This window comes from Ascidia mentula, chromosome 3, assembly GCF_947561715.1.
Source record: "Ascidia mentula chromosome 3, kaAscMent1.1, whole genome shotgun sequence".
In the NCBI taxonomy this organism is placed as follows: Eukaryota; Metazoa; Chordata; class Ascidiacea; order Phlebobranchia; family Ascidiidae; genus Ascidia; species Ascidia mentula.
In genome coordinates, this window is record NC_138568.1 from 13,667,807 (window position 1) to 13,730,497 (window position 62,691).

At 37.5% G+C, this 62,691-nt stretch overlaps 5 protein-coding genes across 9 annotated transcripts; 3 read left to right on the top strand and 2 right to left on the bottom strand.

Moving 5' to 3' along the window:
- Positions 1–1,384: 1,384 nt before the first annotated feature.
- On the bottom strand, positions 1,385–3,161 carry LOC145895674 (tyrosine protein-kinase src-1-like). The gene is made up of 5 exons (XM_082984469.1): positions 3,105–3,161; positions 2,773–2,963; positions 2,218–2,322; positions 1,710–1,851; positions 1,385–1,501 (listed from the first exon to the last, which is right to left on the bottom strand). The coding sequence occupies exons 1-5, from the start codon at positions 3,159–3,161 to the stop codon at positions 1,385–1,387; spliced, it is 612 nt and encodes a 203-aa protein (XP_082840595.1).
- A 7,391-nt stretch (positions 3,162–10,552) lies between these two features.
- On the bottom strand, positions 10,553–12,521 carry LOC145895170 (glutathione S-transferase 1-like). Its single transcript, XM_082983941.1, has 4 exons — positions 12,294–12,521; positions 12,035–12,179; positions 11,726–11,861; positions 10,553–10,874 (listed from the first exon to the last, which is right to left on the bottom strand). Exons 1-4 carry the CDS (start codon positions 12,491–12,493, stop codon positions 10,690–10,692), a joined length of 666 nt encoding a protein of 221 aa, XP_082840067.1. The 5' UTR covers positions 12,494–12,521; the 3' UTR covers positions 10,553–10,689.
- A 2,348-nt stretch (positions 12,522–14,869) lies between these two features.
- LOC145896075 (mitogen-activated protein kinase 14-like) lies at positions 14,870–16,767 on the top strand. Its single transcript, XM_082984901.1, has one exon. It carries the CDS (start codon positions 15,020–15,022, stop codon positions 16,115–16,117), a length of 1,098 nt encoding a protein of 365 aa, XP_082841027.1. The 5' UTR covers positions 14,870–15,019; the 3' UTR covers positions 16,118–16,767.
- Positions 16,767–18,437, top strand: LOC145896076 (histone deacetylase complex subunit SAP18-like). Its single transcript, XM_082984902.1, has 3 exons — positions 16,767–16,989; positions 17,523–17,642; positions 18,090–18,437. The coding sequence occupies exons 1-3, from the start codon at positions 16,778–16,780 to the stop codon at positions 18,238–18,240; spliced, it is 483 nt and encodes a 160-aa protein (XP_082841028.1). The 5' UTR covers positions 16,767–16,777; the 3' UTR covers positions 18,241–18,437.
- A 1,608-nt stretch (positions 18,438–20,045) lies between these two features.
- Positions 20,046–31,841, top strand: LOC145893960 (uncharacterized). 5 transcript variants are annotated; one of them, XM_082982372.1, is made up of 23 exons: positions 20,046–20,249; positions 20,423–20,599; positions 20,809–20,829; positions 21,599–21,762; positions 21,929–22,040; positions 23,501–23,551; positions 24,108–24,257; positions 24,877–25,035; positions 25,806–25,925; positions 25,987–26,050; positions 26,361–26,561; positions 27,251–27,402; positions 27,633–27,821; positions 27,942–28,013; positions 28,222–28,457; positions 28,560–29,102; positions 29,349–29,486; positions 29,561–29,667; positions 29,748–29,921; positions 30,030–30,141; positions 30,213–30,424; positions 30,493–30,830; positions 31,119–31,841. In XM_082982372.1, the coding sequence occupies exons 1-23, from the start codon at positions 20,105–20,107 to the stop codon at positions 31,136–31,138; spliced, it is 3,657 nt and encodes a 1,218-aa protein (XP_082838498.1). In that variant the 5' UTR covers positions 20,046–20,104; the 3' UTR covers positions 31,139–31,841. The 5 variants fall into 5 exon arrangements, with proteins under 5 accessions (XP_082838498.1, XP_082838502.1, XP_082838501.1 ...); XM_082982376.1 differs by lacking the exon at positions 24,877–25,035; XM_082982375.1 differs by lacking the exon at positions 23,501–23,551.
- The last annotated feature ends 30,850 nt before the right edge of the window (positions 31,842–62,691 follow it).

Sequence of the window (62,691 nt, forward strand, 5' to 3'; positions counted from 1 at the left end):
ATATTTCGTGGCATACGCCATAGAGCGTCTGAAAATTAAGCTGGATCGGTTCGTTACGGCAAAACAATTCTAGCCGGTATGCCAATGGCTGCTGTGTCCCAAAAATTTATGAGAAACTTCAATGTAGTGAATTCATTTACATATTTTAAAAATATCACCTAGTATACGAAATAGAATTTTTTCCGTTTGAATTCAATCGGTCAAACAAGAATTTTTTTTACTTTTAACGCTGATAACAAAAATCTTTTATATATCTTTGCAATTGCAAACTATAAAATCGACTTCTTTTTTAATTTGATATCAAAATTTGTGATTAGTAAATAAAAACTCGATCAAAAAACCAAAGGCCCCTGGCAGGCTGTCGATCGCACAACGTATCAATAATAATGTATTAAAATCCCAACACAGCGATCTTTAGACAGCTCAGATGGATTTATTTAGAGAAAAATATATTTCGCCTAAAACGGCAATTGGCAGTTTTGGTTAATGGAGAAACTGATGATGCCGTTTCAGGCGAAATATATTTTTACAAATTTAAATATGGATTCATGTACAGGTGAAGGCAGTGGTGGGAATGAAATATTTTAGCATGTTCTGTCACTGGCAGCATTTCATAGTAATCGCGGGAATACAATGTACAAAGCAATACTTAGGCCTACAGATAGGGTTGTTAACAAGCAGTCCGCGTAGGTCATTGTTTCTCAAACTTTTTTTGCTGAACGCACGTTCCACCAAGTAAGAGCTAATTACGGAAAGGTCCTCGCGTACCACCTGGAATGCAGTCGCATACCACGAGTGGTAAACGAACCACCGGTTGGGAAACACTGACTTAAGCTATAAGAGAAAATTTGTCACCAGGGGCGCCCCAATCGCCCATTCAGTCTCCAGCGCCTCCATACGATTGCAAACGTATATAGGGGGGCGCTGACGCCCACTTTGAGAACCACTGGCAAAGGTCGTTAAACACCAAAAGTTACTAGCTAAAACCCAACACTGAGTGAAGGCCTGGTTTAGCGCTGCATCGCAGAAAGAACTCGGAAGTAAACAATATTTCTGTTTTTCAGAAGCACAAATTTTTTATTGCGTGTTGTAATTATCAAATGCGAATTTTTTTGCACATTGCTTACATCAAGTTTACATGTCTATGTTTTCCAAACCGCAAATAGATATTTTCCAATTGTTTTTAAGAAGTGCTGAAATGACGCCTATGGACACAGTAGTAGACCTAGGTTTTTAAAGATTTTGTATTGTGTAGGTAGATGCCGTAGATACCTATTGCACCCTTTCCAAAAAATTTATTTCACCAAATTTTATTGAATGTGTATTCTATATATTAGGCACGGGATTTTTCGGCACTGATCAAGTCTCTATTAAATTGACATAATTATGCAGTATCGATTCTTTGTTTCGAAATAATTCTTGTTCCAATTCTTGGACAATCTCCGAGAAGGTGGGTCTTGAACATCGCTTCCAACTCCAACACTTCATCATCAGAGAATACCTAAACAAAAATCACGTAAAATTTTTGGTCCTTTACTGCATTTTTTAGCCAAAGATTTTTTTGTTGCAATTTACATGGAAAATGTGTTTTTGTGTTATTAAATTTGTGGTGTTCCGTAAATAATGTGTTGGCAATGAAAAATTTCCATGAAACACTTTAAAGATCTCAGTTGGTGTGAGGTGATGGCTGTAGTAGGCCAACTAAGAACGTACATGTGGCAGCTGCAAGTTGGTGGCTGTGACATTCGATGACCAGCTTCAAGATGTTCAAGAAGTACGTCGAAGTGGAGGTTTGGATAAGGTGGACATCCGAACGTTACAATCTCATACATTAGGTTGCCATACGACCAGCTAAACGGGGAAAAAACGGTTGTATTGTTGAAATCGCAAGAGATTTGAAAAACTAAGAGCAAATACAGCAATTGTTTTCACAAAAAATGACAGTAAGGGAATGTCAACGAAACATAGACATGATTTTGTAGTTGGAGGCTGGAAAATATGTAAATATGTAATATGTAATTTTATTGATAATGGTTGTAGAAACAATCGAAACGTTTACATAAAGTTTTCCAGCACTGTATTGGCTATTCTGTTCATATTAAAGATTTACAAAACCGTTAGTTATGTTCCTATGTAATTCTTGTGTCTTACAATTTCAACACAGTCCTAACTGTATTATTACTATACTGGACAACAACCATTTATTATAAAACTTACACGTCACTTTTAGTTGTTATGGAAACTTTTCCGCCCATTAAACGTTCCGGACTCGCCCATCTAAACGGAATACACTTCTCCGTCTGCGATCGAATAACGCCATATCTAAAAAAATGTTCCCTTATTGTAGCTGCACAAACAAAGATGATAGTGTTGGTATTTCTTCCACATGGTTATTAACATGGACTTGATTATGGTCACTCAACTTATATGGTGGTGAGGTTTTAACACTGTTCCATATCCCTAAAGAACGTAATATTGTTCCGAAGAACCTTTCGAAACTTCAACTCCAAAACTTAAATATCTGGTGCTGCACTTTCCATGTAATTGGGAAGTGTTAAAAACTTGTAATGTCAGAAAGCATCCAAATTGTATCAAAGTTGAAGTGACTGTGGCACATTTTTTACACAAGTAACAATTCTACGTACATTTAAAATGCGTCTCAAATACAAATAACCATTTTCCAATGGTGCCGTTTAAAACGGCTTGGTTCCCACTGAACTGAACGACGTTTCTCAAATAATTTACCTCTGTGGCACAAATATATTAACAAACCTGTAAACATCGTTTGCGAGACCGAAGTCGGATATTTTGCAAACTTGATGATCTCCAACCAGTATATTGCGAGCTGCAACATCTCCGTGAATTATCTTTATTTTGGAAAGATACCTGAGACCCTTTGCAACATCGAGCAACATTTTGTAGAAAACCTCGTACTTGAAATTGTCAGGAAACAAATCGTAGTCCTGAACAAACAGAATGGATTAACAAACGCAAATTTCGTATTAAGGAATTTTATTAACAAAAATAAATTTTCTGTCCCAGTCAAAACAGCAGGCCACACACAATCACTTTTTTGCCTAATAGGACGCTTCAATGATAAATACTTCTGAACTACCAAAAAGGGGCGCCCCAATCGCCCATTCAGTCTCCAGCGCCTCCATACGATTGCAAACGTATATAGGGGGGCGCTGACGCCCACTTTGAGAACCACTGGCAAAGGTCGTTAAACACCAAAAGTTACTAGCTAAAACCCAACACTGAGTGAAGGCCTGGTGTAGCGCTGCATCGCAGAAAGAACTCGGAAGTAAACAATATTTCTGTTTTTCAGAAGCACAAATTTTTTATTGCGTGTTGTAATTATCAAATGCGAATTTTTTTGCACATTGCTTACATCAAGTTTACATGTCTATGTTTTCCAAACCGCAAATAGATATTTTCCAATTGTTTTTAAGAAGTGCTGAAATGACGCCTATGGACACAGTAGTAGACCTAGGTTTTTAAAGATTTTGTATTGTGTAGGTAGATGCCGTAGATACCTATTGCACCCTTTCCAAAAAATTTATTTCACCAAATTTTATTGAATGTGTATTCTATATATTAGGCACGGGATTTTTCGGCACTGATCAAGTCTCTATTAAATTGACATAATTATGCAGTATCGATTCTTTGTTTCGAAATAATTCTTGTTCCAATTCTTGGACAATCTCCGAGAAGGTGGGTCTTGAACATCGCTTCCAACTCCAACACTTCATCATCAGAGAATACCTAAACAAAAATCACGTAAAATTTTTGGTCCTTTACTGCATTTTTTAGCCAAAGATTTTTTTGTTGCAATTTACATGGAAAATGTGTTTTTGTGTTATTAAATTTGTGGTGTTCCGTAAATAATGTGTTGGCAATGAAAAATTTCCATGAAACACTTTAAAGATCTCAGTTGGTGTGAGGTGATGGCTGTAGTAGGCCAACTAAGAACGTACATGTGGCAGCTGCAAGTTGGTGGCTGTGACATTCGATGACCAGCTTCAAGATGTTCAAGAAGTACGTCGAAGTGGAGGTTTGGATAAGGTGGACATCCGAACGTTACAATCTCATACATTAGGTTGCCATACGACCAGCTAAACGGGGAAAAAACGGTTGTATTGTTGAAATCGCAAGAGATTTGAAAAACTAAGAGCAAATACAGCAATTGTTTTCACAAAAAATGACAGTAAGGGAATGTCAACGAAACATAGACATGATTTTGTAGTTGGAGGCTGGAAAATATGTAAATATGTAATATGTAATTTTATTGATAATGGTTGTAGAAACAATCGAAACGTTTACATAAAGTTTTCCAGCACTGTATTGGCTATTCTGTTCATATTAAAGATTTACAAAACCGTTAGTTATGTTCCTATGTAATTCTTGTGTCTTACAATTTCAACACAGTCCTAACTGTATTATTACTATACTGGACAACAACCATTTATTATAAAACTTACACGTCACTTTTAGTTGTTATGGAAACTTTTCCGCCCATTAAACGTTCCGGACTCGCCCATCTAAACGGAATACACTTCTCCGTCTGCGATCGAATAACGCCATATCTAAAAAAATGTTCCCTTATTGTAGCTGCACAAACAAAGATGATAGTGTTGGTATTTCTTCCACATGGTTATTAACATGGACTTGATTATGGTCACTCAACTTATATGGTGGTGAGGTTTTAACACTGTTCCATATCCCTAAAGAACGTAATATTGTTCCGAAGAACCTTTCGAAACTTCAACTCCAAAACTTAAATATCTGGTGCTGCACTTTCCATGTAATTGGGAAGTGTTAAAAACTTGTAATGTCAGAAAGCATCCAAATTGTATCAAAGTTGAAGTGACTGTGGCACATTTTTTACACAAGTAACAATTCTACGTACATTTAAAATGCGTCTCAAATACAAATAACCATTTTCCAATGGTGCCGTTTAAAACGGCTTGGTTCCCACTGAACTGAACGACGTTTCTCAAATAATTTACCTCTGTGGCACAAATATATTAACAAACCTGTAAACATCGTTTGCGAGACCGAAGTCGGATATTTTGCAAACTTGATGATCTCCAACCAGTATATTGCGAGCTGCAACATCTCCGTGAATTATCTTTATTTTGGAAAGATACCTGAGACCCTTTGCAACATCGAGCAACATTTTGTAGAAAACCTCGTACTTGAAATTGTCAGGAAACAAATCGTAGTCCTGAACAAACAGAATGGATTAACAAACGCAAATTTCGTATTAAGGAATTTTATTAACAAAAATAAATTTTCTGTCCCAGTCAAAACAGCAGGCCACACACAATCACTTTTTTGCCTAATAGGACGCTTCAATGATAAATACTTCTGAACTACCAAAAACATATTGTGCGCGCGGTAAAATTTTAAACCGCTGGTGGTTCTCAAACTGGGTTTCAGGGGGTAAGCACGCAAATTGTCACGTCTGTAACTAGGAGAAATTTGGTACAATGTGCAAGATATGTGTTGCCTGGTTTGGATAAAATATCAAAGTGACTATTCAAGAATTCTCAAAAACTCAAAAAAATATTTTCGCAATAGGAAGGTCTTATTATATACGCAAAAGAGCCAAGAAGGTTTTGTTCATTACATGTTTTATATGCAACTCATAATTATTTACCTGCACACACTCTGAAAGATAGGTCAACAAATCACCGTGCTTTAAATATTCCGTGATCAACATCAAAGGTCTTGTGGTTGTGCAGCACCCAATAACCTTCACTATATTATCGTGGTGTCCTACGTTGATCATAAACGAAATCTCAGAAAGAAATGCACGACGTCCTTCATCGTTTCGAAACATTTCTGTTTTTTAAAAGAACTCTTTTAATGTAATTTTAAAAAGTGCAATATATATATACAATTAAACTTTGTTATCATGGTTACGTATTTGTAAAAAAGGCATTTCCTACTGATTTGCAATTGGCTTAATTTTATCCGCTTCATGCCCTATATATATAACGTCTCTCTTTCCATGTGACTACAAAAGTTAGTTTAAGTACAACTAAACACAATAATATGTCGTTCATGCACTTCGTACCGTTCAACATTTTCACAGCAACTTTCGTCTCGGTATTTTCTGACATGTATCCTTCGTACACAGTTCCATGGTTCCCATGTCCAAGTTGTCTAACAAGAGAAATTGTTCCCTTGGCAATTTCCCAACGATCGCCGAAAGTAGGAATACAGTGATCCTGTAAGGTTTGTTTCAACTAAATTACTACAGAACTACAAAGTAAAGATTTGCAAGACACGAAAAATAAAATACTTTTGTATGTAATTTGCTTAACGTTGTTGTTAAGCGAAGTGCTTTTTTGCGCGCGGCTGTGGCGGTTTTATGCTTGTACAGTTTGTGGCCAATCAACGCGGCAAACAGGATAAACGCAAAAGAACCAACAGAAACAGAAAACGGACCAATAAAAAACGTACATCCATTCCCATCTTTCAATCTGCACAAAAGTTTCTGATTAGTGGAAGTTTGGATTAATTTTTACAAAAAAATATGGCCTGCAGAAAATGACATATTAAATTTCCTTTTTAATTGTATTGAGATTATTTTTATTACCCTTCACCGGTGAAGAGGAAACGACAGGTACAGTTGGCTCCGACATGTGGGGCTTTACGATCCGTGCAGTAAGCACTTTCATCACATGGATTCCTTTCCATGCTACATGAATTTATGTCCATGCAGCCAATGGGTATCTCGGTACCTATGTATAAATGTTTTGTTGTACAACATTTGACCTGATTATAACCGGATTGTCTTTTTCTAATGCATTTTAACGCAGACTAAAAAAATGTCAATGACTCTTGAATAAGAAACTGATATTGCCGATGCTGCCGAACTTGATTTTACACTGATTTCATTGTAAAGAAACTAGTTGACATCAATCTAAAGCATTTTGTTTTAAACTACTAAACTTGGCATTTCGTAATTTTGTCATATGATTCATCACTATCGATGGACTTTGATCTGTAACGATTTATCGAGTTCATATTCTAGTTTTGTTGTTATCTTACCCATGGTCTTGTTTGTGTTTATGCCGCTGCCTTCATATCCACTTTGACACACGCAGCCAGTGCTGATCTCAGATGTAAATTTTTCGCAGTTGGCATTTTTGCTGCAGTATTTAAATTGTGGTTCGCAGTGAACATCTGCATCAGAATAACGTGACTATGTAACTCCAGAATAAAATTTTTACGTTTCGCATGGTTTACCTGGTTTCCAAACGACAACCGTTACAATACATTCCCCTTCAGCGCATTGGTAATTGTTGTAAACCGCCCGAATGACTAATAAGTATTGTTCTTCCCTCATTAGCATTCCAGACGTTGAAATAGTTTGCTTGTATGCGACATGTTTTCCCAAGATGTATGGGTGATTTTTGTCAAACATGACGTCAAAAATAGGCTTAAAAACAAATATTTATTGACAAATTTGGAAAATTATACATTTACGTATGTCATAATTTGAGTATAGTGGTAAAGTAAATTAACATTTAATCAGCAGTTTAACAGATTAATAAGGTCGTAAATCTACATATGATCACTAAACTTACAGTTTCATTTGTCGGATCTGCCGGTTCCCCGTATAGAGCATATGAAACTGCCTTTGATTTGGACAAAAAAGAAAGTAGACTTTCCACAACTATGAACTTGACAAGCCCATGCGTATGGATCGGGCTTATCCATGAAAGTTCAACCAATGAAGTTCTTCTTTGCATGTCGATCTCTGTGGTTTTCAATGTGACATTGTGCACGAGTCTGTCCGTGATACCCAAGTCTATAATGGAGAATGAAACACGATGTTTTTAGTGTTTGTCACGAATGTTGCATATCAGCAGCAACTTTTCATGAATGTTTCTGAGATTTATTCATACTTGCAGATACAAAAGCCAAAAAAACATTAGTTGTGCCTATTTCTGAGAAACGTGTTTAGGTTATTATTAATTTGTGTAACTTGTTTTTTATCGATTTGATTTGGTTTCGATAGAACTCTTGCAGAAATATTACGCAAAATCTTGGATTGAATGTTTTTGAACGAGTGGAGACCTAATGCAGATTAATGTGTATTTTGGACTCCGTAGTTTTACTTCATGAACCGATAACGCACTCACCCCCTTCGAATTGTTATGAAGACGAATAAAAAATATGACAAATTTTGAAAGATAAATCTGCCAATACGTATAACGATAGGCGTTATACATTATGGTATGTGCAAAATGAAACTCCGATAAAGAAGTTTTGCTATATGTAAACGAATTCGTCTTTTAAAAAATAAACATTTATATATTTTAGGAGTAAGCTTACAACGGCCCAACAGCGTAGACATGACGCACCAATGAGTCGCGACGCTTCATTAGGGAAGTTTTGTTATGACCTATAGGTGGATAACATCCCTGTATGTAAGAGTATTGACATTCTCCATTAGTCTTCTAAAAATAGGAAACAGTCCAGTGTCGAAAAAGGAGTGACAATATATCAAGCCCTTAACAAGAAAAATGCATCAAGGATTCATCAGCAAAATTTTTAAACGTGTCACCTTATAAACGCCCTATCTCGTTTTTTTCTGTGAAATTGCGCTGTAACCAACTAGCGTCGAACACACGCAAATTACCCCACAGTAAATGTACGAAATATAAAGTTATGAAAACTACCTCACAAGCTATTTACTTACTGAGGCATAATGTAGCTGCTTCAAAGTATGGGAGGAAGCTATCCATTAACATACCAATGCAGTTGTATTGCGCCCTGACAATTCTGGTTTGTGTGTTGCCAGTGCAGTTCCTAAACAATGTTTTTGCATTTATCAAACGACAACTAAGTGTGAAACTTACCTTCGGTATGTGGCAGTGAAAAAAGTAAATTCCTGTTCAAACTGTATTTCAAACACAACGCTTTCCATTGTCTGAAAATTAATACAACAATATGCATCATCGGGCGGGGTTACTATTTCTTTGGTTTTATTTTTCTGAATGATGAAAATGGTTGCCATACAAAATGGACTTTAAAGTTGCAGTTTAATATATAAATAATTTTTTTATTTGAAAAAGCGAGTTACTATTCCACAACCAACCAATACGCTTGACATATAACCACTACTGTGAGTCACTTGCGCATCATTGAACATTCCACTCAACATAAAGTAATGTTTTTGACCATTGGTGCCAGTCTACATCAGTAACTACCCTACCTAACTTTGAACTTGTTTACAACTTACAGCTTGAATTGCAGTAAAACCTTGTTCAATGTAGAAGTGGCACAAATTCCCATTTAATGCATCATCGCAATTATTCAATGAAACATCAGGGTCTGTCACAGTTTCGTTTTTTCTGAGAAATAATAAGGAAGAATTTTTTTTTATTTTGGCAAACTCTAAGCAGCAAATATTCAACAGCAATATTCTTATTTCGTTGATCGTATGACGACAAAGTGAACAAATACACATACCTGTGAGAATACGTTTTGTTGTTACGTCCCTGAAGTTTAATCCAAAACCCATCAGGCTTTTCTGAATGAATAAAGCAAGCAGTCGGTCTTTACATTGCGTATACTACCTCGAAAGCGGTTGTGAATTATACTTACCAAAATCTAAGTGGCTCAAAAAAACATGTAAAAGCAATTCTACGGACTTGGTTCCATTTTCATTGGCTTGAAACTCCACTAAATGTTCGGTCGAAATGTTGAGTTTATCGTTGTATTCTATGACAAAATAGGGTACCGATGGTAGCTTCTATAATATTGCTGATAGTAGCTACTTTTAAAAAAAAGATTTGAATACATTCATTTACTCTTTTGGATACACAAAAATAGTATCTTTGTTTTTGTCCCCAGTTAAAAAGGTCATTGTATAGATGCAATAAAACCAACCTTTGCATGCTGTTCCTTCCGCTAATTCATACAAACAAGTAATTATCGTTAATGCAAGGAAACAATTCATAATCATATTTTGTAATTTCCTCCAAACAATGCTAAACGCAGACGAACACCTCGCTGCCTTTTGCGATCATCGCTTCAGTCAAACATCCCCAGGGCAAACTGGCCAGTGGCCTGATTACAGTCTTCCGACAGGATACAAAGCCACGAAAATGGGTGTCGCAAGATTATCTATAATGCTTACAGTAGTATTTTTTACGAAGTATCTAGGGATATTCATTTTAGGTCGAAACAGTGGCCATCTATATGTTCAGCTTACACAATTGATATTTATTTTGTTTAGAAAATGCACAAAATTATTGGCCATACATAGTACGCAGACATAACATCTTTTTTAAAATAGGGTTGTTGATTTTTTCTTCGGTAACATTTACTTCAGAAATGAGACGGAAACACCTGAACGGAAATAAAAATTTTAAAATCAAAGTTTGACGAGACGCTTTCTAGTACAACTTGTTAAAAAAACATTATGTACCTTTCATGTTTCCGTTTTTGGTCGCTGTTCTCGTAGGTTGAATGGATTTTTCAAACTTATTTATGTTTTTTATGCATATTGTATTATTGTTTTGGCAGAAGCGATAATGCATGATAGGGCATGAAATCGGTTAACAAATCACAAAGGGAGAACACAAGCAAGCGATGACCAACATGTTAATTAATAATACAATGTCTATTTGCGCCAGCAAGTATTTTTCAATTGGCTTTTGCTTTTTATTCATATTGCTTTATATTTTTAAGGAAAACATCTTGTCCGGCTTTCATTCCATCCTTATTGCATTCTTCGAAGTACGGAAGTTTTTTCATTCGTACAATCCAATCGTGTAGTTTTGGAAATTGGTCGTACCCAGTGTAAGCACAGAAATCCATACATAAAACAGTTGTTATTCCGAAGAAATCTGTTTCATAGCGGTATTGATTACACTATATTTGTTTAAACATTAGGTACGTGTAAATTTCTTCATTATGTATGTTGTCGTCGAGTTATGTCAGAAAAAAACTAAGTGATTTGTCGTGATGATATCGTGTTTTTGTCATATGTATATGTGTAAATATATATAATTCGCCGTAAAAACGTTAAAAATACAAGCAACTCTGGCAAAACCATTTTCGTTGTGCATAAAAGAGAGTTGGTTTTATACAAAAGCTATATGATAGCAAAACAACCATAAAAAGAAAACATCGAGCTGTAAGTTCTCATGAGTGCAGCTAGTGACTGTGCGCTATGTGCTACATTTTACTCAACGTCGAACAATTAGGGCATACAGTGGCCGAACAAAATTGTTTGAAATCTGTTAACTATACTTCAAGAAAGGCTTAAAGTTTTTCACAAAAATATAAAAAATAACTTCCTTCATAGCTGAAACCCCTTTGGTGACGAAAACTAATGATTTACAATCCAAACACCCCCTTGGAACAAAAGTTGCACCCATGCTGGTTGATATTACGTGGCTTACGCCTTAGGGCGTGTCTGACACGTGCTTTCGAGTTACCAATGCCAAAAGTACGCTGGATGGGTTCGTTACGGCAAAACAATTCTAGCCGGTACGTTGATCCGGTAGGAATTCAATGGCTGCTGTGTCCCAAAAAATCATGGGAAACTTCAATGTAGTAAATTCATTCGTATATTTTAGTAATATCACCTAGTATACGAAATAGAATTTTTTCCCGTATAAATTCAATCGGTCAAACAAGATTTTTTTTTTACTTTTAACCTTGATCAACAAAAATGTATTTCGGCATAACTCACCGGCGATTGTGAGGTGATTTCCTGCCAAATAATCCCCCTTTTCTAGAAAACTATTCATAATTTGAAGTGCTTCCTCGACTTTCGGGAGTTTCTCCTTACGCATGTTGTGTGCGTAGAAAAAAGTGTCATGCAAGTTCTGCAAAAGATTATCTTTAACCATAACGTACTCTTTAAAATATCTCTGCAATTGCAAACTGTCTTTTTTAGTTTAATATCAAAATTTGTTTATCAATGCAATTGCAAATGTCACAAGAATTTGTTTATTTTTTACCATAAATACTTGTACATCTCCTTCCTTATTATTTTTACCAAGTAGTTGTAGATTATATTGTAAACCCAGTCAACTCTGGACAGCATCATGTCTACGACCGCCCTTTCATGTACTTCTGATGGATACAACCTTTTTTTGTCGTCTGTTGCGTATTTGTTGCAAAGGTATGCAGAAATTGCACGACTGAAAGTTCAAGCAAGTAAAAATATTTTTTCTTTTGCAACAATGTCAATCAAACAATAAAAAAAATTAACAACATAATCATCGACAGTTCAAGTATCACTTTTACACAATTACCTTTCAGCAAGATTAAAATCTCCATCAAGAATAACCGGAACCAAACCGAATGGATTCATCTTCATAAAGTCAGGTTTCTTTTGATCCAGAGCAAGCAAGTTTATTTCTTCAACGTCATGTCCAAGGTCAAGTGCTTTAAAGGTCATGTAAACAGCGCGGGAAGGTGGGCTGGCGCTACTGTGATAAAACTTTATTGGCATTGTACCTTATGTTCGGTGACGTTAGGTTAAAACTGAGAATATTGAAGTAGCGTCACAAAATGCTCGCCTACACAACTTTAGGCATACGTTTAAAGCACAGACACGAAAATACACTGGCTGCACATTCGTGGGCTTGTGTGGCCAACTAGCTGTCAGAGAGCCCTGCCAGGTTTAACACCACCACAGGTTCTATTTAGTTGCGGTCTTTTCACAATTGTAAACTTACACAATTTAACTGCAAGAAATGCTGGTTACAAAGTTTGAGTTCAATGAATGATCTGTATTCTAGGCGGAAGTTGCCTAAGTTGTACGCAGTGATAGCTTTATTGCCACGTGTTTTACTCAGTTCAATACTTGAAATAAACCCACAAAACAGTCATTGATCCTTGCCCGAGACCTTCAAACTGTACAGCACAATAAACGATCTTTACCGTCTAATTCGAAAATACAGCAGCAGATAAGAGTTCGTAATTGAAATGTCCCCATACAAGCATAAACCTGCATATAATGTCGTTTATTACAAGATTACAGTCAACTACGCCAAACTGCACAAGAGCTACTGCATCGTGTATCACAACATTCCAGCCAAGTGCGCGAAACCGCAATCTGGCTCGCACAAGCGCCATAGACATGACGGATTAATCTTGCAAAACACACGTGACCGCAAGCGATAAAATATTTGCCCATTCTTGGGGCTGTGTTTAAGTAAGTAATTAATAATTAACCTTTCGCTCCGAAGACGTTTTTAAATTTTGTTTTTAATGTAAAGCACAAAAGAACTTTTACCACGAGCATCTACTTGCCATTTACTTCAAAATATGTGTCATGCTTGATACCCAATACTTGCTTACATTTGGTCATCATTGTTTGACCTGTAATCTCGTGTTATATATATACAACTAGATGAGGTAGCCCAGAATACACTTTTGCTTTACAAAGGTTTCCATTGTTTGAACCCTCTTTCCACACAGACACGACTAGATTTCTACAACTCTTTATTTGCCCCAGTAAAGCGATTATGCACAATTAGGAACATAACTGACTGGTTTTGTAAATCTTCAGTACAAACAAAATACCCAATGCAATAGTCGAGAATTTCACGACACTTCTGCGCCACTATTTCTGTTTCATGCTTAATGTGTTTTTAGCGTTTTTTTGCTGTTTATTGTGTACTATTGCGCTTTGCGTCGCTTATTTTTCCGCCTCTGGTAGTGTGTGGAACATGACGTCACCACCCGCGCGAGCTTTATCTGTGACGTCAGTCAGGTCAGGTCCATATAATGATGGAGTTACACCAACCGCGTCATTCAAACTGATGATGGCATTTTAGTTCTTGTCGAAACCTTTTTTGTACATAAAAACATGTTAACAACGGTATGAGCCAGTCTTTTTATTCTTAGAATTATGAGCAAATCCGTTGATAGTGTTCCTATACCTATATATTTTTTTCAAATTGTATAGCCTAAAGCGCCGTCTATAAGAGGGCGCTATTGCATAAATGTATGGCAGTTACAACAGTAGCCTACGTACAATTGGCTAATGATATTAAATTACATATTGTTAGGGCCAATCATTTTTCACCTATAAACGCTTCTTTTAACCCAAAATATGACCCAACAACAACGTAATGATCCACCATTAGACTTTGGTCATCGGCCTCGTGGAACACTGGGCAGCATAAAAAGTTTGTGCGGCACAAAGAACAACATTGGTATGGTGACGTTAGTAGCTCCAAAAGTGATTTTGGGTGTGGTGAGTGGTAGTCTACTAGTTATTCCAAATGTTTAACATCGCTTGCGTTTTAAGAATGTAACTTCGCGATACTGCATTTTTTTCTATTTTTGCGCAATAGTTTAAATTACGTTCATTGATGCGTAACATATTTTCTTTGATTTTTTTGCGCTTTCGCAGAAGTGATATTGGTCGCTTCTCAGTCATCATCTCACGCGAATTCGTTTTTGTTTTTCGCACAGTGGCAGTAAGTCTACGCAACAAGGAACAAATCTTGCAAGTTGAAGCCACAAATGTGAGAGGGTTTGTAATTGCGACGAGGCGGTCGTTTTTTAAGTAAATACTTTCGAATGCGTGGAAGCAAGTTCCCAAATATATTTAACTCATAGTTTAGTTTCTAATGGTGGTTCTCATCAAATAGTCATGCTAAATTTATAAGGTTGCGCAGCTTTTAATGCAAACACCAAGTCTAAAAAGAACTTGAGGGTAGTAGCATAAGATTAAGATATCATCATCGTATCACATATTAAATCCGATAGTCTAACTGTTCTAAACCTCTGTTATTTTGAAATATTTTGGCTTTTTGTGTTCGTCAAACGTTACCGACCGGCCTCTAAACTAGTCAATTACTTTTTTAATAGGTGAAAAACTTGACTTTTACTGTATTTTTGTAAAGATATAGTGAAACAAAACGTTGTCATTGTCTACATCATTTCAAAATTTTTGTATTGAAATTGATTGTCAGAAGATCTGAAGTGAATCTGTGGTGGATTCAGATTGAAAGACATCAAGGCAATGGCAACTGCAGTAGAACCGACTGGGGGCAAACCCACCTTTAACCATTATGAACTGAATAAAACTGATTGGGATGTACCATCTAAATATGTTGATCTAATTCCAATTGGATGTGGTGCCTATGGTTCTGTGTGCTCTGCATACAATGATGAATTAAAAATTCGAATGGCTGTAAAAAAGCTTGCCAGACCATTTCAATCAGTCACCCATGCAAAGCGCACATACAGAGAACTTCGTCTTCTTAAACATATGCATCATGAAAATGTGATAGGCTTGCTGGATGTTTTTACCCCAGCAAGCTCACTTGGCAACTTTAGTGACATGTATTTGGTGACACACTTGATGGGTGCTGATTTAAATCAAATCATTAAGTCACAAAAACTTACTGATGACCATGTGCAGTTTCTCATTTATCAGGTTCTTCGTGGATTAAAATACATTCACTCAGCCGGCATTATTCACAGAGATTTGAAGCCAAGCAATATTGCTGTAAATGAAGATTGTGAGTTAAAAATTCTTGACTTTGGTTTGGCTCGATTGACAGATGACCAGATGACAGGGTATGTGGCTACTAGATGGTATCGCGCCCCTGAAATTATGTTAAACTGGATGCACTACAATCAAACAGTGGATATATGGTCTGTGGGTTGTATTATGGCTGAACTGTTGACTGGCCAGACCTTGTTTCCAGGGTCCGACCACATTGATCAACTCAAATCCATCATGAATCTTTGTGGTACACCACGTGATGATTTATTGGATAAAATTATTTCCCAGTCTGCACGCCACTTTATCAAAACCCTCCCAATCATCCCAAAGAAGGATTTTATTAATGTTTTTGTTGGAGCCAATCCCAAGGCAGTTGATCTTCTGGAAAAAATGTTAGTCCTTGATACTGATGTGAGACTTACTGCAGAGCAGGCTCTTGCACACCCTTACCTGGAAAAGTTTCATGACCCAGAAGATGAACCGAATGCACCACTGTATGACAAATCATATGAAGATGCTGAGTTGACCATTGAGGAATGGAAACAGCTGGCCTATGAAGAGATTATGAACTTTACATTTTCACCAGATTTGATTGCAGACTACCAATAGCTTGTTAACTTTGAAGATGTGTATTTTTGTGTAATTGCTTTGCACGTTGTAATCAAATTTAAAACATTTGCTACATTGCGCCAAATTGTGTAACATATTTTTCATAAGTTCTAATGATGTTTGTTTGGTTTTGTGTTGACATATCAATTGTGTTTTACTCTTTCTGTAAGCTTATTTGAAAGCTTCAGGTGTGCTCTTCTCACCCATTGCCGGACTTTTTAGCAAATCTATGAGAAAATGTGTTTGCTCAAAGACAATTTGGGTTGCGAACTTGTAAAAATGTTGATTTGATTTTTTTTTTGCTTAAGATGTTTTATGTGGTTGATGTGAAAAAGAGATGTGTGCCTTTTATTGTTTGCATTGTTTTGTTTTTTTATTCTGTTTTAAATGCATCAACTTCCAGAACCCATGTTTAAAACACACATCTGGAAATTTAATTGCACTTAGTTATATATTTTTATTAAATTACTCCAACTATCAGATTTCAGGAATGAATACATGTGGTTATCTCCACATAGTAATGTCCTAAATTTGTGATTGTATTAGTTTAAAAATATAGAAGACTACTTTATGAATGATGTAACATTGTTTAAAGTTGTGTGCCTTTCATTGCTGCAGCTCCATTTGTTTTGTTTTTTACATGTGTAAGAGTTAGGAATAATGCCTCAAGCTACCACAGAAGAACGTCTACGCAGTGTTGCACAAGATGCCCCTGTTGTGGCAGAGAAAGTGCCTGCCACTAAACCGGTGGACCGTGAAAAAACATGCCCCTTACTACTGCGAGTATTTGTTTCGGACAATGGAAGACATCATCGACTAGAAGAATTTACACGAGGAAGTGTGCCCAGCAATGAACTTCAAATTTATACATGGTATGTACAGCACTAAATAAGTGATTACATAGATATATCAGGCACGATATAATTATTGTAATGTTGGAAATTACTGACATGTCTAAGTATGCATTTTCCGGTTTTCAAACAAAGGCATAATGTTATGAACTGACCGACAGGGTGTGGAAAATAAACTATTAAAGCATGGTATATATATTTTTACAATAAAGATTTATGTGTACCAATAAAATTATTATCAGTCAGAGTAAGTGTGTTACCACTTTTCAATACTGCGTAATGTAGTATCACCAAATTAGTCTGTGATACAGATATTGCTAAATTATAGAAAAAGCATGGTAACTATTGAACCAGCCCCACAATCCAAATATTTAATTCCTTGTTTAAACCAACATCAGTAGATTATGTACTGGGAACATATAATGCTTTAATTAATGGTATATATGATAAATGAAAAAAATGTCTATTTAGTACTTAATCATTGACAGCTGTTTATTTCTTGATGACAAAGCCTGATGTTTTACAGTGAGTGTAATTTTTGTGTTGATGTTTAGGATGGATGCCACTTTAAAGGAACTGACAAGCTTAGTGAAAGAAGTACGCCCTGATGCAAGGAAAAAAGGCACCACCTTTAAATTTGCCACTGTTTTTCTGGATAGAACTGGTCGCTACAGGTGTTTGGCAGTGAATTACTTCATTTATGCATTTTTAACTTATACTTAATATATGTGCTGAAATCCTACTTCTTTTAGGCGTAAACAACAATTCAGCTAATTTTAACCAAAAGTTTTTATGTTCCATTCCACTGTTACCAGGTTTTGAACCATAGTTTTCATTTACCTTTTACTAGTGACAGTCCTTACGAGTCACTATTGCATGTGCAAATAAAAATTTTCAGTTTTGTTATGGTCTGGTTTCATTTGAGATCATATTTTTTCAAATCTTGCTTAAAATAATTTCCTGAATTGATTTATTCACTTGATTTGTCCAAATTGTTTCTTGGACTTGATTGATATGCAAATTAGTTGCAATATAAGACATCAAAAGCCATTCACATACATTAAATGTGCGCTTATTGCTTATATTATCATTACTTACAAAATTATCATTACTACTTGCAGATTAAAGGATGTTGGACAAACTATGGGTGGAAACAAAGGGCCTGATGATAACTTGACCTTGGCGCAGCAGAAGTTTCAGATTGGCGATTTTATGGATATTGCCATTACATTTCCCAGGGAGCCACCAAGAAGAATGCAAATGTCATATTAAAATGCATTTTAAAATCTTGCATCTGCACCAGACAAAATGCAAGTGCAATATGTCATGACAGAAATGACTCTGCTGCTAATGCCAACACTAGCTTAGTGTTGTTTAACTTTTCCTGAAAACCGAAATACAACAGGAGGAAGTGAATTTTTTACTGATTGAGCATTGATGGTGGTGATGATTTTATAAATAAAACAACAAATTTGTTTGGTTGTATGTGACCAGCCTTATTAGCACAGATATGTAAAATATAAGATGGGGTTCAATCAGTTAATAATTTTCAGAAGCCCCACCAAGCTATGACTTGCTTACCCTAATTTACAATGAACTAAGTCTTGTAGACTGTTTATAATGCAAAGGTTTTAATGCTTTGTGCCCGACAGCCGATGATAGAACTATTTTCCAAGTTTACGTTTTGTTCAGTAGAGTTCTACAAAACCATACATGGACAAACTACAAATCGAATGCTATATTTTTTAAGGCACTCTTTTGTTTTGCGGTAACTGCCTTGGAGTGGTAGTTATTGTAAATAGATTCGTTTGTGAACTGTAACCTACTCTCTCTGTCCGCTTTGTGGTCCAGTCCGCCTGTTCATTTTTGAAAAGTTTTGCCCCGCGAATAGAAAAGTTTTCCTACCCCCGTTTAAATAGCTCCAATTAATTCGAAGGTGCAATCGCAGTGGGCCATGTCGAACTGGCGGAATGGTCGTTTTAGGTTGTTTGTTGCGGCAGTGTGAGGGCCATCCTAATGATATATATCGCACGGTATTAGTCCTAATCGCCACGTGCAGTGGCGATACCAAAGGCGATTATATAGCATTGAGAAATATAACTTTCTATCATTACTTGTACTTTCGCCTCTGTTCCATGTATTTCGCAATTCCTATAATTCCTTCGTTTGCCGTTGCCTGTGTGTTTTTTCAACCGAAATTCGAACCCACGATATACTCTGGCAATGAATACTGAATCCTGATCACGCTTGATACATATAGGTCTGCCGATTTTGGCAACCGCCCGCCATCGTTCTTGTTTTATTTCCTCCTGCATTGTCTTGCCCCCGCTGCGCCATCGTTTTGTCAATTTATAATCTGCAAAGTCGGCATTTCTGATTAGCGGGCAGTCTACCTTGGGGTTTTTTTTTAAATTTTCTAGCGCCCCCTATCAGCGGAGCCAAGAGCACCTGCCGTGCTCTGCTGCCCAACCCCCCAAGTGGCAAGTGGCCAACACTTATCGATCACTGCTTGGCGAGAACCCACATAAAATCTGATGACCAAAGTAAAAGGAGTTGGTTATTTATTTAACGTTTTGTTGCAATATCGTACATGTGAGAACGTGAGAAGTAACACGTCACAGTGTGTAACGCAGATAACAGATTCCACTGTAGACTGTGGTCTGAAAAAGTTTGTATGTATTTTAAAACTTAATGCTTTTAAAGGTCGTTCTATGCTTTTTACAAATAAGAAAACTTGTGTGATGTGGTTAGACTACCCCTGGAAAACAGTTACTCTGATCGATTAATGAACTATTGCTCAATTAGTGAATTTAAAGAACGAGTTTGTATTAGGAAGACTTAATTAGTGATTAGATCATGCACTTGTCTTGCCAGACTAAATGCGTTTAGTTAGATGCTGTGGTAATGGTTACTGGTAAGTATCCTGTTGTGTAGTTCAGGCTGATTTAACAAGAGCACTAGATTGATTGTACAAAATCTGCTTGTTTTATGTGGATTTAAAAGTTGTTAAAATGTTGTGTAGGCTATACTCAGTGAAGATACCATCCTGTAAACTGAAATAATCTTGTTTTAGTTTGTAGTTAGGTAATGTTGTTGCAAGTACTGTGAGTGTATTTTTTGGTTTTTATGCTTGAATATGGATATGCCAACAGAAAAAAGTAGTGAAGAACAAACGAGCCACCAATTGGATAATAACGATGTAAGCACAGCATCCAATAAAGTGTCAAACCCTGTTCCCTTTGCTCTTCACATGGAAAGCAACGGAAATAAAAATCAATCAGGTACAAATTATTGTTATTTTTGTTTTCCTATTCAGTAACTGCTTCCAAGCTCATTATGAAAAGAAATTGTTACTGTCAGTGAAACCAGTAAGCAAATGAATTAAACAAATAAGCGGCAAGAAGGCATAAACAACAATTTGTTTGTAAAATGTATTATTATTGTCTATTCGCAGATACTGTAGATGAGCACGTATCCAACCTCCCGAAGACTCACCATGATGTCAGAGCACCGTATGCCCAACCAGTACTGGATGCTTCCAAGCTCAACCAAAGTACATTAAAGCGCTCCAGTGTTGATGAAAGAATAGCACTTGTCAGGGAAAGGCGCTTGATGCAACAAAAAGCATTAGGTAGGAAAAAACTCTTTATGTACATGTGGTATTTAATATATTTTCCAACTAAATTTGAAAGTCAAGTAAGGGTTGTTTGTCTGCTGACATTGTGAAAATAAAGCAAAGCATTTGTACTTGTACAAACAAAGTTGTATTAAAAACTCTGCTTGGGGGTTAATTGAGATGTTTTTTATCGTGATACACTATTTCATAATATGTTTTTTCAGAAATCACCAAAAACCCGACAGGTTTGTTGTGAATTTATGCATGTATGTAACAACCATGTATGCATCTTACAAACACTTGATAGCAATATTAAACTGTACACAGAATCAGTGACTGGTGTATAACTTGTATGAATGTACCAGTTGTTCTGACTACTAACGCATTTGCTCAATAGTCTGATGTGTACCAAGGGCATGGGCACTTTATCCTTGGAATGATAATAAAGGTCTATTTTTTCAGACTCAGCTTGAAGAAAATGTATAATATTTTCTTGCATGTAACTGTCATATTTAAAGTGTTGACACAGCTTTTACTAGCATGTCATCGTTAAATTTTTAGTGCAGTGCCTTTTATATATGTCTGATTTAAAAAGTATAATATATTATATACCATACATAAGGTATATATACTATGCAATATGCTTAGTGTGGAATTTTCCATTTAAGTTTTTTATACTGTTGCTTTTAAATCGATAACACTCTATTATTGTATTTGTATCATTTTATGTGAGCCAGCAAAAAAGGCCCAAAGGTTTATTTTTACCATATATTATGTCATAATTTACTCCAAAATGGCAATGCTGCTTTTACCTTTGTAAGTTGGTTGTTTGAACATGACTTCAAAGTGTTGGGCCAACATTACCTCACTTACTTATAACCTTGGCCTGTTCCATTGCATGCAATGAATTTAGCAGAAGGTCAACCGTATACTTTATATTCCAATTTCAAATACCCGAGTATGTTGTTGATGTGTTTGTAGAAAAATTTATCTTAAGCATGTTTGCTTATGCAGAAGAAGAATTTCAACTTAGACGTGCTAAGGACGATGCTGCCTATTCGAAGTGGGAACAAACGCAAGATGAGCGTAAAAAAAAGATGGAGGAGAATCGAGAAAAGGAAGAAAAAAGACGGAAGGAAGTAGAGATTAGGAAAAAGCAACACATTGATGGAGAAAAAGTAAAACTGTTAATAACTTGATAAAAACTTATTAATAACTGATGATAAGTTCTAACAGGTCAAGACATTGTACACTTCTGTCTGCCGCTCAATGATTATATTATTGCTCATTGCTTCTAAATAACTGTTAATTTATAGTAAACTTGTTGTGATATGTATATTTTAGAAAAGAGCTGAAGCCATTGTTGCACGAACCGAACAACAGGCTACTGTTGTTTTGCGACAAAAAAGAGGTGCATCAATCGACCGCAAGAAACGATGGTCTTGGGGTGCTGGAGGTAGTATGCTTATGCATGTTTAAGATTTAAAATTAAGATGGTTGCATGATCTATTCTTCAACCGAAATTTCTTGATTAAACCTTAGTTAATTGCTGTTCTTCATTTAATGTTGGACTATTTTAGGCATTAATAATTTATTGATTTCTAGTTACAATGTAAAAACCTAATTAAACTGATTTTGTAAACAACTGGCCCACTATTAATCAATAAGTATTTCTTATTTAGCTTTTGCATGTTTATTGCATACGTTTACACACTCCGCTGTTTTTTTCCACTGATTGAGTTTTAACTGCTGTGTTTTTTTAGATGTGTCCGCATGACATTTAAATTCTGTTTATAACCCATGTAACAAGCACTCTATAATAACAGTGTTTCAGTGAAATGCATGTTTTTCATATTAATAAGGCTATGGGGGTGGTGGCAGTGGGGGAATCACCTATGCTACAGCAGTGGACACTGCACCTGGACCCTTCCACTACTTAGACCCATCCCGAATGACAAAGCATAGGCGCCAGTCTGGTAAACTACAAGCTCACTGTGTTGTTAATTAATTACCTTAGTCAATGGATATGTGGGCACAGTTATTTCATCCAATGATGTTGCTATGAAAACAAATCAAAATGATTTTTTTTGTTTTTATCCATCCCTTTAGAAATTTGTTGCATGTCAATATAATTATTGCATGTTCAGAGCTTTTCTTGTAAGACACATTATTAACTTCAGATAATGTGCCATGGTTCTATTGAAATAACTAAATGATGAATGTGAAATGAACATGCTAAAAATAGCTTTTTTAGATAAACTGGTGTGTCATATCTGACAATAAAAGTTTGAATTAGGTCACGATATAGATAGTTTCAAAGTTTAAATTATATTGTCATATTACAGAGTACAAATGTTTGGCTTGATTTTCTCTCTTAATTCTCATGTTCTGATATAATGACTGTTTGACACTTTTCTGGCTTGTTCACCATTTATGTATGGTTGAAACCACTTATGTTGTTACAATCATTAGTCTGAAATGCATTTTTTCTATGTCAAATGTTTCTACAAAGGATAAGTGCACCGCAACAACAAATTAAAAACTACTCAAAAAACACATATGTATTGTATTACAATAACCTTGTACACTTGTATGCTTCATCACTAACAGCATGTCTTGCATGCATTTGGTTTTTGGTCAGGTTTGGGTGCACGCAGGCCTTTGTCTATGACTGCAAGTAACCTTGATTTATCACAATTCATGCTTGGTGAGTGACAGTATTGCTTATACCCATATTTCTCACCAACAAGCTTTAAGTTACAATTCTACACCACTTAGTATATACCTTGTATTTTACTGTGAGGAACTTTCTATTTATGTTGCATTGTGTTTGGTTTTCATGTTTTCTTATTTTACTACCAACTTGAGACATGGTATTGATGTGAAACACTTTTTATCTTTGGTGTTTGTTTACAGGCGATGGTGATAAGCGTAATGAAGATGGTGGTAGTGGCCCTGTTAGCTATGGTTGGTAGATTGCATGGTGTGCTTTGAATGCTTAGTGATAGCTCAAATATCTGTAATGCTCTTAACAGTATAGTTTCAAGTGTTTTAAATGGCAAGTTCATTTGCCCTATAGAGACATTTCAAGTGTTTCTGTGTCTGTTATATTTTACTTAACTTTATAAAATGTGTTTGTTAAACCTGTATTTTTGCACCCTGCTTTAATTCACTTATTTTGTAGTAACATTAACTATTAAACTATTTTATAACACTGATGGTTCTTTAGGACCAGACATTGTTAATTTACACTTAATGAGAAAAATATTCACAGCAAATGGCATTTAATAATAATAATGACAGTTTTGAAGAACCTATATGCCTTTTATCAATGAGTATTTAGTTGTTAACCTATTTTATGGCATGTCATAGAGTGTTACAGAATATTGATAGTCACTACCTAAGCTACATATACAAGTATCAGAGGTACAAAATTTGCTAAAGTGTGCCTAAAGTCAACTTTTGACATAATTTATATTACACTGTATATATATATGGTAAAAAAAGATAATGTGTTTTTAAGGCTCTCCAAGTAATTCTTCCCACATTGAGCGTGATGATAGATTTTCCAAAAGCCCCCTTCTTGTGGGGACAGCTCACATGGCATTTGCCTCTGGCCTGCGGTCATATGATTCATCACCAGTCAGTAACACAAGCAAGCATTCATCTCCAGGTACTGTAACAAACTATTCAGCACAAAGTTTTGTTTACCTTGTCAAATTATTATTGCAGCCAATCGTGATAATTATTTACTACCTTATCTTTAGAAATTTGTTTTTTGATGAATTGAAAAGCTTTGTTACTATCAATGCATTTGTGTTGCATTCGTGGTTATGTATATTCATTTGTATGAACGCCTATATATATTATATTATTGTTGTTAAAGTAATGTCAAGTACTTCAAATGAACCTGGAAGTTCTTGTACAAACAATACATATTGTAACAAAAATGGTTGCGTGATACAGTGCACGCGCACTTGTGTCTATTTGCACGTCTACTGTGGTTGTGTGAATTTCATTACCAGCAAGTTTGTGTACTGTGTGGATGTGACATGGCAAACAAATTGTTACTAAACAATTAACTTTTTCTGTCACAATTGTTCACTGTTTTTGGTGTTACCCAATGCAAAAGTGTGTTTATCTTCACAATGTAAATTTTTATGCTAGTATTAAGCTGTACACTTAAAACAGATGTATTTAAAAAAATTACATGTTTGTAAATAATTAGATCTAGATATCGTTATTCAAGTCACTGAATTGAGTTACTAAAAGTTATAAAAATGCCACACTAGCATCCACATCAAGAGCTGCAAGGGCGCGTTCCAGTGATACTCGGACTAAGTCAAAAAGTTCAAATAATTCTGTTACTGGTGATGGACCCACAAACAAAGTGTCCACGAGGGGTCGCTCACCTACAACTAGAAGGACTGAAGGCAATAAAAAGCCTAAAGGTCTGTTCTTACCGATGTTAATGGAAATGCCTTTGTTTCTGTATTGTTTTTATATGCATGGGCACCAGTTTAAAAAGCATGAACACTTGTTTTATTGATTTCCTCTTCTGCATGACAGTTCTTGAATAAGGTGAAACGAATTGGTTGAGTTTGCCACAGTTTTCAGCATGAAATTGATGTTGTGTCATCTTGACTTAGGTCTGCAGTATGAATTCTTCCAAATTAGGTGTTGACAGCTGAAAAATGTATTCAAACCCAAGAAATAATGTCTGTACTTGTGCACAAAGGCTACCTTCTTCAGCAAACCATCTTTTAGTTGCATGCAATTTCAAGTTCTTATGTAAATTGATGCAAGTTTTGGATCGACAACTGCATTTGGTCAAGCCAGCTTGTATTTGGAATGCATGTTCTGGATAGAATGTGGTGTAACAAGCTTACAATTGGCTACTCTTTTCTAATACATTGGGAAACTGTGATTCTTAGTTTGTTTATGAGCAATATTTCTTTTTACTTTTGTGTGAAGCATACAAATTTCGTTTCAGAATATTGTTGACTACACCTTTTTTGACTTTCCTAGTTCTTTTGCTAAACCTTTGTGTATAAACATATAGAACTAAATCTATATAAAAAAGTACCCTAATATCTTAATTAGTATTCATTTAAATAATCTGAGCATTTTGATACAAAAGGTTTTAAAAAAATTTTATGAGACTCTTTAACAAACTTGTATATTCAAAGCTTAATGTAACATTTTCTATTCTCTGTAATAGTAACAACATCTCCACAACTTACTGAACCAACGCTTCTAAGTGCAAGGTTGCTTGCTCCGACAAAGTCTTCAATGGCTCGCTCTAAACAAGCAGAGGCTCCTGATTCTGCTTCTCTTCCAGGTAAGAGTTGCAATGATGCTCAACTGCATAATGGAAGTTTATTTTATTACATTGTTTGTAGCCACGTCAGTAAGAAGTCGAAGCAATGATCGCCGACAGTCCAAAGATCAACCCTCATCTGCCAGGTATACCATAAATAATGATAAATGTTTAGAATATACTCTTATTATCATAAAGGCAACTTCCAGAATTAAAATATATAAATAGTCAGAATTTTGGTTGCCTGACCGGGTAATCACTGGTTCTATAGTTGCATTTGCTACTTTATTTCCCACAGTATCTGTAATTTATGCAGTAGTGTGTATTGCAAAATACACTGATTTGATATGATTAATAACATCACAGCTGAATACTTTGGTTTGTCTTCTACTTGTTCATTATTATGCTGCTATTTGTGTCCTAAAAAACTGTCATGGCTGTAATGTTTCCATTTAGATCTGACACAAGCAGCAATTCATCCACCACAATGTCACCAAGGGGTCAAATATCAACGACTCCAACTTCTCGAACCATGGGTAGGACACCATCCCCCTCATTGTATAAACAGCGCTCCCAGAAGACTCCCACACTTCAGTCATCTTCTTCCCCAAACTTGTCGCAAAGACAAAGAGGCCAATCACCCCAACTACGCAATGGGTAAGAAAATACCAAAAGTGTTACAGTCACCAACGAGTCAGAAATTAGCTTGTAATATGTCGAATCAACACAATGAACATTAAAATTTTGTCATATTGTGTTACCATCCATGCAATTTTGGGGGTGGGTTTGTCAGCATACTTGATACCTTTACTACAGTTAAAAATATTTTTTCACAGGCCACATGGTGGTACACTAAGTTTGTAAAACTATCCCTCAGACAAATTAGAATTATATTATACCTTGGTGTTGTTTGAAAAAAATGCTGTACAATAGTTAGTAGCCTCTTTAGCAAAATCAGACCAAACAGGCTAAGTTACAAGCTACATAATGTTTATTTTTAAATTATGTCATGGGCCATATGCAGACCTGCTTAAAATGAATACACATCCCTTGACTGTTGTTACCCAATAGCATGTACACTCTCTTGTACAGTTGGACTGATCGAAAGAATGACAAATGCAAATCTGTGCAAGCATACTTTAAAGATTATTTATTTTAAAACCTTAGTTTTGTATTGGCATTATTGCCTGCTTTCTTTAATTTCCAGTTGTTGCGCCACTGCAAATATTTACGTTATTCACAATGAAATATCAATGTAGAATATATTGTTGTTTCTAAAACCAATCAATAGATAATAGCCTGTTGACCTAGAAAAATCAAACTTGATTTGAAACAATTTTGTCCAGACCAAGACGTGCACCTTCACCTGCACTGAAAACTAAAGAAAATTCTGCAACCAAAGAAAGCAAAGCACCCAGTAGAGGAACTTCACCTGCACGTCAGCAATCTCCATCCACATTAAGGTCTTCCTCTGCATCAAAGCAAACTCCAATTCGAGGTGAATTTCATGAGACAGAAGTTTAATTGTGACTGACGTTTATTGCTGCAACAACACACTCTGAGGAAAACTGCTAAAAACATTGACATTTTATTTATTTATTTATAAGGCGTTTCGGCAAAAACTTCATCAGTTAAAAATGGCCAGTTTCATAGTCTTTCGAATTCTGAAAAAATCAATTATTAGTGTTCCTAATACACCCTGGCTGCTACATTCCTTATTTGTTTAAGATGCCAAACTACAACCCAGCAAATCCACGCCACCAGCTATTAAGCAACCATTAAAGCAGGGAATTACACTTGGAAAAAAATCTGGTACATCTCCTGTTGTTTTATCAAAAGCCAATCCTAAAAAGAGTAAAGACCAAAAGGCTCAGTCGGTAACATCAGCTAAGCCAAAAGCGAAAGAAGCTAGTAAAGGTACTTAGTTATACTCATTAAGTACATGTGCCAATGTTACATCTATTTATAGACTCTGCTGGAAAATGGTAATCTCCAAGGGTTAACAAGGTGAAAATAATGGCTTTCTTATTATTGCAGAACAAGCAACATCCGTGAAGACAAATACTGATGTTGCTGTTACGCTTGCGGAAACAGATGTTAAACTAAATGGTATATAGAGTTGCACTGATCTGTAATCAAAGTTTGCAATGTATTTTTGGTTACATTTAACTTGTGTGTGTTGCAATTGTCCTATGAATATATTTTTTGTCAGTAGTTATATTTTCTTTACATAGTTTTACATATGTATTGTTTATTTCTATATTTATTGACATGATGGACACAACGGTTGATAACACAGTAAAAACTTTCTTGTCAGATCAACCAAAGTCCAACAAGGAAGAAGTATCAACTGTCATCACAGATCCTTCTACTACAATAAACAATCATACCCAACAGAATGTTGCTAAGGACCTTGGCAGCACAATTGAAAAAGAATCATTATCCACAGTAGAAAATGAAGTTGTTGTGGAGGAAGTTGAGCAACCAAGTGCAGAAGTTAAGGAGGAAGTCTTCCAACCTATTAAGCAAGCCAATACCGATACCATGCAAGAAGTAGGTGCAACATTTTCGATTAGTTTGTGTTTGGTGGAACATTATCCTATTACATGTTTAGTATTGTAGTTGCTCACATTTAAAGTAACCTTTCTTTTAAAGACAGGAAAAGCTGAAGAAAGTGAAATCATCAAAATTGAAGAAAAACAACCAGAAAATACTGATGAGCAAACAGCTGAAATTGCCAGAAATGGGGACACTAAGAAAGCTATCGCTGAAAAAGTAGAGGAAAAAGATATAGAACTCCATGGTCCCAGTACTACTGTTGCTGCAGTTGAACCTGAAAATATTATGTCTTCCAATGAAGAGACTGTAATTACAACTCCTGAAGCTTCAGAAGCAGGGACTGGACAACCTGATTCGAAAGTCGAAATTCCTGCTCCGATAACTGAGAAAGTTGATGATGTCATAGCACCTGAAGTTATATCCCCTCGAAATGAAGATAGGACTGATAATGAAAACAATGACGTAGTGGAAAAGGCAGATGTTGAATTGTGTGAGAAGCTGGTTGTGGAGGAAAAGGATGAGGTTGCAGTGGGAGAGGATGAGAAGGAACAACGGAAGATCACAGAAGACTTGGAGGAAGAATCCACATCAGTGGAAAGTAGTAGCATGAATACTCCTTCTCCCGTCCTGGAACAAGCAGTAAGAACTTAAACATTTTATACTTTTTCCATTCCATTAGGAGGTTAATAACATGACAAATGTGTAATATTTGACAACTAATGGGGATTTTATGCAAACTTTATTTTCAGTATCCCCATTTATCACTGGAAACAAATCTGGTCAACCAGTTTCAAACTCTTTCGTTATGGCAATTATTTGCTTGCTATAATTTCATGAAAACTATAGATAAGTTATACAGTAATCTACAAAATTTACTTTTTGTAGGTTGAGAAAAGTCAAGAGGTTGGTGAAAAAATTCAGACTCAAGCCTTGAAAGAGAATCAAGTGACCACACATGATAAGCAACCAATATGTGAACCAAAACCTGAAGCTCCTGTAAATGAAACCAAGAAAAGAGAAAAAGTATTAAGCATTTCCAGACACAGAAATAAAAGTTGGTCAACTTTAATTTATTATTTAACTTGTTTTTTTTGTAGAAACTTACTCCAGAAGAACAAGCTTATAAAGAAGCAATGGCGGCAAAAAGAAAAGAAGCCAAAGAAAAAAGAGAGAAAGAAGAACAGGAGAGACAAGAAAGAAAAAAGTATGATACTTTGTTTCTGTGTAATTAATTATTGAAATCAGATAAAATTGTTTGATATTTGATAACTTTGTGTTTAACAGACTTGCTGCTGAAGAAAGTGCTCGTCGGGTTGAGATCGCTCGCCAGATGGCGGAGGAAGCAAAAGTTGAGGAAGAAAAACGATTGGAGGAGGAAAGAAGAATCCAGGAAGAAGAGGAAATGAAGAAGAAACAAGAAGCGGATGAGTTAGCAAGAAAGCACGAGGAATTCATCAAGTATGTGTTGGATCGAATGTTAATGACAGTAGTTGAAGTAGTATACTTGAAGTAGGAGGGGTAACAAGAATATTAGCATGCAGTGCTAAACTGAACTAAAATGTTTAGAGAGCAAAAGGAGAGAGTTGAACAACGAGCTAAAGAAGAAGCAGAAAAAGCGAGAAAGGAAAGAAACCTCGCCGCCCAAAAGAAAGAAGACGAGAGGCTGCAAAGAAAGAAGGTTTGTAGTTTTGATTAGTTTTAAGCTTTTTCGTGCATGTTCTTGTACCAAACCTTTTATTTCAATTTCAGCGTCTTGAGATGATAATGCGGCGAACTCGTGGTGGTGATTCCCCCACTCCAAACGCGGACACCTCACCAAGCCACACAGCTCCCTCTGGCGAGAGTTCGCCTTCCAACCTAACACCCACTGGTGGGCGCTCGCCTCACAATTCGCTTACACCTGATCGGACAGAATCTCCAGCTGCAATCGAAACCCAAACTGTGCTTTCAGAATCTGAGAGGTTTTTTAGGCAGTTTATTATGACCTGTGTTGTTTGAGCAACCTTATCTGATAAAATTATTTTTTTAGCACTTCAAACATAGAGTTTCCTGCGGTAAATCCTGTTTATAACGAAGCACCTAAACCGCTGCCGCATGAGGACGATACAGAGAACTCTACAAACTTGGACGAAAACGAAATTTCCACAATTGTCCTCACCGAAATGGACCGCCCAAACGGAAGTGACGTAACGTCCGAGGTACCTGAACCAATATTAGCGTTTGTGCCGAAGATTAATGGGGCGCCGGAGGAAAGTTCTTTTGTGCCCGTGAAGGAGCAGAACGGTCGAGCGTTTGAACTTGATGAAAATTCCAGCAAAGAAGGTTTCACAGAACAGCAGTATTCAAAAATCCAGGAGGTTCCAACTGGTATGTGTTATTTAAAAAAAATAACTGCATGGTATGTGGTATTTATTGTTATTATTAATTCATTTTGAGGAATAATTTGTTACGATATGCTGTGATGTCAGTGACCACGGTTTGTTTGCACGAAAAAAAACAACATTTTTTTAAAAATGTGCATACCCCGCATTGTTCATCTATGTTTAAGCAGGAAGACGCTAAAATCAACTCTCCATTAGATTGCAACCCCGTCTCCAAAACTACTTGATATATTGACCAAATCCTTAATCTTAAATATTCGTGTATTTTTTACAGGGAATCTTTTGGATTTGTAATTTAAAAATCGCTTCATTGAAAAGACGATTGACTTTATCGTTTCTGTATATCGAAGAAGGAAACTTCATCCCCAAAAAATTCTGTCTGTCGGCAGACTCTCGCAAAATGCCATGAAACGAGTCATGTGTTAATTAGCCAACTCTTTCGCAGAGTGTTCCAATTTCAAATCAGTATAAGAGTTCTTCGTGTTAAATCTACAGAGTAGCATTATGCAACCACTCGAAGCTTGTTCGCAGTAGTTCTAATGTCGCTTGCATTGGTGTAAAGAGCTGGTGCTTTTCGCTTAATCGCATTAAACTAATTTTTACTGCGCTATAATTCACGTCCATTAATGCTCTTCCTGCACCTTAATCATCAATGACGCCAGTGGTTATTTAAGTAACAACCGGTGTTTCCTTTGTTCTGTATCATTTTTCGTGTGTTTAGTTGTTTTGTCTTAATCCCAACTCATTCTGTGATACTCGTGTTTCTTTTCCCGAGCCACTGACAAAAAAAATAAGTAGAATTAATTTGTTCGTCCCAATTCTATTTTTCTCCTGTATCTTTCAAATGTATTCTTTTGAAAATTTTGGTTTGCTCTAGCATCACCTTTTCACCTCTGATCGATTCTGTTTTGTCAAAATTGTTCTTTAAACTTAAATCGCTGTTTCTTATTCGTGCTTCGTTTGGCAATAGTCCAATAAAAAGTTTTGTATTTCAAAATGAAAACGACGACTTACCACCCATAACCGCTGCGGGCAAGTTTTATTACATAATGTGTTTGTTGTTCAATGAGACGCCATAAGGAAACAGTGTCCCAAAAAAATACTGTTTTGGGCTCATCGTGTAGAAATCCCTTCTGGAAGAATTGGATAGGTCGTGCAAGCACGTTTGTGCCTGGCACAAGAAAAGCGACATAGAGAGTCGGATGATGTTTCGAGGTACCAAGAGTTGAACACTCTCGGTGGTGGACTTTTTTTAGATTAAGATTGTTTTAAATACAACAAAGCAAAATCTAAGCAAACGCATGGCAGAGCGATAGGTGCAGGTCTCGTCCAAAAGACGCTAATGTCCAATCCAATCGTTTGTGACGAGTCGACTGATCGGTTAGAAACCGAGGTAACGCATTCTACTGATGAACGGCATCTTCGGAAAAATCGAATACACATGTCGATTAATGCAAAGCAACAACACAATACATATTAGATAATGGTATTTGTAATCAGTTGTTCTATTTTGGTTTTACCTTTTCATTAAATTTTGTAATATTGTTTTTAGCTTACAAGTATTTCACAATGTGGAAAATAGTGCGGAAACAATAATAATGCGTTGGATTATACCAAGCAATGCAAGGTGTATAAATGGAATTGGGTGAGTGGCAATGTGGGGACAGTTGCCTTTACCCATTAGAGCCCAAGGGTATACTGAGCGACAGAAAAAAATAATATATAGCGTTTTGTTGCGTTGATGGGTCAAAATTTGAGATGTTTGACCGTTAACCCCCATTTTGTAGTGGGGCCACCTGTAATCCATTGGACTCTGAAGGATACACAATAAAAAATTTAACTTTTCTAATTTTGTCCAAACTAGTTAAACTATATATGCATTTCTTTAGTAGTACAAGTAACAACCTGAATGAAATCGAGGTAATATTTTACTATGTTTAATCAAACAACTAATTTTTAGACCCCCACTACGTGTCATTTTCGTGTTTCACAGGTTCATATGGGCAGAAAACTTTTTTTTTCAGTATTTGAAGCTAAACAACGCCTTATTTAGGTGCGTGTTGATGCTGCCCAAGTTGTAACAGCTACATTTATTGGTCAATGATTATTTATACCAGTAAAATGTGAAATAACCTACGCAAATAGCTAGATCACCAAGCATAAAAAAAACCTGACCCGAAATCGAGACAATAGATGATGCACGTATTATTTCTAGTATCATGTGATGCTGTTATGTAATACTATTCATTGAAAAGCTTAAAAACATGATTCATAACACTATGTCCCATAGACGAAATTATAAGGTGTGCCGTTTCCTAAAAATACGTGCTACGAATACCTACTTTGTTATAGGTGCTATACAAGGCCTTAGCTCAAGGATTACCAACATTATTTGCAAATTGTTCACCAATTGAGTGGTATTTTTACATATGTAGATGTAGCTTATCAAGCACTTTTACGTTTCCTCCCGGTGTTTTTTTTTATTTTATTTTTTATTTTATTTTACACAATTACGCTACCACAATTCACACATAAGAAGCAGACCGAAAAGTTAAAAAAAACATGACAAATTACGTTGAGTACTTTAGACAGTATGCGACCATTTAATTTTATGCAAATATAAAGTATTTCTTTTTTTTGCTAGGTTAAATTCACAGTTACGTAGATTCTTCAAAAAAAGCACAAATTTCGTTAAGGTCGGGTTCGTTTCCGCATATTTGCTACTGTAAATCACATATCTGGCACATAACAACGCACAATTTAAAAAAAGTTTACTTGGCAAATCAGAATGCATTCCAAAAAGTTTTTCTGCATCTGTTAAAATTAAATTTTGTCTTATTCTAGCACTTAAATATGAAATTACATCCTCCCAGTATACATTTACAATGGGGCATTAACAAAAAAGATGACACACAGTTTCCGCTTCTTGCAAAAAACGCACATGTTACTAATTACTTTCCCAAAAGAATGTAGTTGTTTGTTGGTTGTAACGTCATTGAGATTTAATTTAATTTGGAAGCTTCTTAATTTGGTTTCTATGGTTGATTTGTAGACATTCTTGTAAACAAGGGGCCATGGGGTGTCTTCCCCTAACCTTTTGTCCCAGATGTCTTGTGCTTTTGGTTTAGAGGCTTTATTTTTCAGAAGGGAATAAATGTATTTTGTTTTGTTCAATGCATGCAACGTCTGAATTAAAGTTTTGACACTGGAATTGTGCGGTGGGACGCACTCCATATCCCACTCGGGGGGAAATTTCGAGACAAGCTTGATAAATTCCACGAAATCCTTATTATTGGGCGTTAAGCCATAATTTTTTGCAATCGTATCATATGCAAGATACTCTCCGTTTGTGTTAAGTATGTCTATTGTAAGCCTAGCGTTTTAAAAAGGTGTTTGCAAGCTCCTACGGTGGCTCGCAGGGAACGCAAGGGCAAAATTCGCTTAACCGTGAAGACTCTACTTTTGCATTTCCATTTAAAATCACCTCCAACCAATTTTCGTTGCAAAACGGCTTTTCTATCACCTTCCAAGTTTCATTAACATTGTCGTCGTGGAGTTTTCTAAACCATTTTAAGTTTAGTGCAAGGAGGTAGTTTTCAACATTAATAACGCCGAGTCCGCCTTCGTCTACATCCAAACATATTGTCTCTCTTTTAACTCTTTCCCACTTCGACCCCCAAAGAAATTTAAATATTGGTCGCTTGATTTTTAAAAAAAAGATCGTTAGTTAAGATTATCGGTAATACACTGAATTTATACGTTAAAATTGGAATTACCAGAGATTCAATAATTGCTGTCTTTCCGAGTAGTGTTAAGCCTCTTGACGACCAGAGATTTAATACCACTTGGATTTGTTTAAGAGTGGGATTAAAGTTCCTGTTTACCATAACATTGTTGTCATTTTTTTTGATTGGTATTTCTACCCCAAGATATTTTATTACATTCTCGGGCCATGACAAAACTTCATTTTCCATAGGTTTGAAACGTTCATTTCTTTTTGAACCTATGAAAAAAGCGACGGACTTATTCATGTTTAATTTGCACCCTGACAATTCTCCAAACTCCTCTATTACTTTAAATACCTTATGAAAGTCGTCCTCATCTCCCTTTAAAAAAACGATCGTATCATCTGCAAACATTGAGACTATAAATTCGTGTTGATTAATTGGAATGCCTTGAAAGTTGGCCGTTTTAAGTGCGCTCGCAAGACATTCTATGCATAAAACAAAAAGGGTAGGAGAAAGTGGATCCTTACACCTCGTTTAATTGTGAATTCCGGCGACAAGTGGTTGTTGTTTACTATAATACCGGTCGGTTGCCTGTAAAGGCATGTGATCCAGGATAAGATTTTATTGCCAAACCCAAATATTTTGAGCACCTCGTAGATGAAGTCCCAGCTTATGGTATCAAATGCCTTGTATATGTCCAAGGACAGTATCGCACCAGGGATATTACGAAAATCTGCGAAATCGATTACATCGAACAAAAGGCGAATGTTCGTACCAATATATCTACCAGGTATAAAACCGTTTTGACTGGGAGAAATTAGTTGGTTCAAAACCGATTTTAATCGCGTATTTATGACTTTGGAGGCAATTTTATAATCTACGTTCAGTAGTGTTATCGGCCTGTAACTTGCCGGTAGGAGAGAGTCTTTTCCAGGTTTTGGTATTAATGTTACCACCCGCTGCGCTTGCGTGTTGGAGAGCGCTCCAGTTGCCGTTGTATATTTCCAAGCTGCCATAAACATGTTTTTCAAATTACTCCAAAAGGTTAAATAAAATTCTGCAGGAAAACCATCTAATCCGGGAGGTTTATTTTTTGCCATTTGCATAAGCGCCATGTAAAACTCTTTTTCCGTAATTTCTGTATCTAATTCAATGGCTTGTTCATTTGTTAATTTTGGTAGATCAAGGTTTGCTAATTTACCAGCGGTGGCATTACTATCCAGATTGTTTGCGTTTTGTTTGTACAGCTCTTCGTAAAAATTAACAAGATCAGAGAAGATAAGCTTCTGGTCTGTTGTGATCCCGTTTCCCGACCTTAATTTATCGATGGTTTTCTTTTGGTTGTGCCGTTTCTCTAAGTTTAAAAAGTATTTAGTATTTTTTTCCCCATCTTCGGCCCAACGTGCTCTGCTTCTGACGAATGCGCTTTTAGTTTGGCGCACAAGAAATTCATTTAATTTGTCCTTAAGTTGCGCTAACTTGGTTAGTAAACGTTCGTCTTCCCCCTTTTCAGCTAAAGTATCTTGCACTTTTTTATACGGTTTTCGAATTCATGTAGGGTTGCTAATCTGTTTCTTTTAGCGTTTGAGGCGTGACGAATTGTTTCCCCCTAATCACGGCTTTTAGTGTGTCCCACCTTGTATGTGGATTTGTATCATTTGGTGGATTTTCGCGTTCGAAGTTGGTGACTACTTTAACTATTTTCTCTCTATAGTTGGTATCATCAAGCAGGGATACATTAAACTTCCAGTATCCTCTTCCGCGGGACAGAGGGTTGGTATTAAGTTGTAACGTTATCATACAATGGTCTGACAATATTCCCGGGTCGATATCGGCATTTGTAACATTTGAAGTGAGTTGTTTATCTAACAAAAAGAAATCAATACGTGAGGCGGCGTATGGATTTTTCTGAAATCTCGAGTATTTCTGCAGATTTGGATTTTTTTGTCGAAATATATCTTGCAAGTTTCCTAGAGTTGTATATTGCCCTAACTTTTTCTTCGCATTCCGGTTGACATGTTTATCGGTACCCGATTTGTCGAGATTGTCGTTCAATACTAAGTTAAAATCTCCGCCTATAATGACATGGGCATTTGTTTAGTGATGAAAACAAGTCATCTATAAATTCCGGTTCGTCCCTGTTTGGTCCGTAGACATTGACAAGTTCAATAGCATTAATTGACATTTCAACCATTATGTATCGGCCATCTTGGTCTACTCGAACGTTATTTGTATGTTGCGAAGTTGACTTGTCTAAAAGAATTGCAACGCCTCTACTGTTAGATGTGCAATGTGCCCAAAACGCTTTACCTCCCCATTCCATTTCGCACAACTTAACTTTGTTAACACTGCTATGCGTTTCCTGCAAGAAGGCAATGTTACATTTTTTACTTCGAAAATATTGAAATATCGATTTACGTTTCATTGTGTTGTTTAAACCGCGAACATTTTGCGAAAAGATGTTGAGAGCCATAACTTGTGTTAAAACAAAATTCTCCGTTGATATTCCTATGTTCGATTTACTCAGAGTTCCATGTCCCATTCGTATTCCATGCCACAATCGCAACGGTAAGGACGAATGGGGCTAATTTGGCGTGCCGATATCTTTTTACACATACAACTAATTATTCTGCATTTACAGATGCTATTTTTACATGCAATCCCCAACGGGGACTTAGGCACAACATTTACGGCTTCACAAGCACACTTAAGACAGTACCTTTGGCACTGCACGCATTCGAACATGTCTCCATCAAGACGATACTCTGGTTGAAATTCTCTGCAGCAGGGCATAAGTCTCATTGTGTTCTTGCAGGCTGGGCACTCACATACTTCCATTCCCTTTTCGGCCAGGAATACTTCACTGGTGCAGCATTCCAATCCTACAGCATATTCTGAGCCGCATGTGAAGGTGGTTGCATTGCCAGGTAATGCTGCTGTTTGGTTATTTTGTATTTGTGCACCTAAATCTGGGAAATCCTGTTTTCTAGCTGGACAGTTTGCTTGTTTGTGTCCTTTTCCTCCAAAATACTTGCAGGTAAAAATTTGCCCATGATAGGTAACATAGAATTCGAAATTGTCAATTCTAATGTAGCTTGGTATCGGGTTTTCTTCTATTTCGTTTAAATTCATTTGGACCACTCTCATTCCGGTCAAAAGCCTCCTTATCTTTTCGATGGGTAATTCTTTGGACCTTTCCATATTTCTTTGTTCGTCGACTAAGTATTCGTTAGGAAATGGAATAGGCACCCATCCGATCGCAACATTAATTTTGTCGCTTTCATACAGTCGGACATACTTAATATCTTCGTTATCAGCCAGTATGCCATAAAGCTCAATAACATTTTCTCTGCTTGTACATGTAATGTCAGCTATACCAACCATTTTTTAAGTAACTCATCTCTTTTTTGGAATTTCTCAGAACGCATAGATAAACAGTTTGGCCTTTTAAAACTTGCCGCTTTCTTGTTTACTGCCTGCGCATAACTTGTCTTGTCTGTCATTTTCGCTCGCGCGAGCGTCAGACCTAGAATGGAGCAAAAAAGGCTTTCCCGCCGAGAGGGCGCTATGGTAATATCCCTACACGAGGCCTACAAGATATTAGTGGTTATTTCGGCATTAGATGCTGGTTCGGCAAATGTTTTCAAATTAATTGAGATTTAAATAATGCTACCAAATAAGTTTGACAGGTGTTTGTTTAGTCTTTACCACAACTATGTACCACATATTTGCACGATTTCTATGATCGCAATTGCCGACCTAGCTGTGGGGTGGTTCTTCAGCATCTACCGTGTGGCGTCAGGTGCGGATGCAGATTGGAGAAAGCAAGTCAGTTGCTGTTTGACTTTCGTAACAGTGACAAAAGATATTTTTGCTGCCAGGCATAGTAACTAATAGGAATTGCACTTCTTGCAATCAAGTTTCGAAAGCGTTTATTGAACAAACGTTTCGTTTTGAACAAAGTAAAAGACAAGAAAAAAGGAAACGATAACAATGGCAACGCCTGTATCGTCATGTGACCAGGTGTGTAACGGGACGTAACAATTACGACAAGTTGTTGTAAACAGCTGGAAAGGAGAAGCATTGCTCCTTGTCATTCACGCAACGGTTGTTCTTGTGAATGATCTCTAGGACTCGGACCTCGTTAAAGTTAACTCGGTGGCGGAGTGTGGCAGCGTGTTTTGCCAGTGCTGTCCTCTGGCTATTCTTCGCTGCAACGTCGCGACGATGCTCGTTTAACCGAGAGTCTGTAACGCTCTTCCGGTTTCACCGATGTATGCTCCACCGCAGTACTTACACGGAATATAATACACAACGCCCTTGGGTTGGGCCGTACCTTTTCACCACCATAGTTGGCGCTGCTTCTTGTGGCTTGACCGCGGGCTTTCTTCTGTGCTCCATGGCGGATACAGATTCCTTTGTAGTACATTCTTGATGAACTTCACCTCTTTGTCACGGTCCTCTTCTCTATCCATCAGCGACCGTACTACCGCTGTCTTGTGCTGTATCAGATTGGTGTTGTCATCACTGATAACCTCTATACCACCACTTTCCTTTTCTAAAGTAAATTTGATGGAATCTTCCACATGGTTGTGCCGTCGACATAGCTCTTCCAGTAACGGGGAGTATGCGCAAAAGTGGCGATTACTACTTTCCTTCAATGCAACTGTCGCAACTCACCAACATATAACGCCCCATGATCCCTGTATAAGTAAACGACGAAGCGTTTTAACTTTCGAGGACGGGGTCGGTTTTCTGGACAACTTTTTGTAAGTTTTTGCGTCACTTAAAGGTTTCAGCAGTTTAGTGTTATATTCGGAACGCCTATGACCGCCGTTCGATTTCCCTTATCGGCACGCAACATGACGATGCTCTGGTTATTGCGAAGTTCCTGTGCAGCCGACAATAAAGTACCAGAAGAACAATTCCTATTAAGTGACAAAACAATAGTGATGTGTTGCGCCGGATCCGGGTACCCGGACCCGGCCGGATAATACACTTAATTTTACCGGATAGTTGGGAAAGCATTTTTGTCCTAAAAGCGGACTAACATTTCGCAAATTACTCGTTTTTGGGACCCAGTCTGTTATACTCGCCGACGTAGGATTTTTAAATGCCCACGTTTATTTGTTCCACTCATGATAAGCTAACCTTAAGCTAAACATAGCATTCTTTTTGGCAATCAAACATTTTTGCCATAATACACAAATACAAAACAACCACGAGATGAAATATTAGAAATATTTCAAGTAGTTAAATTTGAGTTAAAAAACCTCATTGGCGTGGCAGAGATGTGAACGTAACATCGAGAGAAAATGTTGTAAAGATCTATAAAGCATTTCAAGAAACAAAAAATGATAAAACTGTACAAGTAATGGGGAAGTAAAAAACGTGTTCCATAGAAAGGACAAAAACAATTTCCTCACTGGAATAAGATTACTACAATATAAAAAAGATAAAAAAAAAACAAGTTACATAAATGTCAATGGATTTGAGTTTCATGTAAAGTATAATGGACAGGACTCCACATGCAAATTATGCGGTAAAACTAGTCACAAACATAAGGTCTGTAAGATTAGAAAAAAAAGACTCTCCTGAGCTACAAGTCTGTGTGAAAGTACGAAAGTGATCCCAAGCGTCCGCTCGGATTACAGCCATAGTTAAACTGGAAATAAATTTTGATGAAGTGAAACGCGGTCAGGGATATTGAAAATTCAATACTTCCCCTCCCGAAGACAAAACATAATGCAGTTAAACATGGGTTGCAGAGTTGCTTCGTTTTAATGACAATGGGACAGTGCTGAAATGTTTCACAGCTGACACTTTGGGAAGCTCTAAAATGTAACTAGAAAACAAAAAGAAACAATTGCTCCTCAGCCACCTGATAAAGCGGCGTCCAGGTTAACGCAAGAACTGAGGGAAAAGTATGATCGTCTCATTGTATAGTTTCGCGTCCTGCAGTTGACCCAACAAAAAGGGCGTTTTAGATTTGCCGTGTAATCAACGTGTCTTGCGCCTGCTTGTGGAATTACTGCGCACCTCAGCATGTAATAATTGCGTTCTTGGCGTTATTTGCTTGTTTGCTTTGGCCAAATCAATCGTATTGTTTGTGACTAAAGAATACAACATTTAGTTGGCGACGAGGACGGGATTTCTGACCATGGAGAAGCTTGTTGAGATGATGCAGCGTCAACTTAAAGCCCAAGAACAAATGGAAGCGATTAAAGCAATTATGGGGAAGCCACGTTCGAGTCCAGGATCGACGGAAGGAATGGAATTAACAAATACGCCAATTTTTCGCCCCTTGATTCGACTTCAGAGCTGTGAGTTGACTACAATCTTCAACTATGTACAAAATACTTTCTAAATTTGGCTGAACAGGAATCTCCACCAAGAGATCAACGAGCTCACGTTGCAAGAAATTGTCCAACACAGTGCTTTTCAACCTTTTTAAAGACTGTCCGCACTTTTGTATGGCACGAAAGTTTCATCCGCACAATGCGGCCAAACGCATCAAATGTAACTAGTAACTAACCTTTCTTGAACGTTTCTGTTGTGTAATTAAATCGTTTTGTGTCCTACAGTTGACCTAACTGAAGGGCGTTTTAGATTCGCCGTGTAATCAACGTGTGTTGCAATGTGATTTGCGCCTGTGGAATTACTGCGCGCTAATAAAACCTGCGCACCGTTTTGTACGAATACATTCCGTACTGTTTGTGACTCAAGAATACAACAGTTACGAAATTTAAACGATTGAAAACCTACCGACGATAAAAGGGGAAGCGTTGCTCAGTGAAGCGTGTGTACACGTAACCAAATATGAAAAATTCTTAGACTAAAAAGCCTGCTTATCGGGCTATTGTCATCCGCACTAATACGCTCCATGTTTGCCATCCGCACAACAAATTTTCATATCCGCACCAGTGCGGATGGTCCCGCAGATTGAAAAGCACTGGTCTAACACATGAATTTTCAGTTTGACCCCAAACATTTCATAGTCTGTAAACGGTTTCAAGTTTCGCGACTAAACCCTGGCTGGCAAAATCCGTTTTACTTCTGAAAGTTGCAATAATAAAAGCATTAAATCATACCCAAGCTATTGTACAAAATAAGTGTCATTACGGTTACAATTCCCATAAGTTTTATCAAATGAATAAAAAAATTGTTTACCTTTGTTTAGGGATCAAACTTGGAGTAAGTTGAAATGTATTATGTACAAAGTTTGCAGAAGGGGAAATAGATATGATACACATTGAATCTTATATAAAAGCATAGCGATTCTCTTTGATACAAAAAATTTGAATTTTATGGCCACGTGGAAAACTATTGAAACAACTATAATCAGTAAACAAGATGGTATGCATTTTATGCAGTGACCTCACGGCAGGCAATAAAATTACTAAAATAGCATCTCCTCTGGAAGATTTAAACAAAGTTAATGTTGTGATTAGTGAAGTTTGTTCTCTGTATTACATCATTTGTGGTAGGATTCTCTATGTGCAGGTTTTACACTTTTTTCAAGGCTCACGAAGTTCCGGAGGCGAAGTTTTCCGAAGAAGAGCACAAGTTTTTCTGATGAATCAAACCGGTACTGTGTACAAGCGTCTGGCCAACCAGGCATCACGCGATTCGAAGATGGAAGATATCAAAGCTTTCGTGAATGAACAGTATATGACCCCAGGCGTTTCGAGGTGAGGGAAAGATTTAAGTTTTGCAGCGAAAGCCGGGGGAATCGATCCAGGAACTTGCAGCACACATTCGTCAAGACGCCAGTACCTGTGACTTTCCGTCCATTTCCGACCCCTTTGGGCGAAGCATTAAGAACTCGTTTCGTATGCTCAGTTGGCAATGAAGCAGTTCAATGTTTGTTGCATCGCAGGAAATTCCTGTAGGCACTGAATGGTCGAAATGAGTGAGAAATATGTCCGCTGACAACCATTCCTTCAATTTGCAAAATGCAGCATCCTCGTTCCTGCCCCATTTCCACGCAACATTTGACCTGGTAAGTCGATACAAAGTTCCGCAACATTTGCAAATTGCGATGGCAGGAACTTTCTGTGGAACTGCACTGAACCAAGAAATGAACGTAGTCTTGGCACATCTTCCGGTGGTGACCTGTTGACAACCGCATCCAATTTTTTGGAAATACGACAGCGTAAACCTTTGTTGTTGTGCCTTTGAAGAAGTTTGTGAATATTAAAGATTGTGAATATGTTCTAAAATATCATCCTGATAGACGGTTACACCTTGCAAATCTTTTGTAATGTCGTCCATTATCAATTGGAAGTAGCCTGGAGCGGAGGTTATACCAAATGGCAAAACGTTTTGCAATAGAACACCTACGTGTGTACTGATTGCTAGTCTCTTGCTACTCTCTGGCCCCAATCGGATTTGCCACCTCACAACCTGCGCATTGAGTCTTCAGGAAATTGGGTGACGCTGTGGAGATAACTGCGGGTTAACGGTTACAGAGTAATCTCCGCAAACACGTATCTTGGCTTGTCCTGGAAGCGGTGACTTTCGTATCGGAACCACTGGCGTTCCCCACTTGTTAAATTTCACAGAAGCCCAAATACCTCTTGCGATGGCAGCGTCATATGCTTTTGGTTGACATCGTCTTGTAACGCGACTGGAACAGGTCTCGCAGAATATGGGCTTCACGTCCTTTGTAAACTTTACTTCTAGTTCAAAATCCTTCAAACATCCCAATTCGGTCTTAAAAGGATCTGGGTATTGTCCACAAAGTTGTTTGCAAGCTTCTTGTAAATGAGTGTCCGGACGCTAACGTCAAATAATGCATGCAACTGGTCATCGGGACAGTGAAGTTGTCCAACGAAATGTGCCGGGATTGGATAGGGCATCGTCCAAGCAGATTTAAATGCGGCATTTGGGAGACGAAAAATTCCACCTTGCTCCTGTTTGGTCCATGTTGAACTTTTGCCTCAAATGCCTCCACAATCGGAACAACATGTTCTGTCGCCGAATAGAAACGCCGATTTGACTTCTTTATAAACGGTTTGCTAACTTTTCTCCACGAAATAAAATTTATGTTTGTTGCGGTGTCCATCTCCAATACACATGCTTTGCCGTTAATGGTAACGGGTACATCTAACTTCGTACGTGAAATGGCTTGCAGCTTGATCGAAAATAACAATTTGACATTGTCGTCAGAAATCCCCTTCTTTCTGCAAGCTGCTTCCAAACGTCCCAAATGTTTGCAAAAAAGGCATGTTGCTGTTTCATATCGACAATTTAGTGCACTGTGATCTGCCTTTCCTTAGCGGTAGCAATAATGAACTGACCTTGAACAACCGGAGTTGGTGACGTAACAGCAGTTTTCTTTACATCCCAAACTTAATGCACCGATCCCCGTGATCCATAAACGGTTTCATTGCAACATTTGCAGCGTCTTTAGTTCGCATGGCAACTAGAATAGCACGCGTAAATGTCAGCTCATCTGCGTCGATTTTGAAAATTGCTTTCAGCACAGCTTCATTGGCTATGGAGGAAACAAACCTTGTTCACAGCGCTTCGTCCAGCGGATTTCCAATCGAGGGAAAATCACACGTGCCTGCGTCCTGGCGAATGCGTGCAGACAATTCTTGCACTGTTTCACCTGGCTTGCGTTGCATGTTGCTCAAAAACTTGAAACGTTTCCGAATAACCAATCGCTTCGGATCGAACTGTTCCTTCATAAAGGCTTCGATATCTTTAATAGAAAGATCGTTGACGAGCTTTTATCCAAGCCAGATTTGATAAAAGCTTGTAGGTTGTGGTAGTTTGGTTGGTCAAAAAAACCTGAGCCACCCTCGTTTCTGGTACAGCATGTGCCCGTATACACTTAGTAAACCTCCACCAGTAGTCGTCCAACGACTCCCGATGTTGCGTCAAATGGCGAAAAGCTTCGTGTAGTTACGGAAGGTGCAGTTGAGCCAGCCTTTTCAACTAGGGCAAGAATTAACTTCATTTGTTCTTCGTGACACTTGCGTTGTTCTTCTCGCTGTTCATCGTGACGCCTTTGCTGCTGTTCTTTAATGAGCTTCGCAACTTTTTCCATATTCGGGCGAACTAAAATATTTTCAATACCAAACGGCGTGTACCTCGTTCAGTTGGTTGATCCCGTCCTCGTCGCCAATAACTCTGTTGTGTTTCTTTGTTTTTGTTCGAATAATTGCAAAACCACATGAAAAACAATGCAAGCACACACGCATTTATAGGGAAGTAAATTGCATTTAAAATACCACGTACACAAATAATAATCAAGCGGAATGGACTGCGGCACATTCCACGCAGGCGAGGCGGGTTCGTAACCAAAAAATGGCACGGGCCACGTGGCACCAAATTTGTCCCACGTGGCACACATGTCACCAACACGGCACCAGTATGGGACCAATGTGACACCGTATTTGTGGATAATGTTAATAATGCAGTTGTTATTTGCCAAAGTTTAGTGTCAGAAAAGAGCAGTTATGCAGCACTAAGCAGATAGATGCACTAATAAGTTGTGTAATTAATGATAAATACACTTGCAACTGTGACAAGAAGCATATGCAATACCTGAAAAGAATCTATAGCATGGCACCGCATTACGCTTAAAATAGAGTAGTTGTGCAGCACCAAACATAGATGTACAAAGATAAAAGATATGTGTCACAGATATGTTAAAAATATGATTAGAAATGATGTTTGCCGGCTTGAAAGTAAAAAAAGTCCTAGCATGGCACCAACATTTCGTGATTGTATCAAAATAGAGTAGTTATGCAGCACCAAACGTAGGTATACAAAGATTGAAGTTGTGTGTTTAACAAATGTGTTAAAAATGTGATTCAAAATGTTTGTTTGGAAGCCTGAAAGTGAAAGGAATCGTAGCATGGCACCATAGAAATCATAATACAGATATGAAACCGTATTTATTAATTGTGGGCGTGAAACCTTTGCGTTAACCAACCTATTATGTAAGAAAAGGGCAGTTAAGCACCTCCTTAATATAGTTATGAATTGCTTTTACAAATTAAAATTATTGTGAGTAGAGGTCAGGCGCTTGAAGAATCCCCATATATGGGCATGGCACCCCATACAAGGGCATGGCACCTAGTGATGTGTTGCGCCGGACCCGGCCGGATAATACACTTAATTTTACCGGATAGTTGGGAAAGCATTTTTGTCCTAAAAGCGTACAAACAATTCGCAAATTACTCGTTTTTGGGACCCAGTCTGTTATACTCGCCGACGTAAGATTTTTCTGTTATTTGTTATTAAGGTTTTTCGTGACGTGTTATACCATATTAACTTTATTTGTTCCACTCATGACAAGCTAACCTTAACATAGCATTCTGTTTGGCAATCAAACATTTTTTCCATAATACACGAATCAGTGTTAACAAACTGCCGGATCCAAATTATCCGGCCGGATTTGATTATTAACTATCCGGATCCGGCCGGGCCGGATAATTTGGAACTGGGAACATCACTAATGGCACCCCATATAAGGGCATATGGCACCATAGAATCTTATGTAGAAAAGGACAGTTTTAGCCGACAAGTTTGTTGTGAATCATATCATAGCTACATTGCACTGGTGAAACAGTGGCCCTTTCTGCAGCTCAGAGATAACTATAAAAAACATAAACATTCCCCAAATTTCGGGAATGCAGTTGTTATTTACCAAACTTTAGTGCTACAAAAGGGTAGTTATGCAGCACCAAACTGTATGCAGTAATATTATTTGATAAATCACTTGTAGCTGCGACCTTAAAAAGTGTCATTTCGGGATTGTTTTAGTAATGCAGCTATTTTTTTCCAATCTATTATGTTAGAAAGGGCAGTTATGCAGCTACAAGCATAGGTCTACAAAAATAAATGATGTGTGTTCAAGCTAAAACATATGCTAAGAAATGCATTTTCGATGAAATTTTAATGTTTCTACCGCTTCTGGATTATGGACCTTGCTCATGTTTACGATGAACGTTTCGCATGATATACAAAAGACAATGGATAGACATGGAATTTTTGCCTTAATGAAAGACCTCGCCTACCCTCCTACTTTGACCAGCTACTGTAATTGTTATATTTTTTTATATACGTTTTTTATAATTCGTTAGAATTTTTAAATATTAATGTATATTGTCATAAACCGGTCATAACTACTTTTATCGAACCGCGGCCACGACATTTATACACCGTTGGAAACTACATTAAAAATCCTTTCCAACCATACCAAACTCGTCTAATTATCGCACCTGAATGTACGTCTACTGATCGAATATTATTCATAACCGTCACAAAAAGTAAAAATTTTCAAAAATCCAAAACAAATAAACTTGATTTTGTTTTTATTGTGTGGAATTTATCATAATATTTGATTCCTTGAAAAAACATTTGCGGCAAGGTTGTTGTAGCACGTACTTTTTCGCTTGCACCTTTCACTCAGTAAGGATGCCAGCGATGTCGGCAACGTGAGTGATCGGCCTCATTACCCGCTGCGGCCGCGCATTTTCCAATCAAAGTTAATCAACTATTTTTTTGTATTTTTAAGAAACCCTATATAAACCTAGGCAAAATGCTGCTTGGATCCATTTCGTTTTCACAACGAAGTACTGTCAAAATGTACAGCTATCTTTTTGCAAGTTCTTTTGAAAAGTTTTGAAATGTCTTCTTCCATGTTCAGTGGTTTTGAGATGGTCTGCAGCCAAAGAAAGGTATGTGTACTCGATCTTTTATTGATGATTTGTTGTGGTTAATGGCATAAGATACTTTTACAGTCCAGTAGAGTGGAGATATATGAAACGGGCATCTCTGGCAAGCAGACAAAGTGGAGGATTCCGGAGAAGAGTGTTCGGAATCGGTTGCTCTTCCTCTCAGACAGCAACGCCAGGCGGTTTGTATCTCCATTTACAGTTAAACCAAGCGATGACTTTTGTTTAGACTTTGCGGCTCTGAGCATGCCTGGAGGGAGGATCGACCACGCGATTGTCGAGTTATCCAACACTCCCATTGTTGAGGATGTCGAAGCTGTCGTCGTAAGCTTCGGTACGAACAACATGCACGGGAGCTACCAAAGCATTGCTCAAGTCGTGGAGCTAACAAAGGAGCTCATGTACTTGGTGAATGTTCTCTACCCCAAAGCCAAAGTAAGCTTGTCACAATATTTATCTCCGCTATCGGTTATGGAAGTTACATGGATAAGTATAAAGTTTTAAAAAGATAATATGTGGAACAATAGGATAAGAATGCAGTAAACATGTAAATGTGGTTGGTTTTAAGAAGAAGAAGACGAACAAGACTCGTTTCAACCAAGTTGCAAAAATCTGTTTTTTTGTCATCGGATTCTAACCCAACCAATGCGTTCTTCTGTCCAAAAATAATATCAAAGTTTTGTGACAACTATCTTCCGAAAATTGCGCTGTGGAGCAGTTTGTTGTTGGGGGATTTAGGTTGGCACGGGAATAGCACTGCGTACAACATTTACACAAGTTTCTGTAAAACCCTACCAAACTTTGTGCAACGACAACAGGACACAAGGCATAATGGAAAAGAGTCAACAAGAATTAAAACGTACGAGATTGGAAGGGCGCAAGTTAAACGGGTTGCACGAATTTGCTGAGTTGTACGACCAAAAACATATCGCCTTGGTTCGGAAATATATGGATAACGCCTATCGTGCTCCAATAAAGCGAAAACGTAAGTTAATCGTAAAAGAGGACGAAGAGAAGTGGGGTAAGAAACCAAAACTTGCGGGCCTGATAAAAAAAATTGCGAAATATTTTCAAACGCCTGTGGCAAGTTTGCGTTCTTCAGATATAACAAATAATGAAAACTGAAAATAGGCTTTGACCACCAGGTATCATAATGAATTATGAATCTGACGCTCTTCTGGTGAAGAACGACACCAACATCATCATATCCAAGGCTGACAAAGGAAATTGCACTGTGGTCATGGACAGACAAGATTATGACAATAAAGTTGTTACCATGCTCTCGGACAACGAAACTTACAAGAAACTTGCCAAATCACCTTGTACTAGACTGGAGACGAAACTGAACAAATTTGTGTGGAAACCACGGACAGAAGACTGTATATCCCAACCGGAGTATCGAAGACTACATAGCAGCGACGGTGTGCTCCCAAAGCTCTACGGGTTACCCAAAATCCATAAGGAAGGTATTCCATTAAGACCGATTGTTTCTTTTGTTAACTCGCCAACCTACCAGCTATCTAAGTTCATCAGTCAAATTTTATTTCCTTTAGTTAATAGTACTGACTTTACTGTAAAAAATTCCAGTGAGTTTGTAAAGATTATTTCTGAATATAAATTACTTCCGCATGAGTGTTAAGTATCGTTTGATGTCGTTAGCCTGTTTACGTCAATTCCGACAGATGTTGCGCTCAGAATATCCTTGGACCAACTACAACAAGACACAACACTACATGAACGTACCAATTTTAAGTTAACACACATCCAAGAGGCATTACAGCTGTGCTTAGACTCGACTGTTTTCACATATAAACACGACATTTACCAACAAATTTTTGGCACCCCCATGGGCTCGATGGAACAACTTGAGCAAACCGCTCTTGCTTCCTTCAAAACACCCCCGCGACTTTGGCTCCGCTATGTCGATGACACGTACGTCATCATAGCAAAAGACGAGGTCGCAGGGTTTCATAACCACATAAACAGCATCGAACCTTCTATTAAGTTTACCCGGGAAACACAACATGACCATACTCTGTCATTTTTGGACGTAAACGTCACTGCAAACCCGGACGGGAAACTTACCACCTCCATTTTTTACAAGCCTACACACACTAACCGCTACTTACAATACACCTCAAACCATCCGAAACATCAAAAACTCACTGTGGCCAGAACCTTATATAACAGAACGATTACACATATTGCCGATCCACACACTCGGAGGGTTGAACGCAAACACATTCGAAACGTTCTAAAACTAAACAAAAATGAGTGAGAAAATGTCCGCTGACAACCATTCCTTCAATTTGCAAAATGCAGCATCCTCGTTCCTGCCCCATTTCCACGCAACATTTGACCTGGTAAGTCGATACAAAGTTCCGCAACATTTGCAAATTGCGATGGCAGGAACTTTCTGTGGAACTGCACTGAACCAAGAAATGAACGTAGTCTTGGCACATCTTCCGGTGGTGACCTGTTGACAACCGCATCCAATTTTAACCTTTGGAAATACGACAGCGTAAACCTTTGTTATTGTGCCTTTGAAGAAGTTTGTGAATATTAAAGATTGTGAATATGTTCTTCGGCCGTTGATCCGATGACTAAAATATCATCCTGATAGACGGTTACACCTTGCAAATCTTTTGTAATGTCGTCCATTATCAATTGGAATTAGCCTGGAGCGGAGGTTATACCAAATGGCAAAACGTTTTGCAATAGAACACCTACGTGTGTACTGATTGCTAGTCTCTTGCTACTCTCTGGCCCCAATCGGATTTGCCACCTCACAACCTGCGCATTGAGTCTTCAGGAAATTGGGTGACGCTGTGGAGATAACTGCGGGTTAACGGTTACAGAGTATTCTCCGCAAACACGTATCTTGGCTTGTCCTGGAAGCGGTGACTTTCGTATCGGAACCACTGGCGTTCCCCACACGACTGGAACAGGTCTCGCAGAATATGGGCTTCACGTCCTTTGTAAACTTTACTTCTAGTTCAAAATCCTTTAAACATCCCAATTCGGTCTTAAAATGATCTGGGTATTGTCCACAAAGTTGTTTGCAAGCTTCTTGTAAATGAGTGTCCGGACGCTAACGTCAAATAATGCATGCAACTGGTCGTCGGGACAGTGAAGTTGTCCAACGAAATGTGCCGGGATTGGATAGCACATCGTCCAAGCAGATTTAAATGCGGCATTTGGGAGACGAAAAATTCCACCTTGCTCCTGTTTGGTCCATGTTGAACTTTTGCCTCAAACGCCTCCACAATCGGAACAACATGTTCTGTCGCCGTATAGAAACGCCGAACTTTTCTCCACGAAATTTCTCCACGAAAATTATGTTTGTTGCAAGCTGCTTCCAAATGTCCCAAACGTTTGCAAAAAAGGCATGTTGCTGTTTCATATCGACAATTTAGTGCACTGTGATCTGCCTTTCCTTAGCGGTAGCAATAATGAACTGACCTTGAACAACCGTAGTTGGTGACGTAACAGCAGTTTTCTTTACATCCCGAACTTAATGCACCGATCCCCGTGATCCACAAACGGTTTCATTGCAACATTTGCAGCTTTCGCACAAAGTGCAAGTTTTACTTTAACTACGGACGAGTTCGATCATATTAGTAAAGGTATTAAAGGTAGATATTGTACAGGAAAGGAATGGCCGGAAATCATTCGACGCGCATTGATCCGTACTGTTCTTTCGCGGCAAAGGAGCAAAGATGGTATGTCAAGCAAAAAACGGGCCGCTTTTTTCACAGCAAATTTCGGTGCACATTTGGGACTTGTCACTGTGTGGCATCTATCGACTTGGTTTGTTTGGATAAAAAATATTTTACAGTAAACTATTCATCAATTCCTGTTCATCCAACAGGAACAACAAAATCCACCCATTTAAAAGGTTTAAGATTGGAAAAAGTTAAACAACTTGTAACGAATAATTGCCCCCGCTTAACGTACCTTGGTATGCTCGAAAAAATTGAACCTGGCGTCTTAGAATCAGGAAATAGGGATGACGCGCCATCCAAGGAGGTGTTAAAAAAGGCTCGAAACGCTGCGATCAGGATAGGCGTCCCGTCCAAACAGGAATTAGAAGCGCTTGCGATTATGCAGAATGAACAAAAGGTCGACGGCGTTGCGGTGAAAGGAAAGTTGGGCGGAACGTTGCAGCATGTCACTTCGACTCCCAGTATCATGCTGTGGTCGCAAGAGACGTTAGAGATTTTCCACGAACGCACTAAACGTGATATAATGTACATAGACGCAACCGGCAGCGTGATTAAAAACCGAGGTAACGATGCGCATTTTTACGTTTACGAAATAGTTGTTAGAAACCCCAACAAAGGAGAAGCGCCGTTAGCTGTGGCAACGTACGTCACAAACCGCCATAATATCGCATCAATTTCGCAATTTTTAAAACTCTATAAAAGCGACGAAAATAAATACATCGGTAAAACGAACGTAAAACTTATAATGTGCGATAGTTCAATGGCGCTTATTCGTTCAATTTTAGTCGAGTATATGGTCGAGGACTTCCACGCTTATATAGAACGGTGTTACGCGGTCGTATCGGGAGAAGCAAGTGACAGGCAGTTAAATCAGAAGCCGTTCCTACATTTATGTAACAGTCATATAATGAAAAATTTGAAGCAATTATGCGGATTAGTAAAAAAGCGTCGCGCCGAATCGATGTTTATCGTTGGTTTGTTGGTAGCCGCAGAGGGTATGAAGGAAATTGAAGAAATTTTGTTCCACATGACTTTGCTTTATAATTCAAAAGACGCAAATCAAGTAAAACCAATTGGGATTTGTTAAATGATAAAATAAAGCGCAAAAATGTTGACCCAACAATTAATTTAACTGGAACTGTAGAAGACATTGACGATACCTTTTCCACAACCACCACAGATAATCTTTTTAAAGACCATTTTGGACGAGTGATTAACCGGGCTAATTTAAATGTCACCCATTCCTTTTCAATTAAAAATGATTTTTATTGTCCCGAATTTATGACCAAATTTTCCGAAAATTTCCTTCCGAAAATACCTCTGTGGAGCGCTTTACTGTTGGGGGATCTAGGTCGTCACGGAAGTAGTGAACCGTACCGCGCGTATTCTAAATACGTTCAAAAAGTCCAACAACGCGGAGTTGGTCAAACGTTGCTCGCCGATAATCGCACGCAGGGAATCATGGAAAAGAGTCAACAGGAATTAAAGCGGACTCGGATCAACGGCAGAAAGCTTAACGGCCTGCACGAATTTGCGAAAATGTACGACGATAAACATAAAGCGCTTATAGTTGAGTTTATGGACAGTGGGTACCGCCGAAAACCCAAGCGCAAACGCGTTAGACAGGAAGCTGAGGTCGAGGAGAAATGGGGGAAGAAGGCAAAGGTTGTTGGGACGGACAAAAGTATAGGAAGATACTTTCAAACTCCCAACAAAGCTTTGCGGGCTCCCAGCAAATCATCAGAAAAAACAGGAAGTCACGTGTGTAGAAGTGAGCTCGATCGAAATAGTTTGGCACGGCGGTGCTGCGCGCGCAAAATGGAAGCGGCGAATTGTATGAATACGTCAGATTACGCGGAGCTTTCGGCAGACAATGTTTGGCTTAGTGACAAACATATAGATGCGGCGCATTGCGTATTACATAATCAGTTCCCAGGGATCGACGGCATGCAGAGCACGTTGGCGTACTCACGCGAAATGGATAGGGTACCGACGTACACCCCACAAAAGAAGTTTATCCAAATAATTAATGTTAACAGTAGCCATTGGGTAACACTTTCAAATATTTTCGCATTAAATAACCATACCATTCAAGTATATGACAGTCAGCCGGACAAGTATCATTCGGAAGAAAAATTCGTTATTTCTAAGTTGCTAAATTTAACAAATGCCAAATACATAAATCTGGAATTCCCAAATGTGCAAAAGCAATTTGGTTCAGGTAACTGTGGGGTGTACGCCATTGCGTTTGCGGTCGCTTTATGCTTTAATCACCATCCAGAACACCTAAATTTTAACGAACCATCGCTGCGAACGGATATAGAAAAAATGTTGCGCAAAAAAGAATTTGAGCCTCTTTTTAAGATGAAGAAGCTTATCGTAAACAGAAGAAAGAACAGCGAGACGGTTGCGATTCATTGTAATTGTAGACTTGCAGAAAATATGCAACAATATTTTATTGAGTGTAGTAAGTGTAAAGAATGGTTTCATCCGGAATGTTTAGAGCGCGCCATACCGGATGAAGCTAAAATCAAGGGCGTGCATTGGTTTTGCGGAAAATGTTAACGTATCCAGCGGGATATTGTAGTATATGCTAAGTGTAGGCTTGTCAATGTAACAAATGTGTAACATTTTTTTAAAGTATTTTTCAGGTTGGTCGCTGGGTTGTTTGTGGCCTATTTGGCTCAAACACCAAGTCATCTGTGTACCTCCTCGTGGTGCGACTGGAAGCAGCTTCGGCTGACCAAACACAGAGGCGAATTTGACAAAGAGTGTGTATCAGGTTGTTTGATTGACGGGATTTCAGCGGTTATTGTTTGTGCAACGTTGCATGGCCGAAACCTGTTCGCGGCGGGCGCAAAACGTGGAAAAGTATAGGGGGTTATGGTTAATATTCTTCAAATTTGAGAAGCTTTCCGTTTTTCCTCGCGAAAAAGTTTGATATTTTTAGATAGTATGGACGCCAAAGAATATCTACCCTCAAGGATGTCAACGGAAATCGATGTTTACTTATAGTTATGGCATAGCAAACATATCATATTCATATTCGAATATTAATGCAAATTTTTTTTTGATTTTTCTTTTGTTGGAAAGTTCAGCCTGTGATCTATCTTTGTGTGAAAAAAGTAAGTCGCTGGCTTATAAGATGGCAGAGTTACACGCGGCCAAAGTTTTGTTAACTGGGAATTTTTTGTTACCTTTCGCGGCGGGCGCAAAACGTGGAAAAGTATAGGGGGTTATGGTTAATATTCTTCAAATTTGAGAAGCTTTCAGTTTTTCCTCGCGAAAAAGTTTGATATTTTTAGATAGTATGGACGCCAAAGAATATCTACCCTCAAGGATGTCAACGGAAATCGATGTTTACTTATAGTTATGGCATAGCAAACATATCATATTCATATTCGAATATTAATGCAAATTTTTTTTTGATTTTTCTTTTGTTGGGAAGTTCAGCCTGTGATCTATCTTTGTGTGAAAAAAGTAAGTCGCTACCTCGTAAGGCGGCCGAGTCACGTCCGTTTAAACTTTTGTTAACTGGCGATTTTTTTTTGTCAACTAACATCCCTCTGGTAATAAGTCTACATAGCTCTGACAAAGGGAGAAACTTGTGGAGTACAGATACATGCTTCTATTTTGGGATAGGTAAGAATATGTTACATATGTTTAAAATTATTTCTGATAAACCTGTAAAAAGACTTGATAACGAAAAAATGTACATTTTATATTTTTTGAAACTACATGCCACTCTAAAAAATCATCGAGATCTGTTATGTCATTGTACTATTCCCCTATATATTGTATTCTTGTTAAAAATATAAAGTAAGTCAATATACCAAACATTAGTTGTTATTTTGGCATACATGTTGACGGTAGTTAATGATAAAGTGTGAAACCTAGCCTTACATTTCATCTGCTTATGAAAAGCCCTCACTGAGGTGACACAGCTAAGGGCCTGATGCTAATAGCGCTGAGCAAGGTCGCAGATACACACTCAACACTACATTTTTAGTTAGGGTTATGGATGAAGTTTTGGCCCACATTTCTTTTTGTGACATGAATTAACTCTTCCTTTTGTTTTTATTTTTCAGCACAGCAATTTGAAGTCTGAACTGTACGAGGAACCCTCTTCAGACCACACCAAACATTGAAATCAATGAAAACCTAAACGCAAACTAGTGTTTTGGAATTGATTGCGATAACTACCTTTGTTACCAAAATTTTTGTGTGGTTTTAAATTGATAATGAAACGTTTTCGCACAAGTAGCGAACACAGTGTAATATTAACATGAAATACGAATCGTTTATTCGACACCTGTTTACTCAAATGTGTCCAACAATAATTATCAAATGATGTGGCCTGTTGGTCCGCCCTAACATACGTATGGACACTTTTTAATTCATTTTCATGTTGGACTGCTGCCATTCGTTTGAGCCATCCTAATAAAAGTTTGTAACTGATTGGTGTCGGATGCACAGAGATTTTGAAGAACACGATAAAAACATACACATTTATTAAAACAGGTATAAAAATGATAAATTTCATGACCAATTCACAATTAACTATTGATGTAACAGGAATGACCACATGTTGGAAAGCCTCGCTACCTAAAAGTTTGCATCTGTGTGCACAACTAGGCATGCAGCAAAATACAACCATATTGAAACCCATTAAGACGTTTCAGATCAATTGTAAAGTTATTGAACAAACGCACCTGGCAACCCTTGCTTAAAGTTATTGTTGCATCTTGTTTTTGTTGAAACAAAGTTTCCCACACTGATGAAATGCCCTAACGTTTAGTGCAAATGACAACTGTAGACTATATTACTGATTTAGCATACAGTGGATTCAAAAAGCAGTATAAACAGAAAACACACCCAGGTGCCATTTTGGTGCCACGTGGGAAAAATTTGGGGACACGCGTGCCATGTTGGTGCCACATGGCCCGTGCCACTTTTTGGTTACAACCCCTGTTGACGCAGGCGCACTGTTGCCGCCGTATGTAATGAGGCGTGACCTCAACAGTTAGGTGCCAAATTGTTTTTATCGTTACATTGCCACGTCATTTGGAAGCGCGATGGCGATCAGTTGCTTTCTGTAAAGCCACGTGACCCGGTTTGTCGTTGAAAATGATTGTCCCGGTTGTGTGATGTATGAAGGTAGATGCTAAAGAACCACCCCACAGCTAGGTCGGCAATTGTGGTCATAGAAATCGTGCAAATATGGGGTATATTGGTTTTGGTATAGAGTAAACATACACCTGTCAAATTAATTTGGTAGCATTATTTAAATATCAATTAATTTTTAATCATTTGCCGAACTAGCATCTGATGCCGAAATAACAGTAATACCTTGTAGGTCTCATGTAGGGATATCACGGAATGAACGGCGGGAAAGAAATCACGTGAACAAGGTCCTTTTTTGCAGCGTGCGATTGCGTTTGTGTGGATTTGTTGGAGTCATGGATCAAGTTGTAAGTATAAATTTTTTTTTCAATGAGTTTGATTGCTTCGACTCCAGGGAAAGACGCCATTTCAGAAACTGTATTCATATGCCCAAGAAGATTTTTCACGAAAGCATGAAACAGTCATGGTGAGATTTTTCGAAGGATTTTTTGAAATGTTGTAACCCCTGTAAGCATGTCCGTAAACTTTGTTACAGCTATGTACCTGTGATGGGCTTTAAAATGGCGGATTTTATGTCTACAAACACAGTTATAAAGGTTGGTCAACAATGATGTAGCCTGTAGGTAGGGTACATTAAAAAAAGTTTAAACCATTTTTTTTGTTCTGGCTTAAGTGGTTTCAGACAAGGCAGGAGGCATGGAACTCCATGCAACTCTTTGTAAAATCCTTAAAACTGAAATTGAAGGATTCAAAAGTCAAAGTTTTTGGTTTGTGGCAATATTAATTTTTCATTTTAGTAGGACCTCTTCTTGTGGAATTAATTTACAATGTTGTGTTATTTTCTATGTAATGTCATGCTCAAGAGTGAAATGGTGGCCAGAATAGCACATGATACAAATGATAATTTTGCCTGTAATGCAGATGCACATAAATGGCATGTACATTGGAATGATACTACAGGCATTCCATATGTAGTTGTTCAGGAGGAGTGCTGGAAAACATCTTGGCATTTTGACAGAACTTCAGTTTGCCAACATTTTCAATGCCAGTATTTAGTGACAATTTCACATGTACTGCATTTACAGGAGTACAAAAATATGGTATAAATTATATGCAATATTTGATGAACTTAATATCTACACACAAATTTCACTTGTGTGTTTATTTAACGATACTTATAGTATGTACATACGTGTCTCTGCTTTTGTGTTTATAATACTAGGGTACAGAGTTCCTAGTTGCAATGGCAAGCAAAGAGATTAGAAATCGCCTTTCTTCCAAAGATGCAGATTTGTTGCAGGAAGAAGGTTTTTGTACACAGCTTGTTAAAGTCAAATTTGAGACGGAAAAACCAGCTAATGAAATGGTTTGCATAGTTGTCTTGCTACTTTCAAGTAGGCACCACTACAGATGTACATTATGTTTTTAGATTACGAGTACCAATGAGTTGGACTGTTTAAACAGTGGCAAGCGAAAGGTATAGGTAGTTAGAATTTTTATTTGTACTATAATTTTTAATACTGAAATCTCACAGTGGGTTTCTTCAGTGAATGAAGCTTACAGACTTATAGAAAAGTTTGAGGTTTCAACAATAACCAAGTTTATTATAAAAAAAAAGGAAAGAATATGGTATGTTGATGAAAGTATCAAAAACCATTATGTAATTAGTGATTGCAAGAAAGTGCTTTTTTCCAGATACATCCAAAAGTCGAATATTTTGGGACAAATGTTCTCAAATTCCGTATATTATTTTAAGAAGTTTGACTTTAGAATGTCACCAGGGAAAAGATCATAACAAACAGAAGAAAGAAAAGTGTTCAGCTGTTCCTAAACAAGTAAATTTTGTGACGACAAAGCACTTTTGATATACTAACAGATTATGTTAAGTTGCAAGATCACCCTAATCCTTTAAAAAAGAGGTTGTGTGTGCAAGGAACGAAGAAAAAGAATTGCAAAGCAATTATATTTGTTCAAGAAATTATGAAATATCCGCAGTTTCAGGTTTGTTGTTTTTTAACAATGTTGCATTGTTAAACAGTATAATGTGTTTAAACAGAACAACTTATATCCAATAATCCATATTCCTTCTTTATAGTCATCCATCAAAGATGAATTTATTAAGAGCAAGATAAGCATCATCATTAAGGATCTATTTATGATCAATGATGTACAGTTGGTGAAAGAACTGGCTTGCAGCATTCTCTTTCCAATGGATGACGATCATTCAGGCCATGTGATTGGGGAAGTGTGTACAAGTTTTGGAATAATGAATAATATTGACATAATTTTTTCAATCAATTTGTTTTAAGGCTGCCGGATTTTTACAACCTATTGATCAAAGGTTAATTGCCAAAATTGATGAACTGGTCACCGAAGGGGTAAACAGTGTTGAGGAAATTTTGCGAGTATTAAAACACTACGTAGCCCATGAACTCTTCAAAAGTGAAGATGGACCCGACCTTTCAAATAGGAGATTTTATCCTACCAAAAAGGATGTCCGAAACCATTACTACCGAGCTTTTACAAAATACAGGTTGGCAAAGATTGATCAAACCAATGTCCAAAGTTTGGTTGATGAATGGAATAGAGATGGTGATTTGGATGACAAGATTTATTTTCGTCCATATGTTGCCGGCAATGAACCCGATGTTGTTGGTGATGGGGAATCAGCACCAGTAATTAAATCAGAAAAAACTCTGTTGTTTGTTCACCAGTTTGCCTGGCAGCGCAATTTACTAATTCGATATGGGCAAGATATTTGTTTACTGGATGCTACCTACAAAACATCCAAATATGCTCTTCCACTATTTTTTCTTTGTGTGAAAACAAATGTTGGTTACCAAGTTGTGGCCAGCTTTATTACACAAAATGAGCGACAAATGGACATTGAGGAGGCATTGTCCATTTTAAAAACTTGGGCACCTTCTTGGAAACCAAACTATTTTATGGTTGACAAATGTGAAGCAGAAATACATGCGATTGAAAGTGTCTTTGCAGGTTTGTGCATTGCATGTTTAGATAAGTATGTATACTAAACAAGCGTGCTTACAGATACAAATGTCCTTATTTGTGATTTCCATCGAGAACAGGCATGGGAAAGATGGGTAAGAAAGTCTGACAATAATGTTGGCCAAGATAAGGACGAAGTGCTTTCACTAATGAGAAATGTAGCAAGTGCTGAATGTGAAGAGAGCTACGAAAAAGCATTGTGGCTCTTGCAGTCAAGTACACATTGGAAAAATAATTTAAAACTGCAGAAGTACTTCACTAATATTTGGCTAAAAGAAAAAAAGGTATGTGGCAACAAGCAGAATAAATGTAAAATAAACCTAAAACATATTTTAGCGATGGTTGTGGTTGCATCGAGCCGATCAGTTAAAGGTTCTCATTCGCACAAACAATGGTGTGGAGAGACAAAATCGTGTTTTGAAAGAATGTCATGTCAGATTTAGGACCGACAAGTCCCTGTCTGGCCTAATTACGATTTTACACAAGGAATTTCTGCCAAACGGTTGGAACAAGTAAGTTATTGTGTTTTAGTACTAAACCTAAGTCACAAGACTGATTTTGTAGATACAAACAAGAAAATTTACGGTCATCAAGCAATTACAGAAGTTACAACAAAAACATTCCCACCTATCTACAAAATCGACCAAAGAAGGTGGTGCAACATTGTATTAAACGTATAGGAGAGTCTGTGAATGTTGAGGAAAGTAAAATTTGTAGAATAGGAGACAATGTGTTTACTGTGGTGAGCAGTTCCACATGTGAAGTGTACAATGTAAAACTGGGTAGTGGTAGTGAATTTCCAAAATGCACATGCATTGATTTTACACTACATTTTTTACCATGCAAGCACATGTTTGCAGTTTTTAACAAGTTTTCAGATGTTGGTTGGTATAGCCTAACTGGGTGGTACCACAGCTCAGTGTACATGGTTTTGGATCCTGCTGTTGTGGACCAAATCTCTCCGGAAACTGGTTCCCATGATATGCATGTTAAAGAAATTGTTGACTCACCAACAACATTAAAAGTACCCCCTGTCAACAGCCCTACTTCGCAAGTTGATTCTGAAAACAACAAGAAAATAGATGACCCTAAAAGTTACAAACAAACACATAGAAAATTTGTTGACCTGATAAAATCTTTGTCAGATGTGTCATATGACGTGACTTCAGAGCAAGTATTGGAAAAAGGATGTTCAGATGTTCAAGCAATTATTGACGAGTTTTCTAAGGCATGTTCCATTGATGCTGGCTTGAGAATAACACAATCATCAAAACTGACATCCTTAAGAAGAAAAAGGAAAGTACCGATACCTTCACAAAGTTCTCATGATGAACTGCCGCGTAAGCGACCCAAACCAAATCCATTTGCCTCTCGTGTGGGAAAGTATGCAGATATGATGCAACCGTTGCACCAAGTTAGCACACTCTTTCCTGTGTGTAATCAGGACAAAAAGAAAAAACAAAAAAACAGTAAAAGTTTTACATTTCAGTCCTCATTTTGCAATTCACCTATGATGAAGGAGCCTCAGTGTCCTGAAACCAGTGAAAATAAGAGCATAACTGGCTTTATTACAAATTATAATCCAATGAAGAAGCCTTTGAAAAACGGACCTCATTCAAGCTCATTTTTAGAATTGAAATCGCTTGATGATGCATTGCCTGCACATGAAGTGTGTGTTTTGCAAAAGCATGACAATCGATTTAATGTAGGTTGGCTGTACGATGAAATTATCAACAGTTACCTATGGCAATTAACTTGCATGTATAAACACACCATGTATGTCTGTTCAACTGTAGCTCAAGCATTGCAAAGAAGAGTTTCAATTAAAAAGATTTGGGAGGGTATTAAATTACAGCAAAAAAAGGTTATTTTCATTCCCTGGAACCCTGATGGTTGTCACTGGGTACTACTAGTGGTTGATATTCAAAGGAGAACACTGCTTTACATTATGACAATGCCTTGCAAGGATGACCATTATGTTTCCACTGCAAAAAAGATGGTTAATTACCTTTTAGCTGTCAAGTTTGGTTGGAATATTGCTTCTGTGGTGACTCCTGAAAGAGAACAGCAGCCAGATGGATCTAGTTGTGGAGTTTTGATTTGTATGTATGCAAAACGGCTAGCAACAGGACAATGCTTACAACAAAATGGTTCTGTTCAAAGTTATAGATTGCAAATCCTAAACTGTATTGCTGGCAAATGTCTTGATAATACAACAAAGAAAGGCATTTGTAAATCATGCAAAGATGAAGGTGTTGACTCTTCAGAAGTTGTTTGGATTGAATGCACTCAATGCAAACAATGGTTTCACATAAAGTGTATTGATTATTCACTAGAATATGCGAAGGACGATAAATACTTTGTTTGTCCAGTGTAATATCATTTTTTTTATAAATACATCAATTATTGTGCAAGGGCAATGGCCTATTGAACACAAGTGTGGTCAACCAACCAAATAAGTCTGAAAAGGCTCAACGTTCTGCACAGGGTTTGAGTTTCTGATTAAAATTAAACTCCCCTTATGTATGAATGTGGTTGACCGTTAACGCTTTGTGTGGTTGCCGATTAGCCTATTCGCTTTTAAACGCAATTATGTGAACAAACTGGTCATTGAATACCCAGTTTGATATGGCTACTGGCGAGGCTTCTGGGTTATCAAAAATGCCCAACGACCACATGCAGGATGGCTCCCTTAGCCGTGGTTGGAAATCCTGTGCAAACATCGACTAACTAACACTAACATATTGTTTAATAGTTGCAAATCACAACCCATAAGTAAATCATATCTGATTTATTGATGTTTTTTTCTGTAAAACAATAAAAAAATTTGAGAACTTTTCCAATAAAAAACACAAGACTTCGCAGAATGTTTGTTGCACTTACAGTTGTCTGATCATCCTCCTACAAAATACAGAAAATATTAGTCAGCAGAATTATTTGACAGAAATTTGACATACTTCTGCACATTCAGCAGAAACTCCTGGCTTATTATCTACAATATTAACACAGTTGGATATGTTTAACAGTATTGCTTACGGATGCAAAGCTCATAGTGTATGCATACTGAGAAATACACATTCTATACTTACAGGTCTTGTTGCATCTTTCTAGAAATAAAAGGAAATCTTATATACTACGCTACAATAACAGGAAAGAATATTCACTTACATTTGCTCCTTTCTCTGCCTGACTCTAAAACAGAAACAAAACTGATTAGTATTTATAAACCAATAGCTTAGTATGCTACAATAATAGGAAAGAATATTCACTCACATTTGCTCCTTTCTCTGCCTGACTCTAAAACAGAAACAAACTGATTAGTATTTATAAACCAATAGCTTAGTACGCTACAATAATAGGAAGAATATTCACTCACATTTGCTCCTTTCTCTGTCTGCCTCTAAAACAGAAACAAAACTGATTAGTAGTTATTAGCCAATAGCACACTACATAGACTTACAATAACCAGATTTAAATAGTGTTTATGCACGTACTAAATAGTGTTATATATAAGTATAAAGATTAGTATTTTTACATGTCTCTTCCAGAAAATTTCTTCTGGGACC

Coding starts and splice junctions, on each gene's coding strand:
- LOC145895674 (XM_082984469.1), bottom strand. CDS start 3,161: ATGGAGGCGCTGGAGACTGAATGGGCGATTGGGGCGCCCCTTTTTGGT. Junction 2,323..2,772: donor CTCGCAAACGATGTTTACAG/GTTTGTTAATAT, acceptor ACATTTTTTTAG/ATATGGCGTTATTCGATCGC. Junction 1,852..2,217: donor ATAACAACTAAAAGTGACGT/GTAAGTTTTATA, acceptor TTCCCCGTTTAG/CTGGTCGTATGGCAACCTAA.
- LOC145895170 (XM_082983941.1), bottom strand. CDS start 12,493: ATGCCAATAAAGTTTTATCACAGTAGCGCCAGCCCACCTTCCCGCGCT. Junction 11,862..12,034: donor ATATAATCTACAACTACTTG/GTAAAAATAATA, acceptor AATCTTTTGCAG/AACTTGCATGACACTTTTTT. Junction 10,875..11,725: donor AAATCACCTCACAATCGCCG/GTGAGTTATGCC, acceptor GCTATGAAACAG/ATTTCTTCGGAATAACAACT.
- LOC145896075 (XM_082984901.1), top strand. CDS start 15,020: ATGGCAACTGCAGTAGAACCGACTGGGGGCAAACCCACCTTTAACCAT.
- LOC145896076 (XM_082984902.1), top strand. CDS start 16,778: ATGCCTCAAGCTACCACAGAAGAACGTCTACGCAGTGTTGCACAAGAT. Junction 16,990..17,522: donor GAACTTCAAATTTATACATG/GTATGTACAGCA, acceptor GTTGATGTTTAG/GATGGATGCCACTTTAAAGG. Junction 17,643..18,089: donor GATAGAACTGGTCGCTACAG/GTGTTTGGCAGT, acceptor TACTACTTGCAG/ATTAAAGGATGTTGGACAAA.
- LOC145893960 (XM_082982372.1), top strand. CDS start 20,105: ATGGATATGCCAACAGAAAAAAGTAGTGAAGAACAAACGAGCCACCAA. Junction 26,562..27,250: donor TCACCCCAACTACGCAATGG/GTAAGAAAATAC, acceptor AATTTTGTCCAG/ACCAAGACGTGCACCTTCAC. Junction 29,487..29,560: donor AAACCAAGAAAAGAGAAAAA/GTATTAAGCATT, acceptor TTTTTTTTGTAG/AAACTTACTCCAGAAGAACA.